This window comes from Thermobia domestica, chromosome 16 (assembly GCF_964235325.1).
Source record: "Thermobia domestica chromosome 16, izTheDome1.hap1.1, whole genome shotgun sequence".
NCBI lineage: Eukaryota > Metazoa > Arthropoda > Insecta > Zygentoma > Lepismatidae > Thermobia > Thermobia domestica.
In genome coordinates this window covers 88876113-88948201 of record NC_137469.1, presented here as the reverse complement: position 1 = coordinate 88948201, position 72089 = coordinate 88876113, and the positions used below count along the sequence as shown (strand labels likewise).

Here is a 72089-nt window from a genome sequence, read left to right as displayed (position 1 = left end):
TGAAAACATGTAAATCTGTAACTGATTGGAGCAAAAAGTTCGCCTTCTTTTTGAATTGCACAATCTATGGAGAACTTTTTGCTCCAGCATTGCACAATCTATGGAGAAGTATCGTAACGAAAGCAGAGGGCTCTGGTGGTTGTATACTTACACACAGTCTCACAGTTGTGGTCATGTCCTGTAGTGACTGTAAGAAGGAAATAAGAAACGTAGTTATTCCCTTTTTCTAATCAGCAAGAGATTTTGCCTTCTACATTGGTCACATAGAGTTGCCCAAACATTCCAATTTTCTACTCAACGATGCAACTATCTTAAAGGAACACATCTGCTATCTCAGGTTAAAATCGCAAAAAATTGTACTTATTCCCTTTTTCCAATCAATGGTTCAATTGTAACATAGTTTTATTAAATTTCTAGTGTGATTCTCCTGTTGATTAAACTAGAATTATTTAATTAATAAGCAATGAACTCTAGAATTATTTTTTGTCATAGTTACCTATAATTTGAATGGAGGATACTTAAATCTCGGGGTACTCACTTGAATGGAGAAGTGTCTTTAGGGGTATACGAAAAAACAAAAAATGCTGAATATAGAATATCACTGATCTAAAGAACTATTTGTAAAGTATGTACAGAGTATTTTAAAGGAAAATAAAGAAAATCATGCAATAATTTGGCTGAATAATTTTTGTCTGGACTAAACCTTAGAAAAGTTCTTCACAAGTGAACTGCGCGTATTATTCATTAGATTTTGAATTGTTGTGGACACAAGTAGATATACTACACTAATTATGAGAAATAATTGACCTAACTTGAACTTCCAATGTGAAGCGTTTTTAAAAATGATTGAAAGATTTATTAATTTATGTGGGGCGTTCAATAAAGATGTGGCCTGACCCACTTCCAGTTGAGAGAGCTGCTTGATGTTTTGCGAAGAGCTTACTCTTTCTCCACATAACAATCACGCAAATTTATACACTTCTCCCACCGGTGCTTCAATGCATGTATATCATTCTTGTAAAATTGTGCAGGTTGCTCTGTGAATCATGCTGATGTTGCAGAAATGAGCTCCTCAGTTGAAGAGAAACGTTTTTCCCTAAGAAATCTCTTCAGCGTGGGAAAGAGGAAGAAGTCGCATGGTGCCAGATCAGGCGAGTACGGGGGATGCGGCAAAATTTCGTACTCACAAGTGGCTGCTTGTCTCCTGGCAATGTCAGCATTGTGACACGGTGCATTGTCCTGAAGCAGCACCACACCTTTCGACAGTTTTTCTCGTCTGGATGTTTTTAATTTCGCTCGTAACTTTTGTAGCAGGTCACTGTAGTACTGTTCAGTAATTGTGGCATCCTTGGTAAGATAATCGGTCATGATGATGCCCTCACAATCCCCCCCCCCCAAAAAAACACTCAACATCACCTTGCCAGCTGATAGCACCACACGAGCATTTTGGGGGCTGGTGACCCCCTGTGACATCACTGCTTGGACTCCATTTTGGTCTCGGGATCAAACGTATGGATCCATGTTTTGTCGTGTGTAGTAAGACGGGGAAAAAAAGTCCTTTGGTTCACGATTGCACAGTTCCAAACATTGCTTTGATGCTTGCACGCTTTGTTCCTTCTGAAAAGGTTGCAGCAGTCTTGGAATCTACCTGGCACTCAATTTTGACAGGTGCAGATGGTCATACGCTTATGTTGACCTGTTGGGATAGTTCCTGGATAGTTATTCGTCGGTTTTCTAGGATTAATGCCTCCACTTGTTTCACAGGGTCATCATCAATGGTTGATTGAGGCCTTCCTGGACTTGGATCATTTTGCACTAATGTCCGACCACATCTAAATTCATTGTACCACTGTTTCACCATGTTGTAGGATAGAGCAACATCACCATACACATTGGTCATCTCCTCGTGAATCTCCCTGGGCGATTTCCGCTTAAAAAACAGGTAACGAATCATGGCCCTGGCCCAGAGCCGTAGCTAAGGGGGGGCCAGCGGGGCGCCCGCCCCGGGCGCTGATAGCAAGGGGGCGCCGAACGAGAAAGAAGAAAGAAAAAGTGGTGTTGGACATGAGTAAAAGATGAGTCGCCCCCAAAAAGTATTTGCGCCCTATTTGATCAATATTGCTGTCGGTTATCAATGAAATACGTAGATTTCTTAAAAATTTTCTTTGCTCGCTTCGCTCGCAATCCAAAAGTTTAAATAAGTCACAACAAGTTTTTACTTATTACTTAAAGAGTTCTTATAGATGATTTTTTAATGTCATGTGGTATACAAGATGCCGAGTAATGAGTAATGAATTTCATTAAAAAACAGAATTTTACATCATAAAAGGAAATATTCCTTATATTCACGCCTAAATTATATAACAGATTATATGATTGGCATAAACAAACGCGTGGGCAATATGCTTTGATTTGTCAATTTACGATTGGCTTACATTCTTACGCATGAAAGGAAAAAGTGTACTTATTCATTTTACAACTGAAGAGTAATAAAATTGAAGAAAAGTTCTTGCTTCTCAAAATTATTTCAAAGTTGTGGAGGATTCGTTATGACAATGAAGATGCAAGGACACTTCAATACATAAAAATTATCTCATCACAAGTTCTCGATATGAATATATTATCAGATATATTAAACATATGATTTACAAGCATCAGTAACCTGTTCAGGTTGTTTCATATATTTCATCGTCCATTACGTGAGCTCATTTCAGGGCTTGATGGGAACACTCTGAGCTGGAGCGAGCGGAGGCTTATTACAGTTGATTCCAGCATCACTTCTGTACACGCGTCACAAAAAACACAATACTAAATTGATCAACACCATTTTTAATATGGTTCTACCTTATGGTCCATAGATTGTTTAGCGAACATTGACGTTTCAAAATGTCGCCACCATTAATCAAATATGTTTGACTAGAGTTTAGTTCTGTTGGTGAATGCCAGAGAAGTATGACTAGATGTTGGAAACAAGATGGGTCCTGCGGACGAAGCCCCCAACGAGGCCTAGGAGCAATTCAACTTTGTCACTGCGTGCATGGGGATCACACGTCTAATAACATTTGTTCTCACATTCATCCCAGCTCAATTCAAAAGCAGCATTGAATCCAGAATGCGCTTTTCCTCAAACATTTTATGCGCTATATTTCCCAAAAGTGCAAATATGTGCAGGTTTTCCCTTTGCATACAATAAGAATAATGTTTCCGCTACGACATATTTAAAAATCACAGACATATTATGCCATGTTTTCTACTAAAATGCCATTCTATCGTTTGACCATAGTTTATATGCTTTCAGTACCACAGCATTTTTCAATATGATATTAAGTAGGGGATTATCATAGGGATATGATAATGGTATTAGCATCATTTGAAATATGATTATTAACTACACATCACATCAACATTCTAAATATACAAAACGATACACACATGTCGGTCGTGTCACTATGTTTACCAGCCGCTGAATATCTACACGTAATGTAGGAATAGTCGCATTGAAGTCAATTTCCTATCTTCTGTCACTAAGCAGCGCCTCTCCGACTTCGGCGGATAACCAAATTTACACGTCCCATGAGTTCATTGTAAACTGCTATCATTTTTTTTCTGCTAAGGTTTCATTATAACAAATTTTATCGAGTCGATCTTTTACTTCATTTTTCGAGTTTTTGCTAAGAATTACCTGGTTTGGCCCCGCTGTGCGACGGTGAGAATGAAGGTATGAAAGTGAGAAGAGGAAGAGACACATTAAAGCTGCTGTTTGCGGTGGAATATTAAAAACAAAGGTAAACTAGGGAAACAATAACATTTTCGAACGTCAAGCAGTTGTAGAATAGGGTTTAAGATATCAAAATTTAGCCCAACGAAGTTCTACATTTTCAGACACTAATCACTACCAATGATTTACATTGAATTCCATTGACATATCAAATGTTTCCAATTTGGAGAAATTTTTGGGGTCATTTTTTCATCAACTTTTTGTATCGCCAGCATATTATTTTGTGCATACGTGTCAAGCTGTGTGATGTTTTTATCTATCTACATACATACAAAACATAAGTACACACACTCTTTATATATGTACGTGTTAGTGTATTTTAATATGTTAATTAATAATAAGTACTTTAAATTCGGAACTTTCATTCATTAAGAAGTTAAGTAATTACTATAATTTCAGATATAGCCTATGTAGCAGCAAAGTATATTTTGGATTTTAAGTACAAAAATTGAACATATTCTTCACCTCCATATTCATCAATATTTAGAAATTCATAAAGAAGGCTCCTTCTGAATTTCCATTACATTTCACAAAATATTTTTTACCGTTAAAAGATCGAAATTAAAATGCTGTTGATGTGGTCATATACAGAATAAAATTAAAAAGTTTACAATTATTACTGGAAATTAATGCTGCCACCCATCTCGAACAATTTAAAAGCACATAGTTTTAATGTATTGAAATCTCATTTCTTATCGATAGTATGAAACGTTGTAAATAATAGTAGCTTCCTATAAATGTTCTCCTAGTGAATCTGTATACAATCAAAGGTAGTTTTGTCAAATTTAACAAGAAGTCCAAAATAAGACTCTTGAAAACAGCTCTGGTTTGAAAAAGGACACATAATGATCGTTTTTGGTTGTTGCAATGGTCTTCCAAAAAGATTGATAAAAATTCAGCGTAGCATAATAACAAAAGCTTTTTTCTTATATATATATATATATATATATATATATATATATATATATATATATATATATATATATATAATTATTCGTAAGGTGAGTGTAGGGGCGCCGAATTCTACTTCGCCCCGGGCGCCGAACTCTCTAGCTACGGCTCTGCCCTGGCCTCAACTTTGTCAATAGTTACACCTTGTCATGGATTAGGATATGTAACAAGAAAACGGTTTAGGTTAGAAGGCTGATATTTTGCAATATCTCTATACAGATATGTACCATTCCACATTATTAATATATGTAACCTATTGCAACTGGAAATGGGCCAGGCCACATCTTTATTGAACGACCCACGTACGTGACAACCGGATTGACGTTTAGAATGAACAATAAGTTCTCGTCATGCTATCAGCAAATATCCAGTGAGAAAATTGCTTTCAGCGGGCGAATAATGCAACATGTTGTAAGTTTCCGGTCTCAGAATATACAGTTTGTCGGCAGCATCGGACTCTCGCATTGCAGCATTATTGCTGGAAGTAGGTTGGTCCTAAGGTCATCACTCATTCGGATTTTGTCGGGACAATTGCGATTTCGGAGAAAGTGTCCCGCGTCCCAACGTAGCTCTATCGGGACTTTAAAATGTCATGTTTTCATGCTTATTGCTGAAGTTGGTGACTGTTATTATTATCATTATTATTGGAATTTAGTGTCCACATTATTATACAGATCTATCAAAATAAGAAGAAACTTCACAACAGCGGCAGGCAGGCAAAGAGAAATGCAACGTATACCGGTAGGCCTATACATGTATAGGCTACATTTATTTAAATTGACCACATATCTACTTTCGAGCGACAAAAGGAGAGAATAAAGTATTGTGATCATGAAAATAATTGAATTCGAAATTTCAAGTAGTAGTTTACTTTGGAGTGAGTTTTCTATCGGTAGAGTTTGTTCGAAAACGACAACAGGAGCACACGATTTAATTTAAGAAATTGCAATAAGATAGTTTAATGTGATGATCCGTACCTTTTATTTATTATGTACTGTGTGGTATAAGGCTTATATGGTCTAAAATGTCTCGTTTTCCTTTTGTCAGATAAATATGACTCGCTATTCACTACGAAGATTTATATTTCCTTATAACAGAAAAAGAGCTTTTATCCTCCCAATTATGTGCATGGTGTTCACCACATTTTGCTTTGGATAGATAGTAATACTCGTTGGTTCATGTGAAAGCAGGCCCAATATCAATTCGGCTACTTCCCACAGAACAGTAAGATAACAGTATAGTGTTAACCAAAGGTAGGATCACAGACCACTTTTTTGGTTCAATATACAGTACACCTTATAGTAATGTATGTATCAAGCACGACGTATTTTCACCAGTAGTTCCAGCATCGTTTCTTCCCGATCGCTTCTAAAGAAATTTCCTACGCATGGAATTTTGTTATGTTCTGTGTTGACTTATAAACATTACAATTAACATGGCCAGACATAGGAGCTGCGGAGCTCAATTGGGAACAATTTTGGTTGACCCTGGATTCCCAGTCAACTTGCATCATGGTGTGTAGAATCATTAAATCGTATTAAACTTTCTCGCTTCAATTACTTAATCTAAATCACGATCATTAAATCGTATTAAACTTTCTCGCTTCAATTACTTAATCTAAATCACGATCATTAAGTCGTATTAAACTTTCTCGCTACAATTACTTAATCTAAATCACGATCATTAAATCGTATTAAACTTTCTCGCCTCAATTACTTAATCTAAATCACGAATCATTAAATCGTATTAGACTTTCTCGCTTCAATTACTTAATCTAAATCAAGTTGTGCGGCAGTTATTAATGAAACATTTTCTTTTGAAATACGAACAAAATTACAAGGCGTTTACGATAAACTTCACCCAAACAAAACTCACCCCAATAGGGATGGTACCGAGACCGAGACGGCCTTTTATATACCGAGACGAGACCGAGACCGAGACGGCCTTTTATATACCGAGACGGAGCTCTGTAAATCGAGACGAGACCGAGACGAGACTTAGGTCAGTCTCGAAAGTCTCGGTCTCGTCTCGAATATTGATATAGACAACTATTAAGATTGACCTTTACTCAAAATTTCTTTCGTTGCTGTATTAGGTAATATGGGAACAGTTGACTAATGTTCAGTGGCGTATTTAGGGAATGGCTATCGGACTGAAGCCCCTCCCGAAATAGATTTGTGATCATTTTTTCGCATTGCACGTACAACACAATATTTCTTACTCGTTCTCCAGTAATATATATATACCAGCGGATCCAGGATATGATCGAGGGAGGGGCTAAACCATAGTTTGACATTTTATCCAGTGTAAAGAAAGAAGTAGGATTGAAGCCCATTTTATACAGTGTACAGCTGAGCGTCAAGGAGAGGTATAACCCCTTTAACACTCCCCTTGGATCCTCGCCTGTATATCATATCTAATATAAGTAAAAGGAAGAGTTCGTTTGTCTGTGTGTCTGCGTGCCTGTCTTTCTGATTGCCTGTGTGCGGCCTGGGGACCGGACGAGAGTCCAAGAGTTACGAAATTTGGGCGACAAGTATCATGTCGCAGGCCTCAGACCAAGAAGAAGCGTTTTTTTTTTTTTTTTTAAATTTTGAATCAGGAGGGGCGTTTACCGGGACATGTAAAAGTAGTAGAAAATGACCGATATTAGTGTCGAATACATAGTTTTCGCAGTCGCTGAGATCAATGATGATACTTCCATTAGCGATGACTTTCAAAGTCAGCTACCAGTGCATGCGGGCGGTGGTTCACTTGCGGGGGAGGGGAGTACCGAGACGTAAAATTAATACAAAATGACCGATATTAGTGTCAAATTGTTTTCGCGTTTTCTGAGATCAATGGTGAAACTCCGATCGCATTAACCTCCAAATTCACCCCATTCAGCTGCGGGCCGGAGTTCACAGGAGGGATACCGAGACATGTAAAAGTAATCCAAAATGGCCGATATTAGTGTCAAATGTATAGTTTTTGCGGTCGCTGAGATCAATGGTGTCACTTCCATTAGCGATGACTTTCAAATTCAGCTATCAGTGCATGCGGGCCGGGGTTCACCTGCTGGATAGGGGGTACCGAGACATGTAAAAATAATACAAAATGGCCGATATTAGTGTCAAATACATAGTTTTCGCGGTTGCTGAGATAGTGATACTCCCACAGGCCTTGACTTCCAAATACTGGTTCCACGCGAAAAATGGGTATTTCATCTAGTTATATATAATAGTCATATATATTAAAAATGCTGAATTTTTTTAACATGCTGTGTGAAATATGAAAGGGGAAATTCTTCTAGATACTCTACAATACTACTAGATAAACAAGCAATGTTGCCAACGCAACATAAAGTTGTAATTTCTCAAATTGCACTACGTTTGATATTACATATTTCTGTTCAGTTAATTTAGTTTAGTGCGTGGGTTTTCTCGGGGTTCTCCCGTTTCCTCCCACTTTCTTCATTTCACCATTTCATTCATCTCTCATCATCACAGTCTCCTTTAGCCTAACCGGCATAATCGTGGGATGTAAAACTCAAAAATTTCATTTCATTTTTTAATTGAGTTTAACGCCTCTTTCAGCAGCGAGGTTGTATGAGACTGAACCTACTGATTAACGTTGAATCTAAATCACATGAGCTCGCGCCGGGAATCTAACCCGGGTCTCTCACGCCATAGGCTAACTGCTTAGCCACGAAAGAGCTCTACATATTTCTAATTTAGATATTAAATTAAACCACAAAAGCACATATATTATTCAGCGTAACAAAGGACAATATATATCACTAACATCAACATTTTGGAGATCTCTAATAACTCAAATGGCAGGAACATTATAACATTAGTGTTCAGTGGTTTTAATTACAGCAAGTCGCAGTTACATTATTTTAAGCAGTGTTGCGAACTTAAATAAATTGCTAAATATTATTATAAATATAGTGCAAATAACGTAGCTAAAATGCAAAATATTTTAAAATTACTCGTAATGTTTTATGGTGCAAGAATGTTTTCAAAACACGATGTTTTTCATAGCATTTGGGCTACTTATAATGTTAATGTCAAAGTTTTCGTTCCAGCAATACATGTAAAAGCAAATTGTAACTGAAATTAAACGTAACTGAAAACTTTTCAGTAGCACTAGTTGTTCTCCCCAAGCCTTAGGCCTGGTGTATTTTTTAGATTAAAACACTGCTTTATTAAAATTTTAATTACACCCAAACTGCATTTCATTTGTTATAGTTTGACCACCGACCACCTCAAACTCGATCCATACCATATAGCTATATGCAATTATTCAAAGACTTACAGTTAATAATACACATTGTGTTGATTTTTGGCTTGTTTTGTTTTAGTTTAACGTCTCACGATTATGCTAGGGCGGCTAAAGGAGACGTGGAGTTACTAATCATAGTAGAATCCGAAAAACTTCGGTCGTTGAACATTACCACCACCGGGAATCGAACTCGGGGCCATGCGAACCAAAATCAAGCGTACTAGCCATTACAGCAAATGGGGATTCTTACATTGTGTTGATTTAAATAATTGAATCAGTGTTGCCAGATCCGAAGATCAAAAAGTAGCGTGTCTGTGCTCCAAAAGTAGAGGATATGAACTATTTGCAGCCCAAATATATAGAAATGAATTATTTGGCAACTAATGACTGGTACTAATGAAATAATGTTTAAAATAGACCGGAAAATGTGATGGATATATTGCAAGACGAAATTATGATCGATAGACGAAAACAATTTTAGATTGGATACCACGGGACAAAAACATCCTAGGAAATGTCCGCATACAAGAAATTGTGACAAAATCAGGTACCACTGGGAGTAACCTGGAAAAGAATTACCCAAGATAAATAGTTGTAGAGAAAACTTGGAAAGACCTCATCCAGCAGTGGATCGATAATGCTTGATTATGATGATGGTGATGATTTTATATCGAGACCTCAGAGGTAAATTAAACCAAGTCATCATTTCGTAATTTTACAGGAGAAGCGAAAAACCGATTCCTTAACTAAGATCTATAATACTGTTTTTCTAGCTATACTAACTAGTTACAAAGTAGTAAGATGGCTTTAGACTTACATTATTACACCACTAGAAAGAACATAGTCTATTTAAAAAAATATTCTAACTTAATTTGACCAAAAAGTGACTTAACATAGTCTACCACTAATATTCATATATATATATATATATATATATATATATATATATATATATATATATATATATATATATATATATATATATATATATATATATATATATATATATAGTGTATAAATTTACTACTTTATTTAATACTTCATGTTGCTGCAAAACTACGAAAAAGAATACAAAAGAAAACTCGAAAGTTAAGAATCATTCGTTTTGGCGAGAGAGAGAAAATAGATACAGCTAGCTCGAATTACCTACATACTTATATAATATGTATACTCATGTTTCGCAAGTAATTTTCAATCAATATAAAATTTCAACGTAATGAACGCACGATTGGTTTTCTCGAATAAAGATCACATGCACCGTTAAGAGCTCAGGAATAAGCTTAATCTATGTTACGGCAGTGGATATACGTATGCGTATGTAATGCATTACAATTTTAGGAACTTGTATAAGAAACAGAATGTACTTAAATTTAGACGCGAACTATGCGAAACACCTGACTTTGAATCAGTCTTGGGAGGTAACATAACGCAAGTAACGCGTTACTTGTAACGCGTTACTTTTTAAGTAACGTTTCCTAGTAACGCGTTACAGTTTTTCCAAAGTAACTGTAACGGTAACGCGTTACAAATTTTTAAGTAACGTACCTAGTTTGCGTTACTTTTTTCGCGTTACATTTCGGATGAGTAACTATAATATATGTATATATTTTTTTCGGAAACAAATGTTTCTTTCCTGTAAGTGAATTTCTCAGAATGAAACAATGGGGCATGAACTACGTATGTCAGTGACCGACAGTCACAGACACACAGAGAAACAGATAAGTTCGTAATGTCACTTGCTGCTTTTGGAAGATGAGGACGGCCTAAGGGAAATCACGTGTACTGATTGCAAGAACTTGGAAGATTTTTACGTAGATTTTGACAGCTCCAAATCAATACACTCCATCAATACAGTGAGTGAACTAGGAGTGCAATGATACCGGTAGTCTATTTTACTTTGATTGGTGTTGTTTTTATAAAGATGGAGAACGAAAATATTTTCCCAATCGAACATTTGAAAGAATACTTTTTTCTTAAGAGCTGAGGATGATGGTGGACAGAATTCAAAAGTAAAGTGTCTGAAGTGCCCCGGCGGAAAACATTTATCAACAGCTAGGGTACCATAATTAACGATATACAGTAAGGGGTTAATATGAATAAACTGTGTTCTGATGAGCAGGCCTACTTTATTACTAGAAAATAGTTTGCTGATGGTATGTAATATTAGACTTCTTTCAGATCAGTTTGCTTATCCTAGAGTCCCGTTATTATAGAGTTTGAGACTAGCTTTAAAAAGCATGTATCGATTTTAGAATTACTGCAAGTTTTGATTCACCCCCAGTTCATGTGTTCTCACTTTATTACTTGTAGTGTAATGTTTCTCTATATTCTGTATTTTTTAATTTACATAACAACATTATTATCATATAATTAGTTCATCAGATTAATAATAAGCAACCATCTTTTCTAACACAGGGATAACACGAGTCAAGCTAAAACTCAACTCGACTCGAATTCAAGTCGAGTTTTGAGTCAAGTCAAGGTAATATTCTCGAGTCGAGTTATGAGCCGATTCAGTTTTTGCGTCGAGTTTCGAGTCCAGTCGAGTTTCATAAATGGCTCGTTCGTTTTAACTCGTCTTGAAATCATGGTCTGATTACACTGGAAAGCGAAAGCCATGAGAAATGTAAACTAAGTAGTAATATGGAATACTTTTAGTGTTGCTCACAAGAGGGGACCTGCTCGCATCTCGTCTCGTCTAGATAGCGAGACCACAAGAGATTTTTTTATAACAAGCTCAGCTCGGCTCGGCTCATCTGAGAAGATGGCTCGAGCGGGCTCGCTTGGGGTGAACCATCGTCTCGAGCTGGCTTGGTTGGGATGAGCCAACTGCTCTGTTCGGCTCAACTGAACCGAGGGCTCTAGCCGAGTCGGTTGGGTGAGCTGTTGGCTCGGCTTACTTCTCGGTTCGGGTCGATAGTGAATGAGCTGTGAGCCGACTGCTCGAGTCGTTGACAATTCTAAACCCGGGCCGAGCAGTTTTGAAGATATTTTAGCCAGTGCCCCATAAGTTCTAACAGTGTTTGGCTCGAACCCCAACACTCAACCTAGACCCTCAATCCAAATTCAGAAGCTCGTGAACAATGTCCTTGACTCCTAGACTTCACGACTACCGAGGTTGGCAATCAACTAGTTTCTTTGTATTCAAATACAAACCGCTTATCTTCCATGTTTATATACAGTGTTGTTATAATAATAATAATAATAATAATAATAATAATAATAATAATAATAATAATAATAATAATAATAATAATAATAATAATAATAATAATAATAATAATAAGTTGTAGTAGTGTCATTGATAATAATTATATTGTCTATGTAATATACTTGAAGAGTGCTCTAAACTACACACCGGATCTGGTTCGACTCGACTCGAAACTCGACCCCAATTCGAGTCGAGTTGGAGGAAATTTTTCGAGCCGAGATCTCCGGTCGAGCTCTAAGATTTCTGATTCTAGTCGAATCGAGTTTCAAAGAAAACTCGCTCGTGCCCATCCCTACGAGTAACGCAGTATGGCATTTTATCAATGTTACAACATTATATGAAAATGTTCATATATCAAGTAAAAATTTGTCCTTGCATTTACATAAAGCGATGCAGAACGTGCAATAATAATAATAATAATAATAATAATAATAATAATAATAATAATAATAATAATAATAATAATAATAATAATAATAATAATAATAATAGCGGTAGTAATAGTAGTATGGAAAATTGAAGTAATAATTTTTTTCACATATTTAGTTTCGGACCTAAAAGTAACGCGTTACTTTCGAAGTAAAGTAACAGTTACTTTTTTGGGTCAAATAACGCGTTACATTTTAAAAGAAAGTAAAGTAACTTGTAACGCGTTACATTTTTACAAGTAACTTACCCAACACTGCTTTGAATCTAACTTGTTTCGTGATGCAACCCGAGGCCACACATAGCAAAGATGAGTGCCGTAGCTCCCACCACAAAGTTCAGGAATTTCGTGTTATAAGGTGTCAATTAAACACGTAGATGTGAAACGGTAATAAAGCATTTGATCAATTTTAAACAAAATATATTGTAATAATTTACCCTATTTGTTCAGATAATGAACGTTATATTATGTTTTTAAAATGACAGTCAAAACAGAATGCATTGGATAATAAATGAGAAATTGTAAAATTTCAATTTCGGTACGATTAAATACATTCATGCTGCTATGTGTTGCGTTATCCGTTAGAATGTATTGAACAATTCTTATTCTAAGGAAGGAAATAAACTACTGTATAGTACTGAAGTTAATTTAATAGAGTTTAATTGTATAGGCAGTACTGAGGCCATATGAGAAAGTCTTTTGCTGAAAGTGAAATATAGGTTACTATTAGAATTTTATCCCAGATATGATATACCCACTGATGATTGAAACTGGAACACACGCATGGAAGGCATCAGCGCTAGCAAATTAGCTCTGAAGAAGTACACCATACTATAATTCTAAGTCAAGAATAAGGCCAAAAATAAGAAGCAGAAACGACAGACTTTACAATAATAATACTTTTACAATTTTAATTTCACCTATTTATTTCGAGACTTTCGAGACGAGACCGAGATTTGGCCCTCGAGACCGAGACCGAGATAAGCATTTGTTGACCGAGACGAGACCGAGATTTTTGACTCGAGACGAGACCGAGACAGCTATTTTAAAACCGAGACGAGACCGAGACTGTGCAAAGTCTCGTCTCGTCTCGATACCATCCCTAGAAGACTATCTTTGTGTATTTTTCCATAAGAAATGATTTATATGTTAGGATTATTAATGAAACATTTGCTTGTAAAATAACAACAAAATCGTTTGAGTAGTATTTTACAAAATTGTTTTTAAAAAATCAGTCAAAGAGTAAATTACCCCTTGTGGATAATCTCATGGAAGTGATTTATGCAATATTATAGGAATAATAAAATATGAACAAAACTGCCTGAGCCGTTTTTGAGAAAATCGACCAAAAAAATCATTCCCAAGAATAAACTTGTCCTTCTCGATTTTCCCAGATACTGAAATATATATATTTAAACAGCAACAAAAATTTCGAAGAATGGAACGCAATAAATTCTTCGAAAGACGAACTTTTACTGATAAACGAATACTCCTTCGAAAAACAAAAAATAGTATAATTCTTCGAACAAGAGGCTTAACGCAAATGAGAAAAAAATCATCCTTTATTGATTATAGGAAAATTATATATTGATCATACAATGCAACGAAGACTGCTCAACACAGGCAATTTTCATTAGTGAGAAATTCTATTATTTCCCGCTCGAAGATGCATTTTGGTGGACTGTCTTCACAAAGAAATGGAAGTTTAATTCAGTACAATATGCCTTATTCATACTTTGAACCAACTCTGCACATTACGTACGATTATAGCCTAATTGATTCATTGAAGGAATCAACAATAATGATTGCATTGTGAATTACGCAGTTCAAAGTCTACAACTATGTTGAGTATAGCCAATATCACATCGTGTTTCAGTGATATGTCCTAATTTCAAACTAAAGTGAAAATTCCAAATTTGATGTCCAATAATTCGGAAACTAAATCACGACACAATATCTCATATGAGCAGTGTTTCTTTCAGAAACAATGTTCCGTGGGGGCACTGCTGGTACTATTCTATTTTATTATTATATTATAGACGTATTATTTTGGTCTCCTCCGGGAAGGGGCACTCTCAGAGCTCCGGGGAAGGGGGCAGTGCCTCCCCAAAAACATGTCTGGAACAAACACTGCATATGAGTACTAAGTTACCATTAGACGAATTTCATCTTTTGCGTTTTAATTAAATTTCTTGATTTCGCTGAATCCAAACGTAAGTTTGATACCAGTCGCTCGGGGACCAGAGGACTCACATTGTAATATTCCATACTAAGTCAAAGTCTACCAATCATAGCAAGTTCGATCAAGATCACATGAGTTACATCAATCACAATTTAGTCCAAACCAAACTTAGATGGCAAAGTACTCCGAGGTCCAAAAGCCTCAACGCCGTAATATTTTACACATATAGGCCTACTTAGTATGACACTACTTTTCGTCGAGATCTGGTGTCGGCGAATAACTTTATCGCAGTGGTCTGAATTTCAATAGAAACTGAAATCTCTTCTCTTGCAAAGGTACTTTTTAAGTTTTTGGAACAGAGAAAAATTGTAGAACAACAAATCTAGGCTAGCAAGCTGAATCACCTAGGTGATTTGGTGTATCACTAACAAACCTTGCACAAGATCTGATGAATAGATATGTGTGTTGTTGTGATAAAGCTAATAATGATTAGATACCCAGATCTGTGATTGTATTTTTCGTATCGCATCTCACGATCGGCAAAGGATATCGAAATAGTATTCCTTGGTAGCTGGCCAGGAGAGTAATAATGGTGGATAACGCTTTATCAATAAATAAATAAATAAATAAATAACGCTGTCAACCTTGCTTCCCCTTGTTCGCATCGTCTTTCGATGTGGTGAACCAAGAGACTTCAATTGGGATGGCTGAATCTTTGTTTACATATCGTAAAGTAGACCTGTTTCATCTCGGGGTTATGACCTTTATGGAGAAATATTGATTCTTGATACCAATCTCAAACAAGTCATTAGTAACTGCAGCACGATATTCCATTGCTCTGGTAACAGCAGTGGCGGATACTTTCGTGGAAGACCTTATGTATTTTTAGGATATTTTATTTTTCTTTAAAAAGAAGCCACCCACCTCATTTTGAAAAGTTCTGTGTTCACATTCATAAAATGTTTTGAAGATTCTCTCTCTCTTTCTTGAGACCTTTGTTGCAAGCCTAATTAATAAAACAATGCCGTCTGCAGTTGTGAATATAAAATTTTGAAACAACCAGCGAGGTGACGTTTTCTTTATCGTGACCGTTCATTTTAAGTCAGTTATAACCAATGCATCATTAATTTTCAGCTGGATGCTCTGTAATGTGCTCTTATGACATGTCATACATTGGTCAATTGTAAATTATATCTTTATGATATGAAGGTGAAAACAAAAAAACCTGTAAGGAAAAGATAAACCACACTTCGTTCCGTTGCTGTGAAAAGTAATGTTAATCGGAGATTTGTAATACACATAAAAATCTGAGGTCATAATTTATATATACACAATCATTTCAATACGATTAGTCGAGGTGCTCTCACGAAGAAAGAAAAAAAAAAACCGAAGAGGGAGCTGTCATCAAGTACCTTTGTTTGAAAATATCTACGAAATATATACACTATGTGATCAAAAGTATCCCGACAACTCCATTCATATTAGGTGCATTGTGTTGCCACCTACTTCCAGTTGCTCATTATCAGCGACCTCAGTAGTTATTAGACATCATGAGAAAGCAGAATGGGGCGCTCCGTGGAACTCACGGACTTCAAACGTGGTCAGGTGATTGGGTGTCACTTGTGTCAGAAGTCTGTACGCGCGATTTCCACACTCCTAAACATCCCTATGTCCACTGTCTGATGTGATAGTGAAGTGGAAACGTGAAGGGACACGTACAGCATAAAAGCGTACAGGCCGACCTCGTCTGTTGACTGACAGAGACCGCTGACACTTGAAGAGGGTCGTAAAAAAGTAATAGGCAGACATCTATCCAAACCATCAAACAGGAATTCCAAACTGCATCAGGATCCACTCCAAGTATTATGACAGTTAGGCGTGAGATGAGAAAACTTGGATTTCATGGTCGAGCGGCTGCTCATAAGCCACACATCACGCAGGTAAATGCCAAACGACGCCTCGCTTGGTGTAAGGAGCGTAAACATTGGATGATTGAACAGTGGAAAAACGTTGTGTGGAGTGACGAATCACGGTACACAATGTGGCGATCCGATGGCAGGGTGTGGGTATGGCGAATGCCCGGTGAACGTCATCTGTCAACGTGTGTAGTGCCAACAGTAAAATTCGGAGGTGGTGGTGTTATGGTGTGGTCGTGTTTTTCTTGGAGGGGGCTTGTACCCCTTGTTGTTTTGCGTGGCACTCTCATAGCACAGGTCTACATTGATGTTTTAAGCACCTTCTTGCTTCCCTCTGTTGAAGAGCAATTCGGGGATGGCGATTGCATCTTTCAACACGATCGAGCACCTGTTGATACTGCACGGCCTATGGCGGAGTGGTTACACGGCCATAACATCTCTGTAATGGACTGGCGTGCACTGGACTGAATCCCGACTTAAATCCTATAGAACGCCTTTGGGATGTTTTGGAACGCAGACTTCGTGCCAGGCCTCACCGACCTACATCGATACCTCTCCTCAGTTCAGCACTCCGTGAAGAATGGGCTGCCATTCCCCAAGAAACCTTCCAGCACTTGATTGAAAGTATGCCTGCGAGAGTGGAAGCTGTCATCAAGGCTAAGGGTGGGCCAACACCATATTGACTTCCAGCAGTACCGATGGAGAGCGCCACGAACTTGTAAGTCATTAACTAGGTGTCCGGATACTTTTGATCACATAGTGTATATGCTGACTTGCTGGAAACACTGAGGGACTCTCCTCCTCCATATTTCACAGCTGCACGATGGTACAAGGAGTTTGAGCTGAGCAAATCATCCACGGAAGACGAACATCGTGAAGGTCGCTATTCGACGTTCTTTACCGAGGATTGGTTAAAAAAAAAATGGTTGTGTTGGCGGACCGAAGTGACCATCTGCTGACATACAAAAGCATTTAACGGATTCATACAAACAAACTGCACATGAAAAAGGTCCCCATTTTTAGGTATCGAGTATGATAACCGAAAAGCAAACGCACCAACATAAAACTGAAGTTGCGATGGCTCCCATCCGAGAAACAGGATTCGAACTCCTCAAACACCTGCCCTGTTCTCCAGATCTAGTCCCCAGTTACTTTTCCCTTTCCTCGGCTCAAGGAAAAGCTCAGGGCCAAAAAAATTGATGATGATAGCGAGGTGATTGCCGCTGTGGAAGCATTTTGGGAGAATCAAGGATATTCAGGGTTCAGAAAAAAAAAAAAAAGACTCAATTTATCGATTTGTTTGGGGAATATGTAGACAAATATAATATAAAACCATAATCGTTGTATTACATACTCATTATTACTTCTTTCAAATCCCTCCTCGTATTTGTTTGTGTGTATATTATTGTTACTATCTTAAGAGCCTGCCTTACTAAAAATAATGCAAAATTTACAATTTTTCTTTTGCTTGTTTATTCATAAATTAAGGGAGATAATGACATGAAACTTAAGACAATCATAGATAATGTTATTCTACAACAGAAAATATGAACCTGAAGAATGTTCACTGTTGCTATCCATAGAAATTACAGTGTTGCCAGAATAACAATTTCCCTAAAATCTAAGTTAAGGCAGCGACTAGAGGAACGATCTCAACTGCACTTGGTTACGTATTGTGTTGTTTTGGTTTGCTGTGAACTACTTTTTAAATAGCTTTATTATTTAGTTTTAATAACTGTATGTTAAAACTATTTTGTTTATTACAAACTAAATACAACTATTATTTAAAAAGTAGTTCACAGGAAACCAAAACAACACGATACGTAATTAAATGCAGTTGAGTTCGTTCCTCTAGTCGCTGCCTTAACTTAGATTTTAGGGAAATTGTTATTCTGGCAACAATGTAATTTATATGGATGGCAACACTGAAAATTCTTCAGGTTCATATTTTTTGTTGTAGTACAACATTATCTATGATTGCGGTAAGTTGCATTTTATTATGTCCTTTCACTTATGAAAAACAAGCAAAAGAAAAATTGTAAATTTTGTGTTATTTTTAGTAAGGCAGGCTCTTAAGTACGCATATATGATTCATTCAGAAGTTTCACAAATATTTCAAGATTGAAGCTCGGTAGACGATGCTACCAAATGTTAATAATGGACTGTGGTGTCCAAAATTTCTGTATCTTTAGAAAATTTTATCCTGCAAAATTATAAACTTGGCATGATACATTCTGCTGGTAGTATTGTCCTTGATAATTTTATCTAAAAAAATAAATAAAAAAATAGTTTACACGCGAATATGTAGTTACAAGTGTACGAAGAAACTAGATTCCTGGAATTCATTCATTTTACAGGAACGGAAAACGAAGTAGGAATTTAAGTTAAATTGTAAAGGAACTTGAATCTACTTGGTTTTAGGTTTCAGAATTCTATTGTGTTGAAAATTGTACTTGACTGAATGAAAGATAAAATAGTAAAGTTTGAAACAAATGTAAAATATTCTCATACATGCCTATCAATCTACGAAAAGTCCGGTAATATAGACTTATCCTTGCATAATATCAGATAAATCATATTTTATATATATATTTGCTTCAATTAAACCTTTATTACAAGGCCAAGTGCTTAAATAACATCTGGTTACGTTGAAATAATCAACATGATGACTAGAATTATTTTATTACATAATCATCCCTGATCCGCAAAATATAGAGTAATAGTTTGAACATTTTATTAAATAACTTCCCTTTTCACAACACACATTTGAGACAAAAGAAGGAAGACTTAAGTGATATGTAAATCTATATTTTGAAGTACTATTACATGGCCGTGATACATTTTATAATTTTCCAACATTCGTACTCGCATTGTGTTTGTCAATAAAATGCAGATTCTTTTTTTAAAAAATGAAGTAATTTTTCACAGATAATTCTAACCCATAACCATCTGCATAAAGATAAGTGACCTTACTGTATACCCCACTACGATGTAGTTTTTTTTTTCCCTCTTCCTGTCTTGGTAATCTTGCGCCATCTATAGGATTGGATATCACTCACTATACTGGCTTCTGATATTTTTGGTCTATATATAAAATCATACTCCTGAACTTTTTTGAATGTGCATCCGTATACCATTTTCAATGAGGAAACTTCTCGAACTCCATTTTCACCCTCCATTCCTCCTTTGAACATGCTTCCCACGTATTTAAGGATTTGAGAAGCATAAATTAAGAACCCAATGAGTTATAAACAAAAAGTATTTAAATTAATTTTAAAGGGACGCAACGACAGGACGTGCCAGCCCGTCAATCACTAAGGAAATGATCGAAGAATTATCTGAATATATTAGCTGAACCTGCGCTCTCTACACAGTGGGTCATTCCTCACATCTGTGCATGTCCCTTTATAGACATAAGTGAAGAACATATTGATAAAAAGGTAAGGGGTATCATAAAGGGGAACTTTTCTGGCTTTTTTTGTCAATATCTCACACTGTTTGCAAGATTTGAGCCTACTTGCGGTTGAAGTTTCTAATTCATGTATGATCAGTGTTCTCTTCCTTATGCATGCAGTATGTAATAAGCAAATACGTTACACACAATTATAATGGCAGTGATATGATGTTCACTGGGCAGAATACTCCAAATAAAGATTCATCTTAGACTGAAGAAATGGTTAATCCTTCGTTTTTCATTATCATTTGGCCATGAAACAAACGCCTGAGAGAAATACGAACCCCGTATACAAATGTGTAGTGTTGGAATGTATAACCAATAGGATATGTAACCCCTAAAAATTTTAATAAAGAAATAAAAACCATTCAAAAAAAATCAATTAGAGCTGAACAATCTACACAAAATTTGCAATCGATCAGTGAAAACGACATCTTTAGGATTCCCACTCCCCCCCCCCCCCCCCAAATTCCAGGGCAAATCACCAATTTTCCACGACTTCGACGCAAGAAGTATAAAGGATTATAAGTGCAGTTTCAAAACTCACAACAGTGAAATGAAATGTACAGTGGCTTTTGCAGTGAATATTAATGCAAATACAGTATTAATACACAAAGCGGAGCGTAATGTGCTGCTTTTTCTTTTATGCCCTCCCAACTCCCCTTACATCCACCCGATCTACCCACATCCAGCAGATTACATTACTTACATCCAGTACTTTCATTCTTTCTACATTACATTTTAATTGTGCACTGAACAAATTTACAAACAACAAAAATCTATTTTTCGTACATGGCATCTTCATTGCATGACAGTGTGACAGATATAATTAGAGGGAAAAAAGGAATTATATTGGAATACGGAGTTGTGTGATTTCTTCATCTATAGACATAATCTCTTTCTTCTTTAGCGAAGCTGTTCTACGGATAGCATTTGACTTCGTCAATAAAGTAAAGCAAGACTTCTGCACTGCTTCATGTGCAAGCCAGTTTGCTTCAGTCTCCAAAGCTTCACTTGTTTCCATCAATTTTCTTTTCTTTCTCTGCAGCTGCTGTACATTTTTACTTATCTCTTTCCTCTTCCTCTGCACTTGACTTTCTTTTTTAACAGTCCTTATTTTCTCCAGCTCTCTCATATAGCGCCGCCTTGCATCCTAATTTAAACAACTTAAACAACCCAGGAAAACTTCAAGTTTCTTTGGTATAACAAAGAATTGAGTTGAGATGATTTAGAGTTTAACGTCCCTTTCAGCAACGAGGCTATATAAGACGTGGACTTACTGATTAACGTGGAATCCGAACCACACGAAGTCCTGCCAGCAAAGAACTGAGTTTCACCTAGGTATGACGTTGTCACAAATAACATATGAAATTTTACTGAAGAGTAAGTACTGTTGCGAAAATAGACTGATTGTGGAGAATTGATACTGGTACAAAGCACAGTTTCTAGCGGATAGTGCTAGTGAAGACGGCATCCAAGAATGGGTTAACAGATTAGTGGATGAAAGAAGAAGAGAGAAGTTATCCCAGTCAACCAGCCTGTTGGAAGAAACCCATCACCCACCCACACAATGGATCATGGCAAATTATTATTCAGCACAAAAACAAGAACAGCAAACAAAAATAACAATCAATTAAAATCTTCATTATAATTATGAAAAATCTGACATTCAGTATTGCTGTAAATTTCAAGGACAGAAATGCATTTTCACGGACATTTCCAGGACAAAATCAATTCAAGTTTTCCAGGACGAGTGGGAACCCTGCCTCGTTCTAGAGCTTGTGATTTTCGAGATATCATTGTCAAATAATTGGCCACAAACACAAACTTCTCTTGATCACAAACATATAAACATAGCATTTTGCTATATAGATTAAAGCAAAGTTTCTCAAATTGAGGTCCTCGAGGTCTGCTCTTGCGGTCCTCTTAGATTGGACATTAGTTCAAAATGAATAAGAAAAAAATTCAAGTGAATTGCATATCATATAAACTATAGTTGAAATAAGGTAGAGGATTATATAAATTCTAATAGCTTATATAGATGTATTACAAAAATATTCTTGATAGCTTTCAACTGAAACGAAAAACAGGAAACTGAAACGAATTATTTTCTTCTATTAATACTAATAAAAAATTACAGTAATTTTAATTAACACCATTTACAAAAAAGCATACTGACATTAACGTATGCTAAGAAAAAGATATTTGCAAACAGTGCTCGAAAGAGACAACAGTACGGTTGTCCTTGAAACATTCTGACTAATAAAATTGGTCTCCACTTAAAAAAAGGGAAACATGCTGCACTAAGAGGAAACATATGACTTGCTATTGTGCCTGTTCGTCCATACTAAAGTCATGTATTACAAATAAGAACGGAAGAAAGAAAATATAGTGTTTCATGTCAAATATTTATTATGCCCCTATTTACATTAAAACATTTTTATAAACAAAGGATAGAATCACTCTTTTCTTATTTTATTGTATATGTACTCAATTACACACATTCATACGCTCACGCACATACATATATCATCATTTTGCTAGAAAGTTAATTTAAAACAAGTCATCTTCTGATTTACAGTTCACTCAACAAAACACAAACGTAGAAAAAAAGAACGTAACCGCAACTGTAAAGAGGATATTACAGATGCTGCAATGTGTTTTACACGATCAGTCTTTAACTAAATATATATATATAATTTCTCTCTCGAATATATATATACTTTTTACTTATTTATATATATATATATATTATATACATGCATAGTTTTGTAAAGAGAAGAAGAGATTTTTTGACCGGAAAGAACATCTTTCTGTGCACATGTATACGAGATTTCAACAGACATACGGGATACTTGGCGTTATCTTTTTTTCATTTTTAACTATGTAGCTGTCAGCTGGTTATATAAATCAAGTTTCACATTGCAGTAAGTTCAAAAAGAAAAGAAATATATATGTATTATATATATATCAGTAACAAAGCAAAAAAAAATCATGATTTAATTTAATAACATGTAAAGTTGGAAAACAAGCAACAAGTCCCTGCAAGAGGATGTCTTCAGCTGTTATACTTTCATCTTTTCTCCAGAGATCATAGTTTTTAATGTCACTTTGTAAAGAAAATTTCTCTTATCCCTCTACATTGCGCCAAAAAGCCATCTTCGCAATTGTTGTTTAATTTATCTGTTCCTATTTTTTTTTGTTTTCTTCACTGTTCAAGCATTTTATACCAAATATGTTTTTTTCAGAAGTGGCAATGCACACTGGAGAGAGAACGCAAAGTGATGTGCTTTAGCTAGATACTAACTCCATCAACGTCCACCCGACTTAGAATGGGCAATCAACCACTGTAATGTGATATCTATATTATCCTTCTCCTTGCAAGAAATGGAATAACAGCAGATTTCTCGATCTTGAATCGCTGAAAGATTCCTAAAAGAAAATATACAAATTATTACTGTATTTTATTTATTACCTACAATTTACATATGAATACAGGAAACTACATTATGCTATATCTGTTTGGAAATCATGCTTTATTTTAAATTTGTTTTTAACATAATGGTGGAAGACGAAGATGTCAGCTGAAGACCGTGTAACATGGAAGCTTCTCAGTTGTGGCAAGTTACCTACTAATGACAGCAGAATACCTATGATCATGATAATGGTGGAACGCAAAGATTATTCTAAGCACCTTATTTTCTATCACAATATTGCGAGCGGTGATGATATTTAAGGAGAAACAAGCAAAAGGGTAATACTCACCACAATGTCAGTGTACAATGACAGTGAGTGCCTATTCCCGTGTTTAATTTTTGACAGAAGATTTATTATACTTCTGATTCTTTTAATCTTTTTTTTTTTTCCTTTCTATATTCTCTTTCGTGTTTTAAATCCTTTCTGAATATTAAGCAAGTTGATAAAGGAAGATGACTCTTCCGAAAGCACTACTTGTTGCATGTAGAAGAACTCTGCTATATTTTTTGCGGTGAGTATTAGTCTTTTGCTTGTTTCTCACCTTATTTTGTGCTTTATATTATTATATTTTACATAATATATATTTTACACTTATATATATTTTACATAAGTTGCATTCATACCAATAAACCGAAATGGGCGGGAAGTGACCTACTAATGATGGCAGAATACTTATGATGATGATGATGGTGGTGGAACGCAAATATTATTCTAATCACCTTATTTTCTGTTTTTTATTATTTTTAAAAAATATTTTTCACATTAAGTTTCACTGATTCCAATAAACCAAAATCAAATATGCTTATCAACACGGCCGTACGTGCAACACGTGCATTTGCCCAGGGCAGCAAGTTTTGGAAACGATAAGAGCAGGCATAAAATATACAAAATTTGAAGTATATGAAAAATGAACATGATATACGTAGAACAAAAATTGGATTTCTCTGTCCGTAATTTCTAATTTTACGAATATGAAAGCAAGGAAAATTTCTTTCTGAAAATACAGTAATAATCCACTTTTAAACTGACAATGTAATTTAGTATTGTGGTTTTATGATTCTTCATTTTTTTGAAGAGAAGTTAACGTGAGGATGTAACTAACTTCATTTCTTTTTGTATTATATTGGCAGTATGAGCGAGAACTTATCCGATACGTTTATGGTGGCATTATTATCAATAGCTTTTCGTTACTTTGTCCTGTATCGAATGAATAATTATTAAAGGATACATAAAACTATGAACGTTTTCACCGATGCTACAACTCTTATTAAGACTTTTATTATTATTATTATTATTATTTATGTACTTAAAATCGTGACTTTTAAGATGCGTTTTTTCTACGGTAAAATGTATGAAAAATGATGCTCTTACACGAAGAGGCAAATTACCTAGGGCCAGGCTGGTTTATCAATACCATAAAACTGATTTTTTGTGACACCTGAAAAAGTTTGTAAGATAGCAAGTAAAGTTATTCGAGTGCACACTGCAATATACGAACGCAATGCTTCAGAATAACAATACAGTCATTATGTGTGTCTCAGTCTCTTCACCTGCACTACCTAAAGTTGGTTAATTGTAAATTTTAGGCGAGTCTCAAGGTTTTTTTCTGTCAGACATGAGCTTTTAAAACTTAAAATACAATTAAGTGTTGAAAAGCTTTCATCAACCGAAGCACGAGATGAATTGAGGGGCATGGCTAGAAAACCTCATAACCCTTACTGCAATTTTGTATAAACCTGATGCAATTTCCTCAAAATAATCTATTCATTGTATTAATTATTACAATTTAAGCATAGAAACTTATTGAATAAAGTTAAATTAAAAAAAAAAAAAAGAGAGAGAGAGAGAGCAAGTGCTTGGAAGATGCTATTTTGTATATAAATTTATGATTTCAATCTCCTTTATCCAAAATTTTGTTCTTGTGGGTTATCAATTTTCTCGACCATATCTCTCAACTGCTCTGATTCAAAGTGCGCAATCGTTAAACTTTATTACATACCGAAATGTGATTGTAATTATTGCTCTGTTCCTCGTACAACTGCAGCTTTAAGTCTTTAGTAAAAGTATACACTAAGAACTCTTTAAAAATCCCCAATGTTGAAATACCTACACAGAAGTCATAAGTCTTGCAATATTTGCACAAATTCAAATAACAGGCGCGTGTATACGCTATGATCTATCGTAAGTACAAGGTCAAATTGGCACAAGAGGTAGTGTGGCAACCGTACTATTAAACCCGGTGTCCGTTACTCCACCAGTTTTTAGTGGGAGTGACAATGAGTGCTCAACAACGACTGATACATGAACGTTACTGTATGAGTTCGAATTCGAGCGTAATGTTTGGCCGCGGTGGTTAAATGGTAGAGCGTTCCCTCTAGTGCCTAGGGTCCTTGGTTCGATCCCAGCTCACGCCAAGTTAGGTTTGTGGTGGACAAACCCCGTGTGCGTGAGTTTTCTCGGTTTCACTTGTTTCCTCCCACTTTTTCATTCCACGACTCTTTCATTCATTTCTCATCATCACTGTCTCCTTTAGCCTAGTCGGCATAAACGTGGGACGTAAAACTTAAAGATTTATTTTGAGCATAAAGCTGCGGCAGCAACCCAAAACATTTGTCTTGTGACAGGGGATGCAGTGAACCACAGCACAACAACTCGTTGGTTCCAGAAATTTTGTTCACATTGTAAAAATGTCGATCAGTAAAGGTTCACCCACTCCAGGGTAACTGATTCTGAGGTCATATGACACGTCACTGAAGAAAATCTATCCATCAGCACACGACGATTGTAAAAAAACCTCGGTACGTATCAGTACACTGTAGTGTGCCACATTCACGAACTCGGGAAAACGGTCAGGAGCTGCAGCATTGTGTCACATGAGTTGACCCAAGCTCAGGCCTAGAGGAAAGTAGATGTGTGGTGACAATTGCTGCAAAATCCGCGTAATGTGTGTACTGAAACGGATTGTCACATGCGACCGATTTTTTCCCCCCTTCAATTTCGAATATGTAGAAACTGGTTGAAGGGACAACTTCCAGAATCGGTCGTCAAACAGGGCTGTTTCGACCATAGTTATGTTGTGTGTGTAGTAGAACTATGAGGGGGGGTAATCCACTTTGAGTTCATTCCTAACGATTGTACCATCAATGTGGACCTTTATTCCGATCAGTTGCAGCAGATGCTCACTCGACTTGAAACATGCAACAAAAAATCAGGAACTTGATTATAAACTGATGCAACATCCGGCATACAGTCCTGTCCTTGCCCTTTTGGATTACTTTCTGTTTCTGAAAGTAATGGTGCACTCCTTGAAATCACAATGCTTTACAAACCAGCAGTATATAGTAAGAGCAGTGACAACTCTTTGCCTCTAAGGACAAGACGTGGAATCGAGGGTCTGGCAGGAAGGTAGCTGCAAACCGTCCAATACGATGTTACACTTTGGATTGTGTATGTTAACCTGCTTTCATTGTACTGTAATAAATACAGGTATATTGTGTACAGAATATTGAAAGACTTATGAATAACTCTTGCACCTTTCATTACTGGAAATAAAATAATACATTTAATTCTTGGTCACAATAACTACAATAAGCAGACACAATTTTCCAAGAATTATATTTTTTTATTGTGCTTTTAATATTGGTTTATCTGTACCCTTTGATAACCAAAATCATCGGTTCAGGGAAGCAACCACCTGTGCCTTTGGGTTGCTCTACACACGAGTTATCAAATCAACATATTGTGATCATGAATATGAATTGTGATCTTCACTACAAAATACACAGCGGAAACTCGTTCGTCATTCAGTAACATGAAAATAATGCATAGAAGAATGTTGTAACTAAATGATTTTACTAGTCAATTTAATGAGAAACTTGGTTCTTCATGTTCCACATTTTGCATTTCAATGTGGAAGCTGCTTTCCGGAGTCGTCACTTATTTTTGCTCCTTTTTAGATTCAATCCACTTTTAACGTGAAAAGAACAATTCATATCGACAGGGTACGTAAGTCAACTTACTGCGCTTTTGAGGTGGAAGCATGTGCATACTGCATACTGCAGCTAATTTCGGGTAGTCACATAAGATCACGGAAATATTTAAATTACGGTTTCAGTAAAAGAAAAAAAAAAGTTCAGAAAGTTAGTACACTTTCGTTCAATAACGAAAATACTCGAATTTTAAGTGTGATCCTATTTCTGAAATTACATGTTTTGAAGTGGTACTAGTCATTTCCTGTAAGTCCGTAAAACTTGAAGAATGGTGAGTTCTTTCTATTCATACACAAATTTAAAGGATCCAATTGCCCGGGACATAGAAAAAGTACAGGATATTTTAATGTGTTGGTGTAAAAGAGCGAACTAGATTATAGGCTTCTCCTGAGCCGGCTGTTGCACACGCCTGATTTGAAGTGTTAATTGCTTCCGTGTTACGTACAAAATTCATCTTCAGTCAATAATATCTTTATTAAGCAAACTTTATGACAACTATAAAACGTTCAAGGTCGTGTATTATAGAGAAACATTAGAAATTACATTCTCCATCAACGATGAAAAAAACATCTTAACATATAAAACTAAATATAACGAAATGGGATTTTCATGATTGATAATCACAGCAAAGGTACTAAACAGAGAGCCATAGTTTTCAAGACTTCGTTGGCTCGTCAACGGAATGTACAGCGGAAAAAAGAAAAACGAAAACAAAGAAAGAAAGGTACTAAATGTTATCTATTTAGTGCTTTCAGTGTATATTATTACGTATGTTTTGACTTTCATATGATCACATTCTTTGTCCCATTTATATGTGAAAACAGGAATCCCAAAATTATTTCATAGCTCTACGAAATTTCTCTAATTAATTACGTATCGCATTTTAAAAATTTACATGTAAATAGCAGGTTTCAGTTTAATAGACCAAAAAATTCGAAGATTAAGATCTAGCGTATGCCATGCTTCTAGCTTTTCCCCCCTATACTCTCCTAATTAGGGACAATCTAAATTATGATTGTAAAGCTAAAATGAGAGCTGTAGAAATCCTTTGATAGGGAACTTAAGGGCTCCTTAAATGATATAAGTCCATTGTGACTTAAGACGAATAAATTATTTGTTCGAACACGTAGAAATTTCTATCCACCCTATCATGACCCCTTTTTCCAATAAGAGTACATACAAACTACATTTTTTATATATATACTTTTGCGTCGTTATTCTTTAAAGTGAGTTCAACTAGGCCTTCTTTTTCCAACTAAAAAACTATTGCAATATATAAGATTCCTTTAGCAGAAAAATTAGAGGGACTTGTACACTTGCTGTCTTTCTCGGTTCTGTGTCTTGTTTTCCTCTTTGTTTCAACAAGAACTGTTATACTTGAAGGAAATGAGACTACTAATACGACAGCTTACTAAAAACTTGGTTAAAATTATGTAACTACCCGATATCTATTCCCTAAACCATTCATTTTTTGAGCTGTTTTAGCATTCGCTGGAGTGTCAGGTTGTTGAAAGGTGAGCAATAAAACCACATTGCTGTTACTTTGTTCATATGCAGAAGGTAAGATTAGAATGTTGTGCGAAAAGAAATCAAAGTATTCCATAAAATGATAATAGATATAGTGGAAGGGAACAGGTGAGACAGAATCTGCAGCTTAACAGTTTTAAAGAGAATATTTTCTAAGTCAAGCCAAGAAATAACGTTATTCCTCGAAAAAGAGTAATCAATTTACATGATCTTTTAGGTATATAGAAATCCTAACTTTACATGGAAATAAATTTGGCCGTAAATGTGATCTACACCTAAAACCCACATAAAATACAGTTAAAAAAAAAGTGAAACATCTAAAGAAATACCTACATTCTTTCGATCAGTCCATTTTCATCGAGTGCCTGAGGAATATCCCTCTTGTTGCCTAAAACGAGGACTGGGATCCCTGCCAACTGTGGTTTATCCAGCAAGTTGTGTAGTTCGTTTCTAGACGCTTCAATTTTCTCAGGATCTGCGGCATCTACCATGTATCTGAAAATAAAAGGCAACAGAGAATGTAAAGACAAACCAATGCATGAAAGTAGTATTACGTCTAATCCATGCAAGAGAAAACTCTGATGCTCTCTGTCACGTACCTGTTGTAGGTGGAGGTAGTATTATATCAAGTGATATTCTACAATATTAGTTTCACACATTATGGAAACATTTAAGTTTCTGATTGTTTATGTGACGCCACTATTTTTTCCTTTCACATTTACAAACTGGATCTAAGATGCTCTTCATGCAATTCTGAATATCGTTTCTTAAACATTTTGCTTCCGATAAGCTAAAACTATGTTCGTCGTATCTTTATGCCTAGGTAGATTGACTTATAACGGGACTGACTATACCAAATCATAATACAAGATTTTAATATTTTATGAGTAACCTGTATCTTGGAGAAATCACATATTAAAAATCAACTATGCCACTGTAGAAGACGTTGTTCCAAAAATGATCAACAAAAACTGTCTTATGACGTTATATTGGTATATCATTCCCTTTGATGCATCCATTGCGTTTTTAATTTACCATGCCATTAGAAACAATGCAAACTTTACAAGTTTTAAACAATATTCACTGCAATGACGAATTTATTCCCATCTACGTTATAAGTTTCAACTATACTTGTTTCTGGTTGCGGAACTCGCATTTCGAACGATTATAATACAGGAACAACGCAGTTGGTGAGACGTTTGGTGGCAATAAGCTGATAATACTGAATTGTAGCGGCTGATTGTTGCCGCTTGTTTACCAGAATAAAAGCTAGAAGTGTGATGATGCAGTATTGACTTGGACTGTGGTGTAATAGTGAGTTTGAGATAAAGTTGATATATATACTTCGTTACTGTCATGGCAGAAGCCACTAGAAATAAGACTAGACTTTATTTACTAGGAACAGATACGGGAACTCTGACCTGAAGTAAGTTACCTTCGAATGGCGATGTTTTGCGTTTTTTTCACCATCATCTAAGCTTAAAAATTCATGATAGTGTTAGAGATGTTATACGAGAAACTGTACAATTTTGGGAAAAGGCTCGTGAAACTTGAAATATTGAGGGATCAATGGGCAAATTGAAGAAAATCAAAAACCGAAAATCTACAAATCAGAAAGAGAATGAAGTTAGATTTGTTGCAAGTTTGAATAATTTATTTGCCCTTAGACTAATCAAAAATAACGAAGATAAGGACTTTCTCATTGCTTAGAGGGAAGACGATCGACGTGGTTGCACGGTGTCAGTGGACAGAACTCTTGCTTAAAAGGAAGCCAAGACGTCAAAAAGGCAAGGAAAACATGAATTGATGGAGGCAAATACTAGTGCTAACACTGGCATTAACGCAGATACGCTGTTTGTTTCGAGCGATAGTGACAGTGGCAGTGATTTAGAATCAAGTAAAGCCTACTCTGATGAATAGAAACCTACGCAGCAGCATACCCTGCAGAAGTCCTCAGACAAAAAACTAAAGCAGAAAACTTGGAAGAAAGTTGTTACTCCCGAACTTGTTTCTATTTTAGATAGCTCGAAATTAAGTCACAGAGAAGTAACTTTCGTAATAGCGCAACGGATAAAGGTTTGGGCCACAATCTGAACGAAGTCACCCTCAGTCGTTCATCCATCAAACGAGCTCGCAAGTGCAATCGTTTTGAATCAGCTGGCGTCATTAAGAGCAAGTTCCAAGCAACAACCACCATCGTTGTCCATTGAGATAGCAAAATTCTACCAGATATAACAGAAAAAGAAACCATCGATCGCCTACCTGTAATAGTATGTGACATGGAAAAAACTCAATTGCTCGGAGTCCCAAAACCGAAATTTGGAACTGGACAAATCGATGACGTACTAGGTACGCTGAGGTCATGGAATATTATTGATCAGATAAATAAAATGTGTTTCGATACAACTGCTAGCAATACTGGTCGCTACAGCGGCACTTGTGTCATCATAATAGAGCGGGAAATTAAGAAAAGCCTTTTTGTACTTAGGTTGTCGTCACCACATACTGGAAATAGTTTTGGTTGCAGCTTCTAAGGCGTGTATGTGTGGAGGTGTTTCTTTCGGTCCAGACTTAGCAATATTCAAGTGTTTTAAAGAAGGTTGGAACTACTTGGATCACACACGATATGATTCAGCAGAGAAAAACATAGTCCTGGCCAATATCAAGGATAAACTTATAGATTTCGCACGTAGCCATCTTCAATGTAGCCAGCCAAGGGAGAAGTACCGTGAATTATTGGAACTATTACCTTTCTTAGAGGAATCTCGCCCCATGCAGTGCCATTTGCGGCATCCGGAGCTATTCACCACGCCAGGTGGATGGTAAAGCCACTCTACGTATTCAAAATATGGCTCTTTAGAAAACAATTCAATCTTACTCATCAAGAAGAATAAGGATTGATTACTTTGTGTACGTTCCTTGTTACAGTTTATGTGAAAGCATGGTTCTTATCACCAGTTGCTAAATCTGCTTCAAGAAATGATCTCGAGTTCCTGAGCCGTTTACGAAGCCCAGGGGGAAAAATGAGATCACCTCTGGTACTTGAGCGAAGAACTCATTGGCTTGGCGTTCTTCATCGACGAACTGTCCGCAGAAACAAAGCAAGAAATGATGTAAAACATGAACACAGATACCAGTAATGATGAACCTCCGAAATGCCTGCATATATCTCGAGATGCTCTTGTTTCACTACAGGATGCCAAAGATCGAGAATTTGGTAACGAAGAACACAATGCAGTTTTTTGAACTTCTGAGTATTCGAACAACATTTTTTGCACAGAATACGGAGACATGGAAATCCAACACTGGCTACTTATAGCTGGTTATGAAGCAGCTAAAGACCACGCAGAACGCGAAGTGCCTTCAGAAAAAGTTAGCGGTATTATCACAAAGAATGAAGGACAGAAAGAATACCTATTTCAAGTTCCTGCGAAACACAGGAAGCAATATCCATACTGTTCAAAGAATACCCTATCTAAGTAAACTCAATATGTGAAAGTGAAGTGTACAAATAGAGTAAACAAATAAACTTTACAAAGTTTTAATAACGCAAGTACAATCAGCAATAATGTGCTTTCATGTATAATTGTGTAATATGTATATGACAATGTGTATAACAAAATATATACCAATATGTATGTATATGTATAACAAAGTGTATGTATCAGTAATATTCAAAATTTCAATCGGCTTGCGCAACCAATAAAAATTGTTGTAAAAATTTGAAATTTTGCCAGTGTATCTATTTTCAGTTGTGTAATAAATTGTAAGGGTGCCACAGGTGAAATTCGGAAAAAAGTATTTTCCCTAATTTTTGAACCACCCTATTATATATATATATATATATATATTAATTTTAAATGAACTTCTGAATATTTTTGATACAAGGCATAGCCAGCCAAGGTCAAAAAACAGCTAAATCTGGTATGTTCACACACAACTTTAAGACGTAAATGCACCGATTTTGCAGTTTTTTTGGCCTTGGCTGGCTATGCCTTGTATCAAAACAAATATTCAGAAGTTCTTCATTTAAAATTAATTTTACTCCAAGTCATAAAATGTAAGACTTGATTCGTTGGTTGATTTGGAATCCCGTTCAGTATCGAGGCTACATGCGACGTTGACCTTTAGCTAACATGGGATCCAAACCACATGAGCTCCCACCGGGAACCGAAACAGAGCCCTCCGCACCAAAGTCGCGTTTGGTAATCACACAGGATAAAGGGAGGTTAATATAAGACGTGAAAAGTATACTAAATAAATCTACATACAATTGCATGTGATCAGTGGCGGACCCAAGAGTTTCTGGGTTTAACACCCCTTGAAAAAGATTATGAAAAGATAAACATTTCCATTTTGAGATTTGTATACAAATATCCTTAAAAAGTGAATTCAACTTTTAGTTCCCTTTGATGAAATTCTACGTACGCTACTGTGGTGATAACGTCTTATGCAGTGGTGCTATTCAACTGGTTCGCACCAATTTGCTAGAACTGTCTGTTAAAATATCTCGAGTTTGCAAAACCGTCTGTCATACCCATACATAAGTTATTAACAGTAAATTTTATCCAGTTGTACCCAGGAACAATAAATTTTAGTTTATCTTTTGTTTGTAGAAATTCTTACAGCTACAGGGTTAAACATATAGTTCTCACAATAAAGTATAAGCGTTTATTTCTTAATGTGAAATGCTCAGATAATAAGAAGCAACTAAGGAAAACAAACATCTGAGCGCCGCGCATGTGCAGTGCTTCCGCTTGTTCAGGCGAGGCGAGAGATCTGTGCATCCGGGAGAGAAAATTTCGATGGAAATAATAGTGATAAGTTGATTGTCAATATATGCATAAGAAAATATATATATCTTTTCTTGTAAACATTGGATGCCGCGCATCCCAGAGTTCCCTAACGCTATCGCCAATGGTCATTACATCACTTTTTCACATACGCAATGAGCTCGATGTCATCTCGAAACTGTTTTCTTACGCAGATGAGCCTTCACTTGTCCACATAGATAGAAATCCGATGGCGGTAGGTCGGGACTGCATAAGGATTGTGGCACCACTGCTCATTCCAGTTGACCAATCTTCTTAACTGTCATGTATGCGACACGTGGTCGCGTGCGTGCGTGTGTGAAACCGAGCGAGCACAATTTTTTATGTATCCTGATCGTTGGATTAGCGTTCACGCAGATCCTTTTGCCATACCTGTTTGCTCTATCTCGTGGTAATGTATCTGTCTCATGGACTGATGCGTTTTCATAGGTGGTGACGGTTGACTGTTTACCTGACTGTATGTGATCCTCGATGCTGCCATCACCACGTCGAAACCTCTGAAGCTATCGACAAATTACTTCGATTCATTGTGTCGATCGAATAGATTGGCAACAGCTTACTGTGAATCAATATTACTGAATTATCCCCAGATTTGTAAAGGAATTCGATCACTGAGTGATAATGTGTCACGTAGGTAGACAGATAGATAAATAGATAAGCGAACAAAATACTCATTTCCTTCTATATTATATAGTATATTTTTCAAATAAAAATCACTTAAAAAAAATAAGAATCGACGTATTTCTTGATTTTTTTTTTATCTTGCCATAAGGAACATTATATGTTAGGATATCTTTCATATATGAATTAGAGATGTGCAAAATCGGTTTCTAGAAAACCCAAAATCCGAAAAACTGACATTTCGGTTTTCATCGAAACCGGTCCGGTTTTCTCCAAAACCAGTTCGGCTTTTTCACCGAAACTAAAAACCCAAAACTGTTTTGAAAAAAAAAACAAAACTATTTCTGTGGAAACTGAATTGGTTTCCAGAGTACAACGAAACACTATTCTGGTCAGAAATAGAAACAGTTTTGGAAAAACTGAAACCGGTTTCAATGAAAAACTGAACCGGTAATAAAGAAAACTGGATTCGGTGAAAACCAGTTTTGGATAAAACCGAAACCGCTTTCGGCGAAAAACCGGTTTGATTTTTTCAAAACCGTGTTTCGGTTTTCCTAAAAACCGGAAACCGAACGATCGGTTTTTGTATCTAACCCTAATATGAACTGAACAACTCCATCTTCACACATTACTACAATGAAATACTCATGCGCTTCATATACTATACAGCACATTTTTCAAATAAAAATTAACTGTTTTGTATTTTCCTGCCTCGGTATGAGGAATCCTATATCTGACCAGTATCTTTGATATATGAATTGTACCACTCTACGTTCACATGTATTAAAATCAGTCAATAGTACCTAGTTATATCATAAATACTGTCGCAAAGTTTGGGGTGGCGCTGTAGGCATCCGGCGTGGCACAGTGCTGCCATCTGTGTATAAAGTGGAAAATGCATGTAGTATGTTTGACTGTTCATGACATACGTTGATATTGTACTGAGTTGTGATGGAGTGGGGCGATTACGAAAATCGTGTAGCAGTAATTGCACTACACAAGATCGGGAAGACAGCAGGTGATTTTCAACCTCCTGAAACTCCTACAAATCAGTAAGAGATTCGTGTATTGCGCCATATAGCGATACATTGAGACTGGAACGGCAGATGACCGCGCAAGGAGTGGCAGACCACGAACGGTACGAATCCCGCGTTCCAGAAAGCAGTCGCAGCAAGAATTCGAAGAAATCCTGTTCGAACACAAAGTGTGATGGCTGCTGAGATTAACATCAGCAGCAATTCCATGCCTCGTGTGCTCAGGAGTGACCTACATCTACGGGCGTATAAGAGGCGGACTGGTCACTTTCTGACCCAAACATTAATGTCGCAGAGGGTCCTTAAATCAAAGAGACTGTTGCGGCGTTACGCCAACAATCTGCACAGAAAGATTCTGTTCACTGACGAAAAGGTGTTCACAATTGAGCACGCCTACACTGCCCAAAATGACCGTGTGTATGCCACGTCATCTACTGCAGCTGCTGAGGCAGCTCCAAGGGTTCAGCGGGCACATTATCCTGCCTCATTAATGGTTTGGTGGGGAGTGAGCTACTCAGGCACAACCCAGCTGCATTTTTGCGAATAAGGTGTTAAAACATCTGCCAAGGTGTACCAGGACACAGTGCTAACACCTATAGTGAAACCACTGTCTGCTACAATGTTCCCTGGAGAAAGGTGGACCTTCCAGCAGGATTCCACTCCAGGCCATAAAGCGAAAACAACCCAGGAGTGGCTGGCACGGATCGCCCCCGACTTCATTTCTACCGCTGATTGGCCTTCTAGCAGCCCGGACCTTATCCCGTTGGACTACAAACTTTGAGCAGTCCTTCAGGCAAAGGTCTGCCATAAACGGCATCCATCTGTCGACAGTCTGAAACAATCCTTGACCCGAACAGTGAACAATTTTCCCATAGACGTGGTGCGTAATGCCATTGACCAGTTACCGGACAGACTTCGTGCCTTCATAAAGGCCAAGGGGGAACATTTCAAAAAATGAATTCGTGCGTCAGGTGTACAACATATCAATGTAAAAAATGACCAAAATAAATTGCCTTGGTGTTAATACTCTGTGTTATTCACATTCAAACTTGTGACAGTATTTTTTATATAACTAAAGCCTGTGACAAACATCTTGGCATTTCAGCTAAACGAATAAAACGCAAGCTCTGACGCGATGTTGCCGAATGCTAAGGGGTGTGGTTATGGCTAAGCAGACGAACTAGAGCGCGATCAGGTGGCAAAGGATAGACTTGGATGTGTACAAAATAAACGTGGCAATACCGCTGACCTCTCATTTGCTAGCAGCATTTAAAGGGAACTTGGAGCGCCGCCTTCAAATACCAAGATGTTTGTCACGCCGTTTAGGTACATTTGTACTATCCAGTCTATCCTGTATCTTACACATTCACTAACTCATTGTGGGACGTTCCACACTTCCAAAGTTTGCTAGAAAGCATCCAGCATTATCAAAAGATGAAAATATAAGCTATACTGCAACAGAGAAATAAGTAAAATTCATGGAATAAAAGTACGTTAAATTATCAACTACTTACAGGGTCCTCAAACATTTTGAAATTTAGATAATAAAGTTTCCCCAAGTGAAATATATCCCTTACTTGTGATTACGTAGATGAAACATTGATTTTGTTTCAAAACGATTTTATATTAGAATTTATATTTGCCTAGCAAAACGAAATACATCTCAAAATAAAAGTTAAGAGGAACATCATGACGTCTGTAAACATTAGCATATGCAGAAGACAACAGAACAGGTTCCATACGGAATTGTACAGAAGGGTTTCAAGAAGTACACCAGGCATATAGGAGAAATAGATATACAAGGTATTGGGGATATTTAATAGTTACTGGTGAAACAAGAGGGAACATCTGAGTCAAAATTATATATATATATATATATATATACCAGAAACATGGAAAAGTGACAGAAGTGACCAATTTGACAACAATGAAAAGAGAAGTCATACAAAAAAGCCATTCTTAGCATCCAACTGCCTAGGCGGGTCTGGAATCTGACACATGCAGCACTCACAGTCTCTCGAGGGAAAGTATCAAACACTCCACGAATACTGTTTATCAAGTGTCTCGATGTTACAGGCAGTGCAATTGATTACTAGTGAGACCGTAAAACTTTTTTTTGCAACAACTTCTGAATTTTCCCAGCGGTATGGAAAGGACCTAAATCTTGCTGTCACACGTACAAAGTCTTTCAACATCTACCCAAGACTAAACTACTGTGTTCAACTCCACACAGCCATTCAAATTGAGCCTGAATCCCTGTACAAAGACGTTTGGTGGCATCAGATCACTCTCACTAGACACACATCAAACTCAATCACATTTTGAGGAAAATTAGCATGGATGACACGAGGAACATCTGATGAATTTTAGGCAAACCACTGTTCTGGAGATTGTGTACCTAGATCAGACAAAACATTTCTCTTTTTCTTTTTTTTTTTTTTTTTTCCTTCATCAAAGAAGAATTTAGTTCAACAGAATGTTTAATTTTGTTAAGGAGTTTCTTTGCTTTGATCAGTGGCTTGCACGAGCCTTTTCTGTTAAGAGTTTGCCTTTACGGCTCTTGTACGAGTGCTGGCGGAAATTCTAATTCACAGACAGTTGCAACAGCTATTTTTTTGCGTTCGACTTTTCATTTCTTTGCCTGGTACCTCCATCACTTTCTTCCGCAATTGGTGATGGATGGCAATTGGAACGTAGTCTGAGTTTTTTTTCCTAAAAACCACGGCATCGCAGTCTCCGTTGCATATCTGCATTTCACGTCATATCGCTTTTAAAATGACAGGGTTCCCATTTATTTGATAAGCATGATTCCCTTACTTTGCCAGGTTTATCACGTCACACTACGAAATTCCTCGTCCTCGTATATATATATATATATAAATATGTATATATATATGTAAAAACGCACCTACTTATTTCCCGATCAGGTGTTCCTCATCTGCTATACTTGGACATGTTTATAGTGTGTGTGTGTGTGTGTGTGTGTGTGTGTGTGTGTGTGTATAGAGACGTTTTGCAAAACTAATTTATTTTATAATGCATCCCCTGCAAAATAGCCGGGTAAGGCGAAACGAGAAATAGGTTTCGAGAAGTACAAATCCGTACGTAACATTCCCTGACTTTTCCAGGTCGGAGGAAACTGGGTATTCACGTGCATTAAGCAGCTGTCTTGACTGCGGAATTTGAATGCTCGGCACAAATCATCATGATTCAGGTAACTCTTGACTAATATTTCGTCCATTGGCTTCCATTCGTCCACTGCTGTTCATTCCAATAAAGCGGGTTTACTTGAAACGACAGACCTCGTTTACTTGAAACGAGGACTGGCAAATACATCCTGACACCACATATTTATGTACAACATACGAAGCGTCAAATTTAGTCCAAACACCCTGTATTCAAATCAAGGTAAAAGTATGGGAAAATTTTCAAAGGTGATCTCAACTTAAGTTAACAAAAAAGACAAAGCCAGAAGTAAGAAGTTTTGTTTCCTATAGGCAAAATGAATGCATATTCCGGAATTACTCTTTAATAAGGTAAAAAGAAAATTTAATTGAAATTGCAGTAAATGGATCTTGTTTTCTTCCAAAGCCAACCGATTGATCAAAATGTCTCGTTCGCACGATCTTAGAATATAATTTAACATTTATAGTCACGGGCAAAAGTAATAACTACTTCATATACAAAATACATGTAACATACTAATTTCTTTTGTCTATAACTGTACGAAGATTTTTATTTATTTATTTACTTTTTTAACGAACACTTTAAATTAATCCGAAATTATCAATACACTTGCTCCGGTCGAGTCACACAGCAGCGCCAAAAAATTTCTCTCTACGAAGGAATATTTTAGAGACTTTAAACCCTTTAAGGAGAAACAACCAAAACTTCAAGCAAAATAGATATATAAAATAATGAAACATGAAAAAATACAAGACAATTTCTGGGATTGGAATCACTGGAATAAATGCTGTATTAAATTCCAAAATGGTCAGATCAGAGAAAAATTTGTGTTCTATCATTGATACTTTTGCTGGCGAAACAAATAAATTACACATGATACCTGTCATATCTACCCCCAATGATACAGTGTAGTAGCTACCGGGATGTAGTATTTTAAAAATATCTTTTATTCGTTTTTTAAACTTGAACTATTACCTACGTACATGCAGTGCATTTTTCTGAAGTTTAAACAATTCGATTTTTTTTTTTACATGTATTTACGAAATTAATTTTCAATTAACATAGATTTGAAGATTAGAAAACAATATATTATTTGCATTTAAAAGGTTATGCGATCAACTGTCTGCATCATCACTAATATCTTTCACTTAGAGCGGGTGATGCTTGCCTTTCCACCTGCTAAAATTCCACTACTTAAAGGAAACACGAACAGTCCGTTGTTTCCGTGAGTATCTTTCAGAAAACAGACGTTTCCGGCATACTATTTCCTCTAATGCACATTTTGGCTACAACTGCAATATCTTCTAAAGAATGAGAAAGAGGATTTTCTCAGACGAACCATATTTCAATATCATCTAGTTCATCTCTGCTTGTGAGGACAAATTTTGCATAGATCCTCATCAGGAGAGTAGGATCACCTTTCTCAGTATAGCCCTAGCAACTATGTGGATAATAGCTGCTCCGATGTCATTATTTTGCAGCTGATACGAAACGCAAGAAGTGGGCTAAAGACGACGACGGTATGTCGGATAATATGTTAAATGTACTGAAATTACTGTAATAATTTTCATGATAAGTACCGGCACTTTTCCTTATATTTAAAAAACTGGGTACACTTATGCGAAAAAAATCTTCTATATGAGTCACTCTATTTCAAACTAACCAATGATGTACATTCATGGTCTCAGATTTTGATAATTTTTTATGCAATGAGAGACATGTTTGAGAACAGTTATTTCAAAAGATAAAACTTTTCCAACCCTTATAGTTAATTAGTAATTAATTACGCAATTAGCTTCAAGGTCACGACTAAAAACAGCTAATTTTGCGTTTTATTATTTATTTCAATAACCATAAGAGCTATGAAGCTAAAAATTTGCATCCGCATGTAATTTTGCCTGGTAGATTTGAAATTTGCAATCAAAACTAATGAATATTGTATAGGTGTAGTTATAGCAGCAATTATAGTCCCAAATTCGGGCCTTGGAATGAACATGTGGTGAAAGTTGTACGTGTGTCAAATTTTAGCACAAGGTTAAGAAATACCTATATTTCGTGTGAACCAAATTTGGTTTTGGGTATTTGAACCTAAGGGCCAGAATAGAACTTCTAATGTGTGCGAGTTTACAAAAGACAACTGCGAACCAAATATTGAATGCACAACAATTTTATAAATGGACTGTGGACAATATCACATCCATTAGATATTTCTTGTATCACCTAAAGATGTTCAGCAGCATCGCACGTCTCAAAAAATAGGTTTATCCCTGTAAAAACAGTACCTGGAACAAGAAATAATCATGCTTTTATGCCTGACAGTGAAATAAGATTAAAAATTGGACTAATTTCCATTACACCAATGGAACACCTACATAGAGTTTGGGTAGATAAAAACAATACACATAGAATACATCAAAAGTAAAAGTCTTGGATCCTGGAAAATTTGTAGCGTGTGTCTATGACTGCAAATGGTGGATTGGGATAGTGCTGGAATATTCTGAGGAGTATCAGAACTACAACACAAAGTTCTTACAACCTGGAGGGCCCGCTTCCACTTTTCACTGGTCCGGAACCGACGATATCGTATGGGTGCCAGCCGATCACATTGACGCAACAGATCACATTTCTATCACAGCTAATGGAAGATCACATAGTGTATCACATGAGATTGTTAATAAAATTAACCAGTTATTCAAAACTTTCAGTAAACATTAATACATTGTACAATGCTGATGGTTAGTAGATAAATCAACTGTTACTTTTGCTATAATTGTAGGCTACTGTGTGGAATAGTTTTAATAAAAGTTATACAGTATCAAATAGCCTATATCATTACTTCAGAAACTCTTTATGAGGCAAAAGACATTCAGATTTGTGGGAGGGGGGAAGGCTTAGTTTTTAATACCGAAAACAAAATTTGGTTCACACAAAATATAGGTATTTCTTAACTTTGTGCTAAAATTTCACACATGTACAACTTTCACCACATGCTCATTCTGGGGCCTGAATTTTGGACAATAAATACAGCTATAACTCTACACCTATACAATATTCATTACTTTTGATTGCAGATTTGAAATCTACAGGCAAAATTACATGCGGATGCAAATTTTTAGCTTCATAGCTCTTATGGTAATTGAAATAAACAATAAAATGCAAAATCAGCTGTTTTTCTGAGTCGTAACCTTGAAGCTGATTGCATAATTAATTACTCATTAACTATAAAGGCTGGAAAAGTTTTACTTTGGGAAATAACTACTCGCAAATATGTCTTTCAATGTACACAAAATTATCAAAATCTGAGACATGAATTTACATCATTGGTTGATTTGAAATAGAATGACTCATATATGTAACTAGCATATTTTCGTCAATAACTGTTTTCTTTTATCTATCTATCTAACGCAAACGCCAGAGCATGGAATAGAAACACACTGGGGATTTCCCATCAACAAGAAACGCAAGAGTCAACCTTCTGCAGGAAAAGTGATGCTGCTCACAGTGTTTTGGGACTCACGAGGGCCAATCCAAACGTTACCTGGAAAAGGGTTCAACAATAAACAGTAAATGGAGAAGTGATATTCTGGTAAGCAAGTCGAAGTCTACAATTCGTAATAAACGCAGAAGTCGATTGTCGGAAGGCGTTCTTGTTTTAATGACAATGTGCGTCCACATACCGCTGCCCACACCGCTCAAACTCTTCAGACGCTGCATTTCGAGGTGTTGGAACATTCTGCATACAGTCCCGATCTCGCCCCGTCGCATTACCATCTGTTTGGTCCACTTAAAGATGCTCTCAAAGGCCGTCGATTCAGCTCCGATCAACATCCAGGTGAAGGAAGAACTGCATTCATGGATTGCTACGAAATCAGAAACCTTTTCTGCAGAGGGTATCGAAGAGCTTGTGTAACAGTAGACCAGATGCATTGAAATGCACGGTGACTATGGTGAAAGAAAGATATGAATAAAAACATTGTACTTTTGTGGTAATAACTGATTGCAGATTGTCTTACCCTCGTAGATGGATGGACAACCTATCAAATGAGAGAGTATTGGAAATAGTAGACGAAAAAAGGAATATATTGAAGAATACTTCTAAAAGATGACAGGATGATTGAACACATTATGATGAAAGATGGAAGAATCGTGTTGATAGTTATGAAGGAAAAATACTAGATGAAGGCCGCGGTTAAAATATACGAACCAAGTAATATAAGATATAAGGAAGAAAATATACAAAGAAATGAAAAGTCTGGTCCAAGACAGGGAGGTAAAAAGCTACGTCAAACCAATCAAGAGATTGCTGCCCTCAGATGTTGATGCACAAATTAGTGGAAATCGGAAAATTATGGCATAAAGAAAAAAAATCCAGATATAGCACACATACGCAATAAAAAGTAGCTTTATTATATCTGCATAATTACTCTGTAAAAGCTTTCAGGAACTGGTCTGTTCCCTTCGTCAGTCACAATATATGGAGAAAGAACAAACGTCAAAACAAAACTAACATTCTTCTTAGAGAAAATTAATGCACTGATTTTATAATTTTGTCATACGTGAACACAGCACAATTACTGTCTCGAAAGCACTCACAACTGATCTGTCAAAAACTGGAAGACATAAAAATTCTATTACAATAATATAACTGAAAAAGTGAGGGAATACAGTCTGTTTATTTAAATTATGACGAAATTATAATATCTGCATTTGATTTTGATACTAGGAACGTTAAGTTTTGTGTTTGTGTTAGCTTATTCTCCGTACATCGTGACTAACGAAGGGAACAGATTCACAGGATAAATATACAAACATAATGAAATCAGTTTTTTGTGTAAGACATTCTTCTTATTAGGCTTATTAGTAATTCTCACAAACTCAAAACACTGAAAACATGAAATAAGTTTTCGCTCACCAACATTGCTTAAAAAATGAGAAGATGCTCTAGTGTCATTTATATTTCTTCCCATCCTTTTTCCATCTCGTTTCTACTCTCCAAAGAAAATCGTCCTATTCGAAAGCTTAATTCATTTAAGTTTTTATGTATTTATGTTTCTTAAATAAAATCACGCAAGTATCCACGCTAACTGCTGTGTTTGGATGTAGGCCATTTGTAATTCATGGAAATCCTATCTGAGACGCCTCCAAAAATTACATTATTAATATTATTATATTTCGTACGTAGAACATGATGTAATATGTCCAAAACTCTCGCGATGTCAGAAACTCATAACTTTTACTTGTTGCACTGGTGTGTATAAGGATTGCTCTTTATAAGCAACTAGATAATTTTAAGCAGTACTCTCATATATATACTTTATCCAATCTTGGTTTGCCTGTTTCATATTACTATTAATATTACAATCAATGATTTAACTTCATGACACTATACGAAATAAACCGCCTTATATTGGCGAAATATTAACATACGCAAGCTATTATAAATGTAATGAAGCCATAGTTACTCAGTACTGGTGAAAAAGGTTTCTTTAATCCTCCCAATCTATCCCTTCACTCCCTAACTTCCTGTTTCTATAGGCGTCACAATTACTTGCTATCTTATTCCTGCCTACACACGTTAGGAAATGGGCTAAAACCTGTATTGGCAAAAACCTCAGGAAGGATAAAATTGTTTTTGAAAGTTTGTCAGACGAGATTTATATCCTGACAGTGCCTGAGAAAAATAATTCTTACCTCACATCTTTGACATGAGAATTATAACAATATACGGTTTCAGAAGTTCTCCGGTCTCTTTGACAATGTGTCTTCTGCCGCTATACTGCCCACTCAAACATGGTTGTAGGATTCAGTCCATCTGTAAAAACCCGGCTTCAACATACGTTCTTTGTCAAGAGTGAAGAAGTTTTATCTACGCTTTTCTTCTTGTTAATAATGTAAATACTGAATCACATAGAAACCAGTAACATGTTTCGTATCTAGAAATATGTGTTCTCTCCTGAAGTTGTGATAATTAAGATAATACCTACTTGTTACTTCCAGCTGTGAAACGCATTACTCGCTTACAATATGTGATTCAGTGTTTACATCATTAACAAAAAGTATAGACTAAACTAACTTTTTTCCCTTTTAACAAAATTAACCATGTTTCAGTGGGCAGTGTAGTGGCAGAAGACTTTGGCAAAGAGATCAAAGTAGTCCTGTAACCGTAAATTGCTATGATTCTCATGTCCAGCATGCAAGGTAAGATTATTTTATTTATTTATTTATTTATTTTTTTTTTTTTATAAATACTAAACATGCATCCAATAGCCTCTTTAAGTAAATGTTAACCACTTATATTCCATTGTTAGGATTTCTTTCTTTTATTTCCTATGAACTATCCACTTACACATAACACTTTTAGTTTGGAGTCACCTAGTGTCTACTGTAGTCAATCATGAAAATTACTTACACGATCGCATTTACTCCTCTACAATATCTCTCCCACATCGATCTGAATCTAGGTTGTCCTCCAATATCCCATACTTTAATCGTAACATTGCCCTTGGTGATCTTCCTCATGTTAAAGCCAACAGTTGGGATCATATCTTCACTAAACTGTCCAGACTGAAAAATCAAATTTTTTTTAATGCATTACCAACTGGTACGCCAGTCAATATTTTTAACTTGTACACAAAACTAAAACAAAATATCATAAATTAAGGAAATAATCGATTTTATATCACACCAATTCAGCCTATAGATGCAAAAATTCAACACGGTTGGATCACGATTCGAACATGGGTCTCCGATTTACCGTGCCAATGTTGTTAACTACCACTATCCTATCCAGTCTACTCTCTGAGCACTGGCCTTAACAGCGAAGAGAATGAATGGGTAGCGTAGTGTAAGGCATCGGTATGATAAGCCGAAAACCCGGGTTCGAGTCTCCGTCCAGTCGTTCAATTTCTCACTTTTTTTTTTCAAACAAAATTACGTATCCAATACACGAATCCGTTAAAAAATAAATAAGTGAAAATAATCCGTGAACTGGAAAATTATCAAATATTTTGTTTTAATTCACAAAGGCTTCAACCTTGTCTTACTTTTCATGATTCAAAACGCAACAACGAACATGTTGTGTGAACTCATATTATCATATGGAAATATATCACTTAAGCTACATGAGACAAATGCAAATACATGATCAAATAAATCTTAGGATGATAAAGTATTTAAGATACAATACTAGTGAATATAATAAAACATTTTTCCACATAATTTCACGCGTAAATTTTTCTGTTTCTTAAAAGCTGTACTTCGGCAACAACGCATCGAGGGGAAGGAGTAACAAAGCATAGTTCGTAGTTTATTATTTGAAATGTTCAGATCCTATTTTGTTAATTAATGCAACGGCACTTTCAGAACAAAACAGCACCAGAAATTTTTGTTGTACTTAGTTTCTTATATCCCTGTATTTAATTTCCAGTCGTTCGAGAAGTATATCGGTTTAGTGTTGTCTTGCTGCAAAAGGTCTGGTTTGGTGTTCACTTATGCAGAGTAGTATTTTTAGCATAAAGTGGAATACAGGTTGCCAACGTTAGGGACAAACCTGCAGTGAATTACCTCCTTATATTTTCACCAGACTCACATCACCTTGTGTTCGAAACACTAGTGGTTGGAGTATTTCGAAGGAAAAAAATCGTCCACCTTATCATCATCTCCAAGAAACTAAGATCACTTATATTTTCCACAAGTTTCTTGAATACATCTACTCGTCTCTGTACTTCAGTTAGCGTCAATTCGGACGATACAATTCAACAGTTCTGGATGCTTCTGCAAGCTCGTGAAGAAGAACCACCCTGGACTGTGAATTACCAAGCTCTCTCGACAATTTTCGAGTGAAAGTCGTTGATTTTTCTCTATGGTCTGACACGACCTCGGAATCTATAGCTTTTGGTCTACCTGACGTTTGATGATAGGCGAGACTCTTGCAACCCGAGTGAAATTTCTTGAACCAATGAGTATGTATTTGATGTTATTAAGATGGCGGCACTGGTAGGTAAAAGTTTTGAGGCTTCCCGTGTAGAGAATAAAATTAAGTGTGATATTTGTGACAAAACCGAAACAAATAGTGCTCAAAAGGTATGTAAACCATGTGAAATTAAAATTAAAAACAAAAATACAATTATCACAAGAGCAACGTCAAGAAAAATGCTAAATTCCAGTTCAACAGTGACAAGTGACAATCAATGTGTATTGGAAAGTGTTGAATGCAAATGTAACACACCTGAAATACTAAGTGTGTTATATGAAGAACTATGTGCTTTAAAGTGTGATGTGCAATCTCTGAAAGTTGAAAACACGGAGTTAAAAAAGAAACTTAACGAAGTAAGTATACAAATTGACTCTGTAGTACAGGATACTGCTGGACACGATAAGACACAGGTACGACATAACAAAAGGGGAGCAGAAAACATAGTATTTGAAAAAGGTAATACGCTGAATGAAGGAGATCTGTCTACAACGTTATATTCTGTACCAGTGAACAATAAGTTTGATGTTCTATACAGTGAAGTAGTAGAAAATTCAAGTGCAAGGAAGAACTGTACCCTTGCACACTCAAGAAAAACAACGGTCAATGTGCAAGGGAAATTTTCATCTCAAAAGCATAATCGTTTACACATAGGGAAGAAAAGTGAAAAGAAACAAAAGAACGTCGCCCAAGAAGTGAAACAAAACTCCGAGGTAAAAAAAGAAGTAACTCCGAGTAAATTGCAATTAAGTGACAAACGACGCGTTTTGATTCTTGGAGATAGTCATGCTAGAAATATAGCTAACCTACTACAAGAAAAACTACAGTCAAGTTATGATGTGAGCTGCATTACGAAGCCTGGGGCCGGAACCAGCGAAGTGTTGAAAGATTGTGTATTGCTTTCCAAAAACATGACCATGAAAGATACATTAATTGTGATTGCGGGAGGAAATGATGTGGCAAGGAATGAGGGTCAGGGGGCAGTGCGAAACTTGTACGAGGTGCTGTGTACGTTAACAAAGACTAATGTGTTTGTAGTGGGAATTCCATACAGACATGATCTGGTAGAGAGTTCATGTGTAAATATACTACTGAATTGTACCAATCGTAAAATAGCAAAGGTATGTAAGTTTTTCCCAAATGTAAAGTACGTTGATTTGCAGTCGCTAGATAGGTCACATTTCACAAGACATGGGCTACATTTAAACAGTAATGGGAAGCACCTTATGTGTAATAAATTTGTCCAGCTCATAATCTCACAGTCTACTACCTCAGGTAATGCAATACCTCTAGCTCATGCTAATTTTTTAGATCAAAAGAGTTTAATGATGCAGACTTAGCCAAAAATGTGCAAGCGGTTATAGCACAACAGGATAATGTAAAACAAAGTCACGTTATTGATTTTAAAGTGGGATATTTAAATGTTCAAGGGATCAATAATAAACATGTAGTTTTAAATGACTTTGGGAATGAGAATAATCTAGATGTCTTAGGTTTAAGTGAACATTGGTGCAAAGAGGATGAAATTGTGTTTAATAAATTAGATGACTATGTACTTGTTAATAGTTTCTGTAGGAATCACCGTGGTCACGGTGGGGTAGCTATTTTTGTAAGAGACAAGCTCTCACTTAAGTGTAAGAAATTAGACCTTGACTTTCTATGTACTGAAATCGATTTCGAAGCCACAGGTATCATTATTAATTGTCTTAAGTTGGTTTTCGTATCACTATACAGATCCCCAAACGGTAATTCAATAGTCTTTCTAGATAGGCTCGAGGAACTGCTAAACTTATTGAGTAGGCCTAGTTTTAGAAATTTTAAGATAGTCATAGGTGGTGATCTAAACTCTGATTTTGACGTAACAACAACAAAGAACAGTGTAGCTGAATTAAAAAATTTGTTAAGGCAATTTAATTATGGTATTACAAATATGAAGCCAACAAGAGGTCTAGCTTGTCTTGATAACATATTTATAAATTTCAATTTACGTCAAATTCATTGTGATGTATCAATATTTCCTTTTTCTGATCATGATTGTGTATGGGTAAAATTGGATAACGCACTATTAAGTAAGGAGGTTGATATCTTGTCCACAGAATGTAAAATAGTTGTCTCTAGGCCAATCACTGAGGGTAAAATATCTGAGTTTAAGAGTTCACTCTGCAACATGAATTGGTTTCAATTGCTGTCGAATTACAATGACTCTAATGCACTGTTTGAACGCTTCTTGAATTTGTTTCTCTATAACTTTGACATCTTCATCCCACAAAGAATTTGTAAAGTTAATCGGAGCCTACTTAAAAAGCCACATAAAGAAAATAATTCCACGTGGTATACCCCTCAACTTTACTCAATGAAGTGTGAGGTGATGTTACATTTAAACAAATATAGGAGAGAGAAAAATGATGTAACTAGGTCAGTCTATCTGAAAGCTAGGAATACATATAAGCAAGCTGTTAATGAAGCGAGAAAGCAGTATACTTCGGCAAAAATCGAATCGTCTGTTAATAAGTGTAAACAAGCTTGGAATGTAATTAATTCTATAGTTAAGAGTAATCAGGACTGTCTTTACCCCAATCCAGAAGATTTTAGTAATTATTTCGTAAATTCTGTAGATGAAGTACACAATAATATTGACAAACCTGATGTAACAGCAGTCAATCTAATGGAACAATCTGTAAATCCTATACACGATAGTTTTGTATTCAGAAATACATCTCCCCAAGTAGTTCTCAACATTGTAAATAACTTCAAGTGTTCAGACAGTGTTGATGTTTATGGATTGTCGAGTAATCTAATTAAAAAAGTTATTGATTGTATTGTTCTGCCGCTTACACATTGCATTAACCAATGTCTAACACAGGGAATCTTCCCCGAAGTTTTAAAATTATCACGAGTTGTGCCTGTATATAAAAAGGGACCCGAGAATTGTCCATCTAGTTATCGACCAATTTCTCTGGTACCAGTCTTCTCAAAAATTCTTGAAACTGTGATACATATGCAGTTATGTGATTATCTTGATAAGTATAACCTAATTAGTGATTCACAATTTGGTTTTGTAAAGGGTAGATCTACTGTTGGAGCGATTGATTCGTTGGTAAAGAGGGTTATTAGAGGGTTTGAAAACAAGGATTTTGTTCAGGCAACATTTTGTGATTTAAGCAAAGCCTTTGATTGTGTTGAACACACAATTCTCCTTAAAAAATTAGAGTACTACGGTATCAAGGGTTTAAGTTTTAGATTATTCAAGTCTTACTTAGAAAACCGTAAACAAATTGTTTTTGTAAATAACAATAAATCTGGTATTGCATCAGTTAAATACGGAGTACCCCAAGGTTCAGTACTTGGGCCACTTCTATTTTTACTAATGATAAATGATCTACCTTACTTTTTATCTGCTTACTCTATACTATATGCTGACGATACGACCTTCCTAAATACTAGTCCTGATCTTAGTAGACTTAATTCTATAACTGAAAATACTTGGGATCAGGTTGTGATTTGGTTTAAGGCTAATGGTTTTTTACTTAACGAGAATAAAACTCAACATATGACTTTTAGTCTAAAAGAAGTGCCTGCTGAGAATAACTCAATATGTGTGAAGTTCCTAGGTATATATATTGACAACAAGTTATCGTGGGAACAGCATATTAATTATATTTCTGGAAGACTCTCAAGAGTAATATATCTGCTAAAACAACTAAAAAATCATGTTCCTGGTAACTATGTCAGATCGGCTTACTTTGCTTTTTTTCAAAGTATAATTTTGTATGGTATATTATTTTGGGGTAACAATTATCATGTAAATAGCATTCTTTTAATACAGAAAAAGGCCATCAGAATTATTTCAAACGTAGACAAATTAGCTCATTGCAGACCTTTGTTTATCAATCTTAAAATTATGACAATAATCAATCTATACATTTACACAGTACTCCTCTATATAAAAAGTAATCACCAAAATTTACAACTCAGGCAAGACATCCACTCGTATAATACTAGAAGCAGTAAATTCATAAATGTCCCATATCAACGATTGTCCAAATCATTGAACAGTTATGAGACAGTTGGAATAAAACTGTATAACAAGTTGCCTGCATCACTAAAAGATGAACATATAGATAGATTTAAAAGTAAGTTATACAATTGGTTAGTTGCAACGCCCTTTTATTCATTACAGGAGTATTTTAATTGTTCAATAGAAGTGTAACGTATTTTGTAATCTCGTGTTGAGCTTGTATTTAAAATGTATATTGTTATTGTAATTTATTTTGTAATGTCATCTCATCATTAATTTAGTTATATATCATTATTTATTTATACTTACGTATCAATATTGTACCTCATTTTGACGTTGTCTATTGCTATGTATAGCTTAACGACAATAAAATTCTTTATCTTTATTATTATTTGGTATTTACATATAACTTTTTATATGATTTATAATCGAAGATATCAGTAACACACACACACACACACAGGGCGACTCATATGAAGATATTTGGTTACAAAGATTTCTGAATATGATCCAGAACTTCGTGTTTTGTTTGTAACTTACGTTTTTTTTTTTTTTTTTTTTTTTTTTTTTTTTTTTTTTTTTTTTTTTAAATCAACGGAAGCATAATTCAATAATGGTCGCGAACTGTATCCAAAACTTATATCCACTCCTTTCAGTTCATCCAAGTTTGCCTTGTCTTTCAAATTTGAGGTAAGTTGTTTGTGGTGAAAGCTCTACCTCTGCTACTAGTTTTGTTTATTGAGTTGTAAAAATTATCTGCATCTAAGAAGGTTGCAAGGGTACGAAGTTCGGTCTTAGCGACTCTTCCAGCTGAGATTGTCCACTTACTCCTGGCTGTGAAGATTTTTTTTACAGGGTGGCCAGTCTTATATCTAAATTTCCTTCTAGAAATCACAATTCAAGGAAACAAAACAGGATTCAAGTGATGGAATAAATATTAAATGGTTAGAATGTAATGACGTAATTACATAATTTATTAAAGGTGAAAAGTTCTTTCAATTACACCAGAAATTGTATTCATTATATGAACTAGCTAACCATTAATAGCCTATAGTTTTTAACCTCGATAAGCTAATTTCGTTAAAATTCAGTAAAGTTCTTTTTGTCTAAAGCTGGAGATAGCCCCTTTCGAAATTATCTTTGTCGTTAGTTTAATTTACTTTCTTAAGCAAAGTTCGTTGACGTAATTAATCCTTATTACGTATAAAAGGGAAACCTCTTAACCTGTGAGTAACGCTAATTCTTAATAGTTTTCAGTCATGCTTAGACACCAATACATATCGCTAACGCACAGTCAACTTGCATATAAAACTATTGTGACGATATACCTGCAGCTTAAAGGCTGTATTGTTTCATTTAATCATTTGAAAATAGGACAAGGTCTGTGATCACATTTAGATTTGAAAATTAATACTCGTATTTGTGGATTTCAACAGCAATATACTGCTAGGATGTAACTGCAACTCATAACTGTATTCTCTCAATTTAAGTATTGAAACTGTATGCTTTCCTGTTTATTATTAAGACAAGAGCCGTAGCTATATTTCGAGTTGAACATTAATTTTCGTGTAGCTGCAAGTTAGTTGGTGGGCAAACTTAAAAAGTTAAATGTAAACAATTAGAACGTTCAGTTAAACAATTTTAACCTACAGCGCACAGTTAGCCGAAGACTTCGGGAAACAACTAGAGGTTTTTTATTACCTCTTTTAGCCTTTCCCGCTGGTCTAGTAGCTTCTATTAACATATATATAATTTTAATCAGTGTGAAATTTTGGGTTGGATTCCGAGTCAAATCTGATACAAATGCCCCTAAATTTGCCCTTAATAGCCAAGCAGAACTGCAACTGAAATCAATAATTTTGTGTCAAATCGCTCAGGTTTGTAAGTTGGATAGTTACTTTCATAACCGTAATTACAAGTATCTCGATACGATACTGGAAAAGAAAGAAGGTTATATTTTAACTTTAGGTAACCATTGGCAATTAGTTATTGAAATTCTGTTAACAAAACAAACTATTCAAAAAATGTTTGGAAAAGCTTCCTTTAAAAGCTGGAGGCAGATGTTAGACCTACACAGCGGGGCCAAACTAAGTATTTCATGGCAAAAAAAAAAAACAAAAAAAAAAAAACCGAAAAATGAAGTAAAAGACAGACGCGAAATAATCTGTTATAATGAAACCTTAATAGTGTACACATAAGATAGTGTGCACGAAAAGAAGTGGTGGCAGCTTACAATGACCTTGGATTACTCGTCGGTCAACCAAAACTAGAATTTGGTGCAAGCCAGGTTTGGCAAAAACCATGTTTTTTATTGAAAAAACCAAGAAACCAGGGTTTTTTGGTTTAAATAATTTGCTCTGTGTATTTATATCACATATGGACAGAAATAAGTTTGTCTCGCCTTGGTGTTATTATGCAACAACCAGGTTATGCTGGAAGGAGTCACATAAGCTTAAAGTGGAATCCAAACGGCTTTTCGGCTTACATCCGAGAGAAATTGTCCTCCACTTGAACTCAAAACCGAGACTAATTGGGAATAAATGCGATAGTCTGCCGACTCACTCATGAAGGACTCCTGATAAAAAATACGGTGTACTGATCTTTACATACTTGTTAATATAACTATCAAGAGTCATTTCAGGACAAAACAAAACAAAACAAAACAAAACAAAAAAAAAAAAAAAAAATTGCAGAAGTGAAACCAGTATACAGAATTATATATGGACAATTTCAAAATACTGCAGAGTACAGAAGAACTAAAGTTAATTCACTACAACGTTTATTAGTCCGAGTTATAGAAATACGACCACTTAATTTGCATATCAATATATATAATACCATAATATATGTGAGTGAAACGTGATAAACCACAAATGTGTGTTCATAAAGATTTTACGAACATTTTTCGTTTTTTGGTTTAAACCAGTTTTTTTTCTAACAGCTGGTTTAAACCAACCAATCCTGGTACAAGCAATGATGAAAATACAGCAAGGCGTTTCTTTGGTAACCACGAGTTGTCCGCAATTATTACTGATGTTGATGTTGGCATTATATGGAGGGTCAAGATTGCGCTGCAGACATTTGGTAGTGGTCATGAGATACATGTGGTAAACTTCCGCAAATATGCTCTCGACACGGCAACGAAATACCCCTGCTACCCAATATCACCAACTATGTATACGGTGTTAATTCATGATGCTCAAATCATACAGCATGCTCTACTTCCAAGTGCGGAAGCCCAAGAGGCATGGAATAAAGAATTTATGCAATACATGTAACACTTTGCTCGTAAAATTTCACGAAGACAAACGAAGATGTGATGCATTTACTATTAATTACATCAGACCCTCTTATTACGAGCCTTCGAAAAGACCACAGAGGAAAATGTCTCATTTTCGTAAGGATGTATTAGCCTTATTAACAGCTGCACATGTTCCGCTCCAGAATGACCCACTGGGAAGAAGCAATGAGACAATTGTTCTACTGTCGAAATACATACATTTCAGTCCACGGATTTTCTTTTACACTTTCCAAGACATGTTCACATAGTGTATGCTGGTGCGTACCACCTTTTGATTGTAAATTTCTTCTATGTTAAAATCTTTCTTCTACATATTGAATACATTATTGTAGCTACTGCACCCAACGAACTAATTGGTTTTCTTACAATTTTCTGCTTCATATTGCACATTCCTACTTTTTGCCAAGACTTCAGTGCTGTGGCCCCACTGTTCGATAAGAAGATAAGCATTTGTTGACAATTTTCGGTTTTGACTAATCTAAAGCAAAGATTTGCATTCATGTTTTTTTTAACTACACCCTATATCATGTATCTTAGTAACTACCCTTTCCGTTTTGTATGAATTATCCCGATATTTGCGTTTCCATCATTAATGTTCTTAAGTGCTGTAAGAAAGTTTTGGAGGGGAGCTATAATTTCTTTAGGTAATAAGCCATGATGATATTCTTCAGGAAGAAAGCTACGAAATTAACAAACGGGTAATCCCAATGAAGGGCAGTAACCACAGATTCTGTCAGATTTTTAAGTTAAAACCAGTTTAAACCAAAATATAAGAGATAATAATAATAATAATAATAATAATAATAATAATAATAATAATAATAATAATAGCTTCAATCGATAATGAATTTCCTGATGTAAGAAGTATAAATTTAATGGTGATGCGAGATAAATTGATTTAAAATTTTATTTTCTGATTATGGAAGTATCGAGACTAAAATGAGTGTCAAATATTTTGTATTTATATTTTTAAACAATCTCTCCTGATTCTCTCGTAGTCTAATAATCAAACTACAGCGAAAATGAGTAAAATATTTACTCTCAAATACAATATATTCATTGATAAGTTCTAAAACACTTTTTTTTCGTTCTTCATTTTAAAGATTAAAACAGAACGTCTATGCTCGTTAACTGCTGGTATCGATGTGTCAGGTGTCACTGAAGCTTGATTTACAACATCATCTCTCTCCAAATGATCAGAAGGGAACATTTCTTTGGATTTCCACATAAACACGGCATTCACCATATACATCTGGCAAACTCCGAAAAATTTTTCTTTGGAGAGTAATAAACTATTGTGGCAGTTTTCAGAGGGCAACAACTACACCACTCTCTATTCCCCGCTTCCACACCCCAAACTTGTTTTCTTCTCTGAAGGAGACATTACAATGGTAGAGAGAAATAGAAACGGAAGATCAGTTTTGATAAGATTTCAGCATAAGCCAAAAATGATCTCCAAACTACGTAGGCCTATAGCTTTAAAAGGTAAGTCCTTTTCTTCTGCAGCGAACCACGAAGGGCTGTTTTCGCAACGAAAGGTTACCCAAGATTCAATAAACATTTTACTTTTCTACACATTGATAACTACAGTCCCAGCAGGAGATTATGATTTATAACAAAATACTTTGGACTGAGTAATAATTACCTGTACCTTGGGCAGAAAGTGCTCATACATGTGCACTATACTTAGTAGAATGTTAATTTCATATTAACAAAAGAAGAATGTTTTTAAGATATGTAAAAATATTATTATGGGATAGTTGTGGCTATGTACATGTTTATGGATACCTAGTCAGCAAGTCTGTGTGCTTGACAGTTTTAAGGAAAAGATATTATAAAGTATATCAACTAATAAACCATTTTTAGCACCGTTCATAGACGTTATCATTCTTATTAAAAAGGTGAGATTAATAGTATATAATTATTGAAGCTAATTTTTACATGCAAAGAAATACTACCACTCGAAATTTGTATATCTTACTTAGCCGAACCAGGTTAACGACTATTCTTGATAAGTCGTTGTAAAAATTTTGGTTTACCTCACCCGGGATATACTGTAAATTCTCATCCCGAAGCATAGTAGGAGTGAATTTACTTTTTTAGTTAATGAATACAAATTTGACCGTATTGAGAAGTGGTAGAATAATTGTAAGAAAAATGGTCAACGAAACAACGGAGCATGAATCAAATAATAGTGACAACGGTGAAACTAGTGTAACACCAGGATTGACATCGGAAGACCGAATCTTGTTAGCTTTACAGCGACAATTGATTCAGATGTCTACCGAGATAAAGCAGACCATAGAACAGAAGTCTGATGAATCTAACAAGCAATATGAAGAATTAAGTAGACGAATGGAACAGAAGTTCGACGAATCTAACAAACAATATGAAGAATTAAGTAGACGAATGGAACAGAAGTTTGACAAATCTAACAAGCAATATGAAGAATTAAGTAGACGGATAGAACAGAAATCAGATGAAACGAAACAGACAATTGTCCAGGTGGTGAATGACATATCCTCACAGTTCGAGGAAAAGTTAAAAAGAATATCCGATGATTGTCAGGAGAAGCACAATCACCAAAACCAAGAAATCAGTGCTGTAAAAAAAGATTTAGAAGTAATAGAATCTTCCGTTCAACAGCAAAAGATCCAGGTCATCAACAACTCTAACAACATACGTGTAAATACGCAATTGTTAGCTACTATACAGGAAGAGATTAGAACGCTACAGGTTAAGGACAACACATACCGTAATAACTTGGGTAGTGATCGCTTGGAGTTTCCCCACTCACCAGTGATGAACTCACCTTCGCCGGAGTCTGATGAGGATATTATATTGGACGAAATACATCCGAAGGGTACAGATGGGCGAAACATAGATGGTGTAACAACACATCACGTAATGGATAGGAACTATCACTCAACAAGTACACGGAATGATAAAAGGAAGGTAAAATTAAGTGTTAAGATGAGTGAAATACGAGCTATGAGTAAATTCAGTGGTAAGTGTAACGAGAATGCTACTTCTTTCTTAGAGAAATTCCAGGATGAGTGCAATATAATGTGTATAGATAGATCACAATATATGAAATTAATCCCTCATGTATTACTCCCACCATGTTCTTTATGGTTTAAAGCAGTACGTGATCACATCAATACATACGAGGAATTCAAAGCGGCATTGATCGCGAATTATGAAAATGACTTTTTGCTGGCAAATAGAGATGCCACCATTAGAAATCAACACTTCAATCCTCGATTGCATAAATCTGTTGTAGAGTTTGTTGTAAATACATACAACGAATTAAAGGTCGTTAATCCATTGCAATCGGAATCGAGAATAATAGCATCGATTCGAAATTTGCTTCCACTTAAGTTACAACAGATCTTATTTTCCACCCAGTGTATGAGTTTCAACCATTTATTAATGCTTGTCCAATGCTATGAAACTCAATACCATGCTATGAATCAACAAGCCGGAATGGGTAAAAATAAGAATAATTCAGATCATTTGGTGCCTGTTCGGAATTTAGATATCCGAAGTGTGAATAATACGAAACCTAATCTAAGCCGAGTATATTCTAGCAATCAAAACGGGCAAAATAGGCAAAGTTATGTAGGGAATCCGCCTAACCTAACTAATCATGGTAATCATGATGTCAGATCACCCAACAGCAGTAGATATAAAAACAATCGAAGTACTGAGCGAAATTCCAGGAATACAGCGAACTACGTGGATAGACGTAATTGGAGAACAAGAGATGGCATTTCATATCAAAATCAGAATCACGATGAAATACATGTACAACATATTGTAGAACCTAATCATGATTGCGCAGTACAATGTACTTTATTAGAATCGTATGCAAGTACGAATGTAACCTGATTACCGTTAATGAAATTTGGTTAAACCCATATCAGCTATAGATTTTCATGAACATTTATTTTATTTTTATTCAATTTAATTCTCTTTAATTCTCATTAATCAATGATAATTCTCAAATGTTTTTAATATATGTAAGAATTATAATTTAATTCATAAATGATTAAAAGCAAAGATTATTTATATTAGATTGATTTGTGTTGAAAACTTAATTGTCAAAGATTATGTTATGAATAAGATCCATTCTATAAAACTAATTATTCAACGACTATCTTGAATGAGATTCTTCTATGTTTTGATACCTTAGGAATCCAATGTTTATTTTAAAACATCTAACTTATTTATTATATAATGCGCCCTGACTATTTGTAACTCATGTTTGTCCCTTACGATTTTTGAATTCGCACCCTTCAACGATTAAATAAATGAGCGACGATATTTTTAATAAGAAAATATAATAATAATATAGTGAATAATAATGAAATAAATATAATTATTGTAATAAAAGATAAGTATTGATGAAGTGTAAGATTTGTTAAAAATATATATATGTGAAATGTAATGAAGAGATATACGAGGTGCGATCAAAATGTGATGGACATATGCAATGTAAGAACACTATTGTAAACGGACCAGTGGTTCTTGAAGATAAAAGCCAAGCTTACTCATGACTTTTATATTCAGTCCAATTGTCGGGCGACATTTTATATAACAAAATACTTTGGATTGAGTAATAATTACCTGTACCTTGGGCAGAAAGTGCTCATACATGTGCACTATACTTAGTAGAATGTTAATTTCATATTAACAAAAGAAGAATGTTTTTAAGATATGTAAAAATATTATTATGGGATAGTTGTGGCTATGTACATGTTTATGGATACCTAGTCAGCAAGTTTGTGTGCTTGACAGTTTTAAGGAAAAGATATTATAAAGTATATCAACTAATAAACCATTTTTAGCACCATTCATAGACGTTATCATTCTTATTAAAAAGGTGAGATTAATAGTATATAATTATTGAAGCTAATTTTTACATGCAAAGAAATACTACCACTCGAAATTTGTATATCTTACTTAGCCGAACCAGGTTAACGACTATTCTTGATAAGTCGTTGTAGATTAAGAAATGAAAGTATGCCAATAATGTTACGGGAGAAAGGAAAAAACTCCTTTCAACGGACGAAGTTTTATTTATAGGAGTTCACTAAAGTCTACAAATAACTGTGTGTAATTTTGCTATCTCGTGACATTGTCGTTGCACTTACTAATAACGGTAAAATAAGAATTAATTTCACTGCAGTTAAAAAAATACCTACGTCAGAAACCATACATGGTATTCCTGTTGCGCAGGATTACTGCAGTAGCATGATTGCTTTAGTGTGCGAAGTATGGTTTTATGTAGTTAGCAAATGAGTGGGTCATTCCGTATCAATTCAAAGTGATTCAACCTCACCATTTTAATGAAATTTGGTACAGTTCGCAGCAAAAAACCTGCAACATGAGCATGTAAGTTTATTGTGAAACTACGCCTAACAGCGCATTGAGTCAACATAACGTCTAAGTGACACGAATTACGCCAGGAGAAACCTCAGCGTCCTCCCCTGCACACTTATTTCGGAGCAAAAGACTTCGTCGATTCAAAATAAACTTACATGCTCATGTTGCAGGTTTTTTTTTTTTTTTTTTTTTTTTTTTTTTTTTTTTTTTTTAACACTACATAGATGTTCTCTAGATAGATTAAGAAAAATACCAAATTTCAACTTCATGTGTCATCCGGTATTGGAGATAAGACTATGTAAAGTTTGAAAAAAAATTCCAAAAATAGCATGATAAATGAATTTTGAAATTGTAATTGCAGCTCTCCTAATTGATACAGAGAACTGGTTGAGGTGTCATTTTACTGCATTTTTCATGGCCTTTCCTGTGGTGTACATAATCATATAGGCTAATACTGAATTTGTTTCTTCAAAATGAAAACCAAATTTTTACTTCAATTTTTTCAAAAAGTACATATTTTTAAAATTTTGAAATTAATTCCATGAATAGATAAGTAGTATTGTTGTAAGGCATCTGGCAAATTATAAATTTCCAATGATAATGGGTTCATTGTTAAAAAAAATTCAAAATTAACACAATTTTTCAATAATACTCTGTACGTAGGGTAATAACAAGAATGCTAAGTTTTATACTTCTGTGAAAATAAAAATGAACACTCACTCGCAGAAAGAGTATAGATGAGTCAATAGTAAAACTTTTCAATAAGTAGTAGGATATGTTTATAATTTGACGTTAAAAAAAAAAAAAAAAAAAAAAAAAAAACATATTTGTTCGGCATACATTACTGTTAAGGAGTTACAGTTACAGGAACTTCTTCCAGTGGGAGTTACAGGATTCACTTTTGTCAGAACGTCCACTACTAACATCCACAGAACATCAGCGTTTCTTGGATATGAGAATAATGGAGATGGCTCAGGTGGATGAAAAAGTTATTTTTACTTCATCAAGTTCTTCATTATACCGTAAAACATACCCGAGCCACCAATTTCCTTCTAATTGAAGTTTATTTGGAGAATTTGACACTTCCTTTTCCCAACCCTGCCCTCATTTTGAACTTGAACCACCTTGAAATGCTGTGGATGCCCTGAAATAAATTCCTGCGTACGTCCCTGATAAGCAATGCGCTAAAATGGCGCTTATACAAACAATGAATGCTGGAATTTTAAAATTAAAAATTCGTATGAGATATCATTCAAGAAAATCAAAAAGTCCAATTAATAAGCTACAGATGTAGTCGACATTCTTGCCTACTTTTTATCAATATAGTTACGTGAAATTAAAAGTATTGATAACTATGAACAGACATTCAGGCAAGCCGATAAATAAGATAGAATTTGTTTGGTTAGCAGTGGCAGCTTCAGGATTTTAATTTTGAGAATTCCAATTTTTTTTTTTAATTTTATCTTTTTAAAATAAAAAAAAATATATAGGACTTGTTCCTTTGAAGTAAAGATATATTTATTACCTTTCAGACGTCTATATTTTTCAAAATTTTTGGGTAGGTCCGAGCTTACCCGCTAAAGCTGTTTCAACTCGTTTAGTTTCTTCTGGCTTAACGTTCTTATGTAACAACCAGTGGCGGCTAATGTTAGTGTTGCAGCGTTGCGCAACGACCGAAATATCTCAAGGAAAATATATATATATATATATATATATATATATATATATATATATATATATATATATTATTAGCAGTAGTAGTAAAGAACAGAAAAAAATTACTTTCCAATATTCCCATATATATACTTTAAATAATGTATTTTTTACTTCTATAACTGTAAAATCCATTAATCTGTTTTAAAAAGCGAAAAACAATCCGTCACCGTCTCTAATTCATACTGCGTTGCAGCGAGCATACAACGACCAGATTCCTACAGCGCGGCAATTAAGTCTTCTTCCCCTATCTCAGAAGTTGAAGGCTCTGGTAGTTGCAGTGCTTCTGCAATGCGGCGCGGTTTCAAGTGAACGAGAAGGTTTTTCGTGCTAAATATGGTTTCTGAATTTTATATCACTACCAATTAACAAATGGAATTTATGTTTATGCATTCATATTTTTAAATTATGGGACTATACGGAAGCAAACCAATATAATGACAATTAAAAACAAGTGATTGCAGAATTTCAAAATAAGAAAGAAAATATGTAGTAAAGCAGGAAACAAATAAAAGTAAATACGCATTTACAAGTTAATTCTTAGCCTATATAGATAATGAAGGATTCTTGTACAGCAGCGTTTCCCAACCTTTTTCAACTTGCGGCACACTACAGGTGTTACTTGGATTCTAGCGGCACACTTATAGATATTATTATTTGTAAATATTAAACACAGTGGTATTTTTTCTGTGATTATTGATCTCCTTCTCACAGAGAAGAAAGCTCTATCACTGTTTTTCGCCGTGGTAAATCATTATGCTTATTATTCATTGTGATATAAAAATAGAAAACAATTGCAATGAAAAATTGGGCTCAGGTTTTTAAAAATACGCTTTCTGTTTAAAAATTGTATCCAACCTTTTACTAAGAAGGAAGATCACTAAATAACGAACGAACAAACAAATCACTCTTAATTTTAAAACACAAACGTAGGTAATTTGTCGAAAGGATTGAATGATATTTTAAATTTTCAAGTTACGAAATAGTTTGCTACAATAAAGAAGCAATAATGGTCATAACAATGATAACCATTTTTTTCAACATTAGAAAAGTACAGAACAGTAACCTAGTATGAAATTTAAAATTGTAGATTCACAGTAGAGGTTCATAGCAATATAAAAATACAAATATACATTTTCCCCTAGGTTTTGCAATTTGATTACTATAAAATTAATAATTTTGTTTCGATTCTTCGCGGCACACCAGCGGCCAATTCATGGCACACTGGTTGGGAAACGCTGTTGTACAGTAATGTGAACCAAATATTAATAAGTCAATATACAGAATTCCTCCCGCTGTGGATAGTATTTTAGAATATACATATTTCTTTTATAAAATAAATTAATCTTATACTCTCGATAACTTTCCACATAAAACTGTATGATGGGAAACGCCACACTGAATTTGGGACTAGTTAGCAATGCTCAGGGGCGCAGCTACGAGCTGGGTTCATCGGTTCAAAACCTCCCAAAAATTTCTAAACTCGACTAACATTTGTAGACTTTCTTAACGACCTAAACTAGTTATCAGAAATATGGTTGATGTAGGCTAAATATTTTATTTTACGGCTCATCATGCACCCTTTCTTTTCTTATAAAAATAATCATTCTACCATTTTTTCTAAAAAAATATAGGTAACAGTAATTAAGAATTAGTTATCTTTGTGGGTGCACAGTAAGACGGGTTCGATATTACACAGATATACTGGATCCCCTCAAATACTCTGGACCTCTTCCAGCAAACATTTCTGGGTGTAGAACTGGCAATGCTGTTTGTTTTGACGTTCTTTGACTTTTGACTCCTGTTGCATTTGACGGGTTTCAAACTTTGCTTTCCAGAACGTATGACATTGATAAGCACTGGTCGCTTCGATAGAAGTATTCTGTTCGTAGTGCATTGCTTACAACCAAGACAGATGATTTGGAATGTAGTTTTGCTATTACGCACATGGGTGTGTTCGTGTATATGTGACATTCGCAGTTAATATACTTCTTTTGTATGTTTTTTTTTTTTTTAATCAGCTGTTTTGGATTTTAGTTGTTAAATTTACTTGCATTGTGTGCTTTAATTCTGTGAACAACCAACAAATTCTGAAAGAATTCTATAAATAACTTAACAACAACAACAACAACAACAACAACAAAAAGCAATTTGCTCAGCTCTCAAGTGAGGAAAACCCTGCAATTAAGGCTTAGACACAACAAGCAAAGGGCAATTCAGGAAAGTGTTCACAAAAAAAAAAAAAAAAAAAAAAATCCGGTATAAATTCAAAGTGCATCTTATGGCAGCAATGTTGTTTGCACTAGATATATTTTCACAATTTATTTTAAACATTCCTAGATAAACTGTGAACAAAGCATATTCAATTTACATGTTTTTATAACATTAATCTCTCCCACGAGCTGTCTTCAGTCTACGCTGCAGAGAAATTTGGATTACTGTCAGGGACTGGGTTTGCTAGAACGAATTGTTCGCAATACTCTAGAAAAAATATTTAGTGAATTTACAAAGCTTCTGAAACTAATATAACTGTACCTATGACGTCAACAAAAAGAGAAAGGTGTTTTTCCACATTGAAAGGAATTGACACTTCCAAGGAATTGAATGTCCCAAGAAATGTTATCACCAGGGCCCGGATCTTGTTGACAAGTCAACTTTTTTCTATTACGCATAGGACAAGGCAAGTTGAAATAAAAACGTTATTCATCAACTCTAGGTTCTAAAAATATATCTTTTTAGGGTCAACATTTGGTCACTTTTTGCCGTTTTGAAGTTTTAGGTCATATTTTAATATTTTAAGGTAACTTTTAGGTCACTTATGGTCTTTTTATTCTTTTTCTTCTACATAAAGACATCTTAAAATTAACACTGTTTACGGATTTGAAGAACATTAAGTTAAATGATCTCTTTTCCTGCTTCCTCACTATTGGGGTGGAAAAAACTGCATTCCTAACAAGCTAATGAATACTAAGCTGTAGCTGGTTGACGAGGGGTGGGGGTTAATAGGTGGTGAAACAGATGGGTTTGGGTTGTTGACCACATAAGATATGATCAAGTGAATAACTAAAAATAAATTGGAAGGCGTTCAAAGATTTTAAACTTTTTTTTATCTATTATTCTCGTGTATACAGTCTACACTTGCGAACTTTGATTCCTAGTTTCAAACTTGTATTGAACTTGTATTTCCTAGTTTCAACTCGCGAGTGAATTGACACTTTCAGTACTTACAATACAGTACAATGAACTGATCATTGAACACAACATTTGATCAATGGGCTGCAGTTAACTGAAACAAAACTTTTGAAAATGACAGAAATGATATTTAAAATCCAATAAATATTCGAAAAATGTCCATGTTTAACGAAGTAAAAGTTCTAAAAAACGAAAGTTTAAAGTCAATTTTTGTGAATTTTAGGGTCATTTTACAGGAATTTTAGTGTCATTTTATAGGTCACTTTTTAGAAAAGTTTAGGTCAACAAGATCCGGACCCTGGTTATCACCATTGCTTAAGCTTTCGTTGAAAAAGACCTGTTAATAAGAATACCAGAGTTCAACCAGCATGTATTAGGCAGATTTGCTCCAATCAAAGAGAAGAGAATAGACTTACTAATTAAATAAGATGACTAATCGGATAAAATGTTTTGCATTATTATTATTTTACTTTTTACAAATACAATTTTGTTTAATTTCACGTCACACATCATTTGCATCTGAAGTTATGCTGATTAGTCAATGAGTCCAGTTTATATCTTGTGTCTCCGATCGTTCGTACTGCAACACCCGAAACCACAATCCACCGGTCGCCACTGGTAACAATGAGGTTATGAAGGACTGGACATATTACTTAAAGTGGCAACTGAACCACTATTTGGTTTCCAGTTGGGAGAAATTTGTGGGTTCATCGGGACTCCTTAATTACAAGGCGAAAATTAGATTCAACTAACAGATGATTCGACATATGTAAAAACGTCCACATTCAATTCAGACGATTCGTGGCATTTTTGCTTTTTTTTTTTCTTCTTTTCTTTTTTACACCAATTGTTTTTTCAAATACCTGGATTAAACCACTCAACCCTCCTGTTATACCAATCCTCGATGATACTTCTTACAAACCATATTTATTTACAGTAACATTTTTAATTGTGAAACTTGTATTATTTTATCAACTTTTATAAAACTAAAGTTCAAAAGTGTCAGCACTTTAACACAACTTTAAGTTGAGAGTTTTTAGAGTGTGCGATAAAAAGTACTGGCAGCAGATTACAAGTCTGTATAATATGTTTTAGAGCCATTACTCTATTCTTCATATTTATTCCCACAAGTACACGTACAGACAGACAGACAGACAGACACAGACACACACACACACACAAAATGCATACATATATTTTTTCAGTTAGGTACAGGATATTAATCAGAACTCTAGTGTTAGTTCTGAATTTTTTAATAATGAATCCATTATCATTCCAAATTCATACTTTACCAGGTGTTTTACAATACTATCTATTCATGGCAATAATTTCAAAATTTTAAAATACATACTTTTTGAAAAATTTGAAGCAAAATTTGGATTTTGATTTTGAAAAATCAATTTTGCATTAGCCTATATGATGTTGCATACCACAGGAAAGGGCACAAAAAATGTACAATAACACCTCAACCAGCTCTCTAGTTCAATTAGGACAGACTAAATTACAATTTCAAAATACATTGAACATACTATTCTGGGCAATTTTTTGAAACTTTATATAGCCTTATCTACAATACCGGTTGATGTATAAAGATGAAACTTGGTATTTTTCTTGGTCTATATGAATAGCACTGCTGTGCAAAATTTCATGACAATCTGAAATCATAAGATGAATTTTGTTTTCAAATTGTGTTGATTTGACCTGGAACGGTTCGAGTAGATAAATGGTGGTATTAAGTCTGTGGCTTTGGTGGGAAGAGAAAGAAAATTTTTCCCTCTAAGTAACTCAGACTAATTTTTAACATCTATTTGCTGATAAAGTTTTGACGATACCCACCATGTTACACGTTTTCTAGATTGTTACAATCTCCATATTTTGGTGCTTGAGATCACATTGCATCAATCTGCATTCTCGTCTTTTCACTAAACAGCACAAGATATAAAAGTTGAGATATGGATTGTCTTGTACTCATATCTCACGAACTTTGGATAGTCTTGTAATTCTGAGTTGGCGGGAGGGAAGCATACATAACTTTTGAGTGATTTACATGCAGTGTGCCTATATTATAGAAAAACACTTTTCTCACTTATTGTCTATAAAAATTTTTATATGAATAGTGTTTTCTCAATAGAAATATATGCAGAACAAACGATTTTGTCACGTTGTTGACACGATGCAAGGTAGGAATAAGTAAGGTAGGGTCAGGTTAGCTTAGGGTTAGGGAAGTTTGAACCCATTTTGTTAAAATTAATAGAGAGAAATTGCTAGTATTGCTATTTATTGTATTGTTTTTTATGAATGTTCTGCACTAAGTGCATGCTTACCAGTTTTTGTTTCAAAATTCTTTTTAATTATTTATTTTTTTAATTTTCGACACTTTTCAATGTAACCGATGACGCCCAACAGATATGTTTCGCTGTATAAAGTTCAAAAATTTAGCTTTCGAAAGAAAATTAAATTAAATCTTTAAGTTTTACGTTCCACGGTTATGCCTGTTAGGCTAAAGGAGACGGTGAGAAAGAAATTGGGAGGAATCGGGAGAAACCCGAGAAAAACCCAACGGGCACGGTGTAGCTTTCAAAAGACTATTTTGAAGATGAACAAGATGTACATATTATTCTGGTATTATGATCACTCAACCTCACATCACCAGTTTGACATTACCTCCACTCGACTTCACGCTCAGCGCATCATCTTGATATCATGCTGTATTTTAGGTTTGCAAATGTAGGGTTAGTAGTGTAAAATCATTACAAGTGTTTTACGACGGATAAAATAAGTGAATGCACTTGAAAGATTACTATTAGATGCTAGTTTCCCACCGGCTGTATATTTCTGCGCAGAGTACAGAACCTGTATTTTATGTATGCAAGTAGAGCGTTACTAATATAAAACTGAAACTCGTATCATTGCCGAAACCTACTTCTTTCTACTACCCTAGAATACGTGCATACTCACAATCGCTGACGCGGCTGCTCCTTTGGACACACCAGCTGTGCCCTGTTCTGAATCGGTTAGATGGCATAAGTGCTTTTCTAATGGCCACCTAGCACAAGTTGTTTGTGTTTTCGCACTGTAGCTTTTATGCGGTACATCAAGAATTACTTCTTGTGGTCCCCTTGAATTTTATCAAGTGAGATATTGTCATGCCACCCATCAGAAACCTTTCAGGAGACACTACGAAGAAAATCAGTTAAAGATTTATAATTTTTCAACAATTCTTTGTAGTCTATATGCACCAAAAGTAAACCAGTACGTAACTTTTATTTATATACAATATCCCGAGATGTTTTGGTTTTTTTCTACTACATGATCCAGCCTTTGTACCGCAGAAGTAGGTCCAGCATGTTAAGGTGGAGTACATAGGTTGATTTCACTTAGGTTCCATATGTCTCGATCTATTCTGCGGCACTTGACAGTCTAATCCTCTGTATTACTCACTTGCCTCGCTCGCTACCATACTTCACAGACACTCGTTTACCACAGATTACAACACAAATCACGAGAAAGCATATTCAGTAAAAATGAAACCGCTAATAGTTAAAACTTTGTAACGCATTAGAAGAAAAACCGCTAATAGTTAAAACTTCGTAACGCATTAGAAGAAAAGTTTTACTAAATCGATTACATTTTTGGGGGAGAGGGTAATAATATGCACATTAGACTGCTTAATATGCATAGTTGCATGCTAATACCTTTCGTAAATTAACTGACAACTACCGAATCTTAAAACAGAATACCCAGAACAAGCTCATACTTCGAAAACAGATGATACTTAACGTATGTAAATATTGTCACCCTATCCGTACACCTGCAGACTGTTTACTAAGAGTTTTAGAAAGTTCGCTACCATAAAATTTATCATTTCTAGGAGTTTCATTAATTAAAAACAAAATTTTCGGTAAGCTTCATACGTTGTTGTCGTCTAGTAAAAAATGTCAACTGTCAACAACCAGATGTTGTTGAATTACTAATTGACAATAAATTTGGACAACTGTACAATGGTAAGGATAAGAGGAATTGTCCTTTACCTTTTTTAATTATTATTGCCGGTACACATAAATACGTTCGAATGACATTTACACATATTTTAGACAATAAAGTATCTATTAACTTGGAGTATGTATATTGTACAAAGAGTACAGGAAATGAAATATATTTTTAAAAAAATAATAATAATATATATTTTATCTTACCGCTATAACGTTAACAAAAGTAGTTTTTCCAGAGTACTGTAATCCAACTAGAGTTAACTCCATTTCTTCTTTCCAAAATAAACTTTTAAACCAGTCTAATATACGATTTATTAATGCCAGCATTCTGAAGGTATTTTAATTCACTAAATCTACAAAATATTCCTTAAGAACGCCTCTCACGGGGCATACACCAAAAATATGTGTTAGACACAGGCCACCCTTCCCGTCAAAATCTTGTGATCAGTCGACAATCCATTCGATGGTTTGCTTCGTAAAGGTGAGTCAGTCAGTTTAAGTCAATATAAATGATCAAATTTCCGGTCAGTTTTCTTCTGGGTCGTAAGGCAAGAACAAATTATATAGTATAATTGGTTCCTTTAAATTATTATTTGTTGTTTAATGTACATAATTTATATCAAACTATTTACCGATTTGAAAAATTAGTAAACATTTTAACATTCAATTTGATACCACTAGTGATTCATCTTTGCTCAGTGTTGCCAACAATTACAGATATTTACGTATATACGTATACGCGTAATTATGACATTGTAAAGAATGACCAAAGAAAACACTACTGAACAATGTAACTTGTACGGGACATGTAAATAAAAGATAGGAATATACTTTAAGAAAAATGCTATTTTAACTTGTATAATTATTCATATTAAAATTCATTAAAACTTTTCATGTGATTTATGCATTCACAGTACCGCGAATTTTAGTTTTAATTTTACGAGATTTGTTTCCATAAGCTTAACATCAGTGTATGGGAGGAAGATCTACGTATACATACATATATAATGTTTATTGTAATCATATATCTATTATAAGTTACCTACTCTCATGTTTGGAAGTTCAATACACAAATACAGTGACAGCAGGCCCCTGCTGACCCACCGGGACATGTCCCGGTGCGCCCTCTAAAATAATCACATTATAATAGGGATGCAAATAACCGCTCGCCTACTCGCCCGGGGCGAGTGGCTCGTCGGTGCGGGCGAGTATTTAATATTATACTGAAGGTAAGTAAATGATTTCTATTGTGGGATGTGGGCTAGTATTTTTTTTTTTTTTGGGCGAGTAATATTTTGTTGCTTATTTGCATCCCTGCATTATAAATAAAGGTACAACTTTTTTCATAATAAATTCTTACAGTTTTTATCGGTAAAGAACTCGTGATAAGCACAGTGCGCCTTGCGAAACATCACATTATATACATGGTGTTAATGAACTGTACCGACAAACTTTAAGAGGTGATTCCCCACATCAAAATAAGAGAAAAAGTTCATATGGACCTATCGCGAAAAGTGAATAGTTTCAGAGTTAGGGCTGTCCAAAATCGCGAAAAAGCTCATTTTCAATACGCCCTATTTCAAATTCCAGAAATTGTGGATGGTGGTTCTTATCAGCGTAAAGGAAGCCACGCATACACAATCCAAAAGTGAATATTTTATCAATTGTCAACAGGAGTAGAGGGTATTCCCTACGGGGTGTAATTCTCAGACATGTTTTCAATGGAGTTTTCAGATATACCCTGATTTCAAGAAGGGTCGAAAGTAGGTTGGAGGTAAACCTTACAACAATAGATACCCAATGCTTCGGAGAGAAGGCAGAAGTGTTAGGAACCGGCAGCTCCATTCTTCCTTGTGTTCGGAATAACGTGTGATGATATGTATTTATTCACGATATATTTCACGATTTCTTCACTTATAAGCGTGAAAGAAAATATCGCAGCATGTGTTTTTCCAAGTACGAGAAACCATGCTGCTGACGATCCTTAACATTTCCGACATCGCGCCAAAGGATTACATGTTCACTGATATCAATGCATATCGTTTGTCCACTTTGGACCAATCGGAAAATCAAAGCATAGACTATATCAATATTCGGTTGATGGCATGTCAGGAAATTTCACCCTGCAGGGAATAATCTGTACACCCATTGAACATTAATGAAGTATGCATTTTTGGATGCCGTATGCGTGACTTCCTTTATGCTTTCAAGGATCACCATCCACAGTCTTTCGAGTTCGAAATAGGGCCTCTTCTCTTCTTTTTCTTTTTGCGATTTTGGACAGCCCTAACTCTGAAACTATGCATTTTCCCCATAGATCTATATGAACTTTCCCTCTTATTTTGATGTGAGGAATCACCTCTTAAAGTTTGTCGGTACAGTTCATTAACACCATGTATATATATGAAAGGTATGTAGGTACGCGCAAGTGTTCCCCTCCCCCAGCATTCTTGAGTCTTATCCAAAAAATATTCAGGAAATATGAAGAGTAAAGTATTTTAAGCTCTATTTGTATATTATTGATTAAATTATTTCTCTAATATTGATTTAATATATAAGCTATTTCCTTTTTTTTAAAAAAAAAAACACTATCAATGTACGTTTATACAGTATTTATAACCAAAACTTCTACACTCATTTTATTGAACAAGAGATAAATCCAATATATAGCATGTGCTGTAAGCCATGAATGATGGCGTTAACCCGAAAAGAAGAAAAAAAGCAAGAAAATTGCATGCACGCAATTAAACAAAATTATTTAATTATATAAAGTACTGTATGCATTATTTTAGAATGGAAGGTTTTTCTTCGTTCTTTTTTGCTTCAAATTTTTCTATGACTTCACTGAAATCTGAAATGTTGCTCGCCAAGTTTTTCTGAATAGAAAGCATCGCTATTGCAAATATTTTCCGCTTTATTTTCTTTAGGGTTCAGAAACACCTCTCTCTTCTCCGACAATATGCATTTGTTAGCATTTCTTTGTATAAATATAAGGTACAAAGAGTACATTTTCAGAAACCACGTACTTTATCTGCTATTCTACTATAAAGAAGCATGACATCTAAGATGTTTTCCTTCGAAAATGAAAAAAAGATAATAGTTTAACATTCCAGCAAATTAGGCTAAAGAAGACAGATGAGTATTGAAAGTGAATGATTTGATATTAACTTTTTACGCTCTCCGCCGGAAATCGAATACGGGATCATATGCACGAAAGACACAGAGCTAGGAATTAGACCAGTGGTAATATATTTTCTTCTTCGAGACTCGATCGACCCACCACCAGAATAGGATATTTTTTTATTTTAAAAATAAAACTTCTCCCAATAATTTTCACTTTTGTATTATAAATGTAAAATAAAATCTATTGACTTCAAACGACCCCTCCCCAAACTTTCAGCCTGGATCCGTCCCTGCTACCACCAGACTTATATTTGTTTTTTGCGAGTTTGTGTTTTATGAACTACTTTCTTCCAAGCGTCTGTATCTCTCTCACCCTATCAATTGAGTTAAGCGCTGCTAAGCGGAGGAATTCGTAACTGTTACAGAAGCTGACCAGTTGCGGAAGAAGGTGCAACTGCAAGCGGGCAATACGAGAAGATAGGAGAGATGCAAGAATAAATCCACTTTCCCATGTTAAGAGACAAGAGCTCGCTGCCATA

General features: G+C 35.3%; 1 protein-coding gene across 1 annotated transcript; it reads right to left on the bottom strand.

The window, feature by feature from the left end:
- Nucleotides 1-22579: 22579 nt before the first annotated feature.
- Nucleotides 22580-68922, bottom strand: Arl8 (ADP-ribosylation factor-like protein 8). Its single transcript, XM_081742733.1, has 4 exons — nt 68632-68922; nt 45261-45415; nt 29512-29673; nt 22580-23617 (listed from the first exon to the last, which is right to left on the bottom strand). The coding sequence occupies exons 1-4, from the start codon at nt 68752-68754 to the stop codon at nt 23497-23499; spliced, it is 561 nt and encodes a 186-aa protein (XP_081598859.1). The 5' UTR covers nt 68755-68922; the 3' UTR covers nt 22580-23496.
- Between the last annotated feature and the right edge of the window lie 3167 nt (nt 68923-72089).

What these genes read in the sequence shown, in the direction of transcription:
- Arl8 (XM_081742733.1), bottom strand. Translation starts at nt 68,754, where the DNA reads ATGCTGGCATTAATAAATCGTATATTAGACTGGTTTAAAAGTTTATTT. An exon ending in CTTTTGTTAACGTTATAGCG is followed by an intron (nt 45,416 to 68,631) that starts GTAAGATAAAAT and finishes TTGATTTTTCAG; the next exon opens with TCTGGACAGTTTAGTGAAGA. An exon ending in AATGGACTGATCGAAAGAAT is followed by an intron (nt 23,618 to 29,511) that starts GTAGGTATTTCT and finishes ATTTTCTTTTAG; the next exon opens with GAATCTTTCAGCGATTCAAG.